This window comes from Cryptomeria japonica, chromosome 5 (genome assembly GCF_030272615.1).
Source record: "Cryptomeria japonica chromosome 5, Sugi_1.0, whole genome shotgun sequence".
NCBI lineage: Eukaryota > Viridiplantae > Streptophyta > Pinopsida > Cupressales > Cupressaceae > Cryptomeria > Cryptomeria japonica.
The window spans coordinates 271,412,634-271,474,146 of NC_081409.1; the positions used below are offsets into that span (position 1 = coordinate 271,412,634).

At 36.5% G+C, this 61,513-nt stretch overlaps 1 protein-coding gene across 1 annotated transcript; it reads right to left on the bottom strand.

Moving 5' to 3' along the window:
- Window positions 1-43,001: 43,001 nt before the first annotated feature.
- On the bottom strand, window positions 43,002-60,659 carry LOC131875865 (taxadiene 5-alpha hydroxylase-like). Its single transcript, XM_059220565.1, has 4 exons — window positions 60,393-60,659; window positions 59,946-60,351; window positions 56,440-56,627; window positions 43,002-43,148 (listed from the first exon to the last, which is right to left on the bottom strand). The coding sequence occupies exons 1-4, from the start codon at window positions 60,657-60,659 to the stop codon at window positions 43,002-43,004; spliced, it is 1,008 nt and encodes a 335-aa protein (XP_059076548.1).
- Between the last annotated feature and the right edge of the window lie 854 nt (window positions 60,660-61,513).

Genomic DNA, 61,513 nt, shown 5'->3' on the forward strand with positions numbered 1-61,513 from the left:
ACAACTTTGTGTGAATTTATGCATGCCTTACATACATAAGAACCTACAACAAAAACACTTACAACAAGAAGATATACTCCATTACTTGAAAAAAGACATTATATTACAAACTTGGAAAAACTCAGAATTGGAAACCAAGATTAAGGAGCCTTGCTCATGAAAATCTGGAACCTCTAAAAAATGAGAAGACCTCTGAATAAAAAGGCAGAGAGAAGAATTTTGGATCTCCATCTTGATAATGGCAACTGCCCTATCTTTCAACATTAACTGCCCACACACTCTACCTGCAGAAATTCATCATTTTCTGGCTGAAAAATATATTCTTAGATCCTGAGGTAACTACCCCAAAAATACTTGTTGTGGGTTACACTTGACTATAAAAATGGATTCCTCGGATTGAGAGATTTCCAATGATATATAGCACTTGTATATTCGAGCAAAAAATAATCCCTTAGCCATCAATCCCTCTGTAGGTCAGTCATTTAAATTTATGCCTTTTCACTATAGTTTGAAACTATATTTTAAACCTTGAACTTCCCGCACAGATCTCTACCAAATGTCACCTCTAGATTGGCTCATGAGTCCCTATGTGTGCCACTTTTCCTGCCACTTGAGCACGGCCAGACCTACCCTCTGACTTGGGCTCTCCTTGTCGCCATGTCGCGATGGTTAACCGATGAGCGGTTTCTGATTGCGATATAGCGATGGTCGTTTGATCACTGATGGATCTTCTCACTCTTTAATATCACTTGGGCCTCTCTCTTGCTAAGTCCCACCACTTGGTCACCAAGTCGTGCTGATTAGCCATTGAGCACTTTCCATCGCGACATAGCGACCACCATCAGATCATCTGCAATCACTGTTGATCTGCCTTGACTTGCCCACCCATTAATTTTCCTTAGTCGCCTACCTCTTCTAGCGGGCCTGCCACATGTCACTTCTTGATTCATTCTGAGCCCACCTAGGTGGCCACCTCAACTACCACCTTGCCAGTTGCTATGTCATGGGGAATAACCATTGAGCATCTTCATCCCACGGTATAGCAATGACCATCGATCTGCTTTCAACCTGCTCAATCCTTAACACCTGAGTTGCTCACCTTTTCCACACGTGCTTTGTTTGCAAGTCGCGGGGGATAAGTGGCGAGGTTTTTTCCATCGCGTTATAGTGACCACTGTTAGATCTTTTCGCTTGTCCATCAGATCTACTCAACTTGCTTAACCTTTAGCTCTTCATCCATTTGTGCCACGCGTCTCCTCCGGCCCACTTGTAGATCCACCTGTCTCGCCACTTGGACCTGCCACTGGACTTGCCGTTTCACTTTGGTTTGTTTGATATCATTCTTTTGGTCAAACACCCTCCTTCAGTGAGTTGATCACAAGTCTCATCGATACCGCAGTTTCATCAACACCCTTTTATATCGGTGGGACTAGTTTGGATTTCTTCGATGCACCTATGTCGATGGAATTGAGCCATCGGTGAAACCTTTTAGAGATTCATCGTGGCCAAGATCTACTCGATAAGTCACCTACCATTTGTTCTGTCACGTGACTGCCACTTCATCATCACTGGACCCACTACTTGGACCTAGGCCACCACCTCACCAACCACTAGACCGCCACCTCACCAGTCACCAAGTCACCATGATATCTGGCAAGCAACTTTCTATTGTGACATAGCAACAACCATTGGATCTCTACGATCTGCGTCCGATCTGCCCGACTTTCTCGGTCATTACCTCTTCACACCAGCCAGTCAAAAAATTTGGATGCCTTGAGATGCGTGCATGTGGAGGGCCACCACTTCTTTAATCAGCCACTTGCAAAAAGCTCGTAAGCTTTGACACTGTAGTTATATGTGACTTTGCTTTTAAATATTAAAACTCTCTCTGCACTACCAATGTGAGATAAATTCTTCTTCATGCCCGGCGACTGAAACTTCTTTGAAGTTTCAAAACCCTTACTCTATCTACAACCACGCGACCCCATCTGGTTCATGACAGGGAAGATTTTGGTTCTAAACTTGCCAATTGTCTTTGCTTGGATTTTCTTCCATTGATTGGATTTTGTGAGTTTCATGACCCACATGACAGGCACATGAGGGAAGGGTACCAGCATCATTTTACCCTTTTTTTTAAAATGGACCTCAAGAATTAACTCAAAATTTTATAGGTCCCAAAAAAACTGTCATCAAATTTCTAACTACATCTATCCATCTTCCAATTCCCCAATTAACATATTATTTGATTTCAGAAATTTCCAACTAATATATTGTTTTAATTTCCAAGAATTAACAAATAATATAATATTTCTTTTTCCAATTTTCAAATACTATATATTATTTCCTTTCTAAAAATTCCTAGATAACATATATAATTACATTTCCTAAGATTTTCCAAATAATATATATATTATTTCACTTTCTAGAATTTACTAAAAACATATATATTATTTTACTTTTAACGAGCTATATTTAAAAAAAACAAAACAAAAGCATAAATTAATAATCACATTGTTATAGAAGAGTGAGCCAATTCATACAGTGAACCAAATTTTGCACCGAAGAAGGAAGGGTTTTGGTGGTGGTTGCTACCTTTCATAGCACTGCTACAAAATGGTAGTAGTCGCTACTCTTTGGTAATGATGCTACCATATGGTAGCAGTCACTACCAAATGGTAGCACTAGTACCATATGGTAGGAGTCGCTACCAAGCAGTAGCGCTGCTACCCTATGGTAGTAGAAGCTACCATCCCACGTGGTGGGGTATACCCTGCCATGTGGGGGGTTTAACATATATATATATATTTTAAAGAAAACCCCCAATTACTGTATAGTCTTAGACTGAGACAAAAATTCCGAGAATTAAATTTCTAGATTACCAAAGATTTTCATATATATTTCTTTTTGAATAACTAGTCCCAGAAAGCTAAAACTGGGAAAATTTCACCAGCAAAATTCCATATTTGGGCAAATGGAACCAATTACAGACATTCATCCAACCAATTTTGCCAAAAACAAGCTATTTTCACAATTTATGAACTAAAATAAGAGATTCAAAAGGAAATTTCTTAACAAAATCTACTGAGGACAACCACACCCATTTTCAATATAAAAATCAATTTGAACAAACAAGAATTGATCTGGAGGTTGGAAATGAAAGCAAGGAGGATTCAAATTTGAGATTTAACTACTACTCTTCCTTATTTCACAAATCTGAAAGATTTTTCAACAAACAGACACAAATTTCTTCAAAAACAAATCAGTAATTTCTTTACAACAAAGGAGATTAACAATAATCCTACCTCCATATGCAATCCTGGAAGTGATTTGATGAAGAGCCCAACCTGCAAGTTCAAGAATTTCTTCTCCCCCAAATGCCCAAAATTTTCCATTCCAAAAACAACTCTCCAAAATATTTTTGAAAACCTAGGTTAAAAGGAAAATTTTTGACCAAAAATCTCTTCTTTAGGTTGAAATTATTTTTTTCACCAAATGAAAAACATTTCTAATTAAAATTTAACCTTCCTACAAGCTTTTTCTTTTCTTCCTCAATTAATTTTCTCCAATAAATTAAAAGCTTAACATTTCTATCACAAAATGTTAATGAGGGTAAAATATTTTTATTTTCCAATTTCTAATTAACCTTTCTTTCAAAATACATACAAATGAATTAATTCACAATAGAAAATACAATAAATCAAATTTGCTAGTAATATGCATAAAACAATATGATTTATTGATTGATCACACAAAGGAGTCCTATTTAATTTAGTCTCTTTAATTTACGAATGCATAAAAACATAATTAATCTAATTAAATACTTAGGATTTAATAATCAATTTTCACCACACAGACAACACGCAACCCAAGAAAACCAAACAAATACACGACCCGCATACCCAACCAAAGGGGAAACTGATGGATGACTAACGACTCTCACTTGAGCATGACTAGGGTAAAATGTAGGGTCTTACGACTACCTAATCCACTTCCTTTGGGTGGAGACGAACGTCGTACCTATGTGGCTACAATCTCCTACAACAATGAACCACACATGCATACATATATATTCAATGAAAGTGTTAGCCCGAGATTAATAACACAAATCAAAAGAATGATTAATATTACATAAGAATTGATGCGAAATCAACATTTACAAGTACACACATTAATCATAACATAGTAAATCAGCCATCCAAGAAGGCCACTTAAATAATCAACCAAGGTCAAACCGATGTTAAAAATCTGATTAGGGTAGGGGTACTACATCCTCCCCCCCTAGGTTCTGACTTACTCCTGGAAGTCATAGGGCTAGAAGGAAAACATGTAGCACGCATTAGCCCTGAAACTTATTTAACAAATGTCAAATTGCACATATGACTCTTTTCACAGATACATGAAACGTTATTTCTAATTCCTTTACGAATGCCAGTATCCATTGGTAAGATACATCCAAATTCATACATTTTATAACATTCTAGGAACTATCTATAATCATAGCGGGGAAACAAGAATTTTATTCCTTTCATCACACCAAATTAATGCATTAATTGAGGTAAACAACAGTTACAACACTCATCTACCAAATACGACAAGATAACATGCCATCATGATCAATTTATTTTACCATTCCATCCTCTTCCTAACACATTATCACATAGAAATTGCTTCAAATTTCAAATTCTATAATCAAGTTAACTTTCATGAAATAAGAGCAACATATATAACACAATTGCTTACACTTGGTAGGCATATAAGAACCTTTCTAATGACTATGTCCCATAACATAGTGACAAAATAACACATTTTACTCTATGTTTACACATAATATCCATCCACATAACTAGAATGTACAACTCATAAGGCCACATGTGAGCATGTCTAATGCTCGGTCATAGATAACATGCATGATCAACATCTCTATGCCTAATCTCAAAATAAAATAACATAATCATAAATATCCAACATCTCACTCAAGGGCTTGATGGTGCTAGGGCACACACATAGCGGTGATACCTTCCATACAAGACCCTCGTGACCATCCCTTGTTGAGTAAGGTGGTTAGCCTCCAAGAGATAGTCACCACACATAGGTAGGTAGTGGATCCTAGCTGCATCACAACCTCACATACCCCCATCCTCAAGGTTCCCTACGTCTACTTCTTTGTATACACTCAACCAAGACTGTCTCATACATCCTTGGAGAGGAATTCACATTTCAACACAAGACTAGCATACAAAAACAATAAGGATAAACTAGTTTAGCCACCAAATTACAGATGAATAAAGATAATAAATCATCAATTCCAACAGTAAGGCAAGAAAAATTTGGAATTGCAACATCAAATCAAGTAAGAAATCGTGGCTAAACCTTCAAAGTCAAAATAGAATAAATTACTGGTCCACATAAGAAATAAATAAGAATATCATAATTGCACATAACATCACTATGTGACTGGAATATAGCCACCAATAAGGAAGGAGAGAACAATCATCTAGCTATTGTAGTATCTCATCATGTGGTGCGGCCTAGTCACACATCCACATGGCATGGCAATGTGCACCTCGACATCACCCTTCATCACATCGTCACATGGCATGGCTCTACCCTAAACAAGCCAATAGGCCACATGGTAATGCCTACTACATCCCGCATTGTGTCTTAGCATGGCATGGCAATACTCAAAGCAGAAAAGACATGGAATGGATGTATCTCGCATGGTAGTGTACCTCACGGAAAAAGGCACGCGTAGGTCACACCTTGCATAGCGATGTATCTCTTAGGATACTCGCCATAAGCCAGAGGTATACATGTCTAGGGTCCACCCACATGTCTACCAACACCTGCCAATTGGAAACTCATGTAGGAATAACATACCTTTCATGAAGACAAGGCAAAATATCCTCCAAGATACATGATGAAGAGCCCTACCCACCCACCTAAGGACAAGCCCAAATAAGGTTAGACTAGTGACCCCTCAAATTATCACTAGGGTCCTGCAAGGAAGGACTCCACACCTTGGATGAAACTACACATGCATTCAGTAGGCTTGGCCCTACTCAAGATGAGTAATTGCCTCAATGACTATCCTACAACATCCTATGACACCCTGCTCCTAAGGGCTTAGGATTTGATTCATTTATGGCAATTAGAAACTGGTCCAAGCATTGGTTTTCAGATTAGGCTCCAATTCCTTATGCCTCCTTTAGAAACATACCCCTTAGGTTTGTAGCCCTATTTGGTGATAGAAAGGACCTTAAATCAAAAAAATTCCACACACCCATACAAAAAAATTACCATTTCAAACACCCTTTTGGAAGTTGTACTGATCCCCAAAATGGTTTGATCGGGTTTTGCAATTATAAGGTCTGATCCCTTTAGAGGCTAAGAGACCTAATGGGGGCAATTAACTCTATTTTCCAAAGCAACTACTAACCAATGAATCCAAACTGGAAAACCAACTCTATGGACATGTGGGGGATGGTGAGTAACCTTTAATTCCAGGGTTGTACGCCTGGAATCCACCACTATGACAACTTATGATGACTGTCCTAAATCTTGTCCTAGGTAGTCACATAGAGATGCCTACCTAATTTTTCTCCTTTCTCCACACAACCAAGTTTCCCCTAAAAAAAACCATGAAAAATATAAATTACAAAGGCTTATCCTACATCCCTCCAAAGGAAGAGTCTTCTAATGGACTAGAATACAAGATAAGGCCATATTTGTTCAAACCCCTCTCCAAACCCTCAATTTTTGGGTTGCAGTCAGAAGAATGGAGGGTTATCTCTACTCTAGAATAGTTAGGACCTCATACCACCACCAAAAGAAATATATTTTAACTCTCTACCTACTCCATGGATTGTGGGATCCAAATCAATCCGTACAGGTACATGCAACTCCTGCAAACTCAGAATTTCTAGAAAAACTGTATTATTTTGGTGTATTATTGCTTCACAAACTCCAATTACAAGAGAAAAAACCTTGAGAATCATGTCCAAAAGGATTATACAACTCTCCAATGGTTTCCCACCAAATTTTGAGTAGGTTGGAGCCATTGAAAGGCTTCCCTCAACCAAAAATATTGCACTTTTGTACTCAAAAGTTGCATTTTTGCAATTTTGCACAAAAAGTTGTCATATTGGCTAAGGTTGGAATCCACATACATGTATCAAAAAAAAACTCATGAAAAATTTCTAAAACCTATCAAACACAAATATAGACCACCTACTACCCCTATTGACCACATGGTCCCAATTGGCTTCTCAAATTGCCTAATTGGTGACATGGGCTTACATGGTGGGGTTTATTGCATACATGAAACACAAGACACACTAAGACACCCTAATGATCCTAGTATTCATCCTTAGGGTCATGAGTATCTTTTTGATGAGGTGCTCCTACACCATACTGCATGGGAGAAGAGATCTCAAGCCCACTTGAGATCAAAGTTTGTAAATCTGCACCATGATTGGATATTTGCTCACTTGTCGTCCAAACTGCCTAAGAGTTTGGTTTGTCCTACCAAGCCACCAAGTAATCAATATAATCCTTGTTCCTTATCTTCTTTGTGACTCTAGTATCTAACACTTTTCTCAACTTAGGTGATTCATGCCTTGGAATGTCATTGTTTGCCGCAACCTGCATTGGTTCTTCCCCTTCATTGTCACTACCTTTGAAAAGTGTAAGATCACACACATTAAAGATGGGTTATAATCCAAGATCAAGAGGAAGTTGGATCTCATAGGAATTTTTTCCACATTTATTCAATATCTGACATGGTCCTATCTTCCTCTACATGAGCTTGGTGTATTTTCCTTTTGGGAGTCTCTCCTTCTTCAAATGTACCCATACCAAATCTCCAATACTAAACTGTACATCTCTTTTCTTCTTATCACCATGAGCCTTATACTTCACTCCAAAATGTTGGAGATGAGACTTGAATTGGTCATGCACCTCTTTGATGGCTGATGCAAAAGCTTCACCATTTGCACTAATGGGCTCTTCTTTAGGTAAATCCCTTAACTCCAAAACTCCCCTTGGGTGGATGCCATATACAATCTAGAAAGGAGACTTCATTGTGCTTCTATTGATGGTATCATTGTAAGAGAGCTCTGCCTATGATAGTATACTATCCCATTTTTCTCCATGTTGACTTTTCAAACACCTTAATAGGTTTCCCAATGACCTATTGAAAACTTTAGTTTGCCCATCCATTTGACGATGGTAGGCTGATGAGAAAGCTAGTTAGTCCCCAACTTCTTCCAAAGGGTCCTCCAAAAGTGACCTATGAACTTCACATCTCTGTCTGAAACAATGTTTAGGGGAAATCTGTGTATCTAGACTATCTCTTTGAAGAATAGGTCAACAACATATGATGCATCACAAGAAGTCTTACATGGCAAGAAATGAGCCATTTTACTAAACCTGTCAACCACTATAAAGACACTGTCAAATCCCCTCCTTTTCCTAGGAAGACCCAATACAAAGCCCATACTTATGCTCTCCCATGGACTAGAAGGAATGGGTAAAGGCTGATACAAACCTGCATTTGTGGAATTCCCCTTGGCTTTCTGACATATTATACATATCTCCACAAACTTTCTTACATCTGCCTGCAATTTAGGCCAGAAATAATGTCTCTTCACAAGGTCTAGGGTCTTGTCAAGGCCAAAATTACCTACCATGGCTCCACAATGCTTCTCCCTAATAATATTCAACCTCATGGAACACTTAGGAATACACAACTGCACTCCTTTGAACAACAATCCATCTTGTATCAAAAATTCAAAAAACTCAATATGATATCTCTCACCAAAGGTTTCACATACCTTGTATATCTCTCCAAAGTCTTCATCAACATCATAAATACTCTACAAGGAATCAATACCAACACTCTCCATCTTGATTTGGTTGACAGTTAAGACCCTCCTTCTCAAAGCATCTGCAACTTTGTTCTTGAATCCCTTCTTGTGTTTGAGGGTGAATGTGAAGGCTTGCAGGGTCTCTACCCACTTCATGTGCTGGTGGTTTAGCTTCTCTTGGCTATTTATGAAGTTGAGTGGCTGATTATCAGTAAAAACTATGAACTCCTTAGGCAATAAATAGTGCCTCCACTTCTTCAAAGATTGTACTAGAGCATACATTTCCAAGTCATAAGATGAGTATCTTTTCTTGGCATCATTTAGCTTTTCACTGAAAAAAGCAATAGGCCTTCCTTCCTAACTAAGCACTACCCCAATAGCCATGTGGTTTGCATCACATTCCACTTGAAATATCTTGTTGAAGTCTGGTAAGGCAAGGATTGGTTGTTCTGCAACCTTCTTCTTCAATGTTTCAAATGAATCATCTGCCTCTTTGGTCCAACTGAACTTGCACTTTTGTCCTCCCTTTATGGTGTCAAGCATGGGTGCACAAACATGACTAAATCCTCTTATGAATTTCCTATAAAAAGTTTCTAAACCATGGAAGCTTTGGACATCATTCATAGTCTTAGGTGTTGGCCAAGATAGTATAGCACTCACCTTCTCTTGGTCCATTTTCAACTCACCTTGTGAGATTACAAAGCTCAAGTAGATGATCTCCTCCTGCTTCAACAAACACTTATGCAAATTGATCATTAGTTGCTCTTCATGTAACCTCTTGAGAACCATATGTATGTGGTTGAGGTTTTCTTCCCTTGTGTGACTAAAGATCAAGATATCATCTAGGTATACTATGACAAATTTTCCTATGAACTCCACCAAGACTTCATTCATCAACCTCATAAAGGTACTAGGGGCATTGGACAACCCAAATGGCATAACTTTCCACTCATACAACCCCTCATTGGTTTTAAAGGCTATTTTCGATTCATCCCTTGGCCTTATTCTAATTTGATGGTATCCACTTTTTAGATCCATTTTGGTGAAATAGTTAGCACTCCCCAAGCAATCAAGTAAATCCTCTATCCTAGGGATTGGGAATCTATACCTTATAGTTATCTTGTTGATGGCCCTTGAGTCTGTACAAAGCCTCCAAGTGCCTTCTTTCTTGGGTGCAAGGACAATAGGTACTGCACATGGGCTTAAGATCTTTCCAATCGATCCTAATTCAAGAAATTCTTGAATCTACCTTGCCATTTCTACATTCTGCTCTAGAGTGAGTTTGTAGGATGCTTTGTTTGGGAGAGTAGATCTGGGGATCAGATCTATGCAATGACTGATGTCTCTCACTGGTGGTAGGGATCTTGACATTCCATCTGAGATGATACCTTGATGTTGATCAAGCAACTATCTGACTGCATGGTCTATGTGCTTTTGTCCTCCTTCTTTATCTTCTGCCAGCTGCTCTTTCCTTGTCACCTTGGGGCTAGGCATGAGGGCATAGCAAACTGTACCTTTCTCTGCAATCTCCTTCATGAACTATTTACCTTCTACCATCAACACCTTTGCATCCTTTCACTTTGATTACATCTCTTCCTCTATCAGAGGTAAGAGTTCTATCACTTTCCCATCCTTGTTGATTGAGTAGGTGTTTCTCAACCCATCATGATGAGCTTTCAATTCATAATGCCATGGTCTCCCAAATAAGAGATGGCATGCATCCATTTTGGCTATGTCAAATAGCAATCTATCCTTGTAAGATCCAATCTGGAACTCCACCCAAGCTTGCTCTTCTACCACTGCTTGCTACCCTTGGGTGAGCCATGAAACCTTGTAGGGGTAAGGATGAGGCAACCTTCTAAGTTTAACCTTCTTTACCATTTCAAGTGATACAAAACTTTTCAGTGGATCTGGAGTCTATCAAGACCTTGCATACCTTTCCTCCTGCCTTGCAAGTGGTTTTGAAAAGAGATTTCCTTTGTGTAGGTTCCTTGTCAGGTACCTTCATGGTGGTTACTGCTCTCCTTGTCATCAGAGCTTCTCCTCTTTCAGGATAGCCATAGCTATCATGAGCATTAACACTTTGATAAGTGTTTGTACTTGCTACATTTTGACAATCATATTCATGCACCAAATTTCTTCTCTTTTCTCCCATGGAGATATGTGCCCTTCTTGGTTGCAGTTGTAGCACCTAAGAGGTCCCCTGCCTTGGGATCTTCCTCTAGAGGGTGGTCTTATACCCCTAAATCTCCCTCTTGGATTGTAGCCTTCTCCTTGATTGTAACTTCTCTCTCCTCTATTTCCTTCTTGGTTAGAGTCACCCTGGTATCCAAAACCATTTCCTCTACCTCTAAAAGGGCCTCTTTCTCCTCTTTGTTGTCTCCCTTTACCTCTACCATTTTGTTCCTGGCTTCTTTCCAAATTCTCCTCCACCTTGAGTGCCAATTGAAAGCACTTTTGGACTATCTCTAGGGTGTGGGAATTCAAATATTCTTGGATTGTTAATCTCAACCCACTGATATATCCTGCCACCTTCTCATCTTCACTCTCTTTCACCTTGGTCCTCACACACAACTTCATGAATTCCTCGGTATAGGAACTCACGTCCATCTCCTTTTGTTTCAAATTATGTCTCCTCCTATGCAATTGGATATTGTAGTCCATTGGGACATAGGCCTCTTTCACCAAGGCCATCATCTTCTTCCATGTAGACACTCTTCTCTTTCCCTTTTTCACCTTCTCATCTTGCATGAAAGTCCACCAAGTAAGTGAAATCCCTTTCATTTTGGATTGGGCCATCTTCACCCTCTAATGGTCTGGTATGTCTTCACTAAAAATTGTCCAAGGAGTCTATCCACTCCATCACTATGTCAGGATCCATATTGCCTACAAATACTGGCAAATCCATCTTCACATCCATTGTTCTTCTCTCCATGGATTTGAGGACACTCATCAGGGGTCTCTAGTCTACAGGGACCTCTAGCTCTTCCTACATAGGGATCTCCTCTTCATCCCCTTCTTCTCTAGAGTCTCTCTCTCCCCTCTCCACTCTGTCCTTCAACCGGTCCATCTCATTTCTCAAGGTCTAATTCTTAGCCCTGACTGCTCTACCATCTGCTTCTTCACCGGGACATTCAACTCAACATTGGTCATTCTTGAAGGTGCCTCTTGGGATCCGTCTTCTTACGACATCTTGTCTTCTCCTTCTATCCAAAGAACACTCCTATGCTCCGATACCACTTGATGCAGAGCCCTACCCACCCACCTAAGGACAAGCCCAAACAAAGTTAGACTAGTGACCCCTAAAATGATCACAAGGGTCCTGCAATGAAGGACTCCACACCTTGGATGAAACTACACACACATTCACTAGGCTTGGGCCTACTCAAGATGAGTAATTTCCTCAATACCTATCCTACAACATCCTATGACACCCTGCTCCTAAGGGATTAGGATTTGATTCATTTAAAGCTATTATAAACTAGTACAAGCATTGGTTTTGAGATTAGGCTCCAATTCCTTATACCTCCTTTGGAAACCTACCCCCTCGGCTTGTAGCCCTATTTGGCAATATAATGGACCTTAACTCAAAGATGTTCCACACAATAATACAAAAAAATTACCATTTCAAACACCCTTTTGGAATTTGTACTGATCCCCAAAATGGTTTGACTAGGTATGCAATTACAAGGTCTGATCCCTTTAGAGGCTAAGAGACCTAATGGGGGCAATTAGCCCTATTTTACAAAGCAACTACTAACCAATGAATCCAAACTAGAAAAAAAACTCTATGGACTTGTGGGGGAAGGAAAGAAACCTTTAATTCCAAGGTTGTACACCTGGAATCCACCGCTATGACAACTAATGAAGATTGTCTTAAATCTTGTCCTAGGTAGTCACATAGAGATGCCTACCTAATTTTGCTCCTTTCTCCACACAACCAAGTTTCCCCTACAAAAACCATGAAAAATATAAATTAAAAAGGATTATCCTACATTCCTCCAAAGGAAGAGTCTTCTAATGGAATAGAATGCAAGATAAGGCCATTTTTGTTCAAAACCCTCTCCAAACCCTCAATTTCTGGGTTGTAGTCAGAAGAATGGAGGGTTCTCTCTACTCTGAAACAATTAGGACCTCAGACCACCACCAAATTCAATATATTCCAACTCTCTACCTACTCCATGGATGGTGGGATCCAAATCAATCTGTACAGGCACGTGAAACTCCTACAAACTCAAAATTCCTGGGAAAACTATAGTATTTTTTTGTATTATTGCTTCACAAACTCTAATTACAACAACAAAAAACCTTGGGAATCATGTCCACAAGGCTTATAAAACTATCCAATGGTTTCCCATAGAATTTAGGGTAGGTTGGAGTTGTTGAAAGGCTTCCCCCAACCGATTTTCAAAAAGTTGCACTTTTGTACTCAAAAGTTGCATTTTTGCAATTTTGCACAAAAAGTTGTCATATTGGCTAAGGTTGGAATCCACATACATGGATCAACCAAAAACTCATGAAACATGTCTAAAACCTATCAAACACAAATCTAGACCACCTACTATCCCTATTGATTACATGGTCCCAATTCGCTTCTCAAATTGCCTAATTGGTGACATGGGCTTACATGGTGGGGTTTATTGCATACATGAAACATAACACACTAAGAAACCCTAATTATCTTAGTCTTCATCTTTAGGGTCATGAGTAGCTTGTTGATGAGGTGCTCTTGCACCAATACACCAGCACTATGCTCGAGAGCTACCATCAAAATGCTCAAATAAAAGAGGGGAATAGGCTGGCACACATAAACCTTATAAATTGGTTCATCAAAAAGGGAAAGTATTGAGTACACCTTTAATATAGTTTCATTATATAACTATATTTTTCCTCAAAATAGAGAAGCTAAAGTTGCTTCGCACCGACATTACTCTTATGTCGATCCATACTATTCGAGGAACGATGACTTCTGATACCCCTTCACATATTGAATTACCAACAACCTGCGGGTTGACACTCAGTAGGGTAACAAATATGCAAATCACATAAACAATATGGTTTCCCCATACTCATAAGTAAGCATAGCCTCCATGGTTGATTACTTCACCATCCCATGGGCACACATAGAAAGCACTGGTTTCTCACAATACACAATGAAAGCACCAGTACTGGTTTATTCACATTTATGGGGAGTACTCTTTAGTAACACTATCATCTACTCAAACAAGGTCTTAATTATGCTTCCCAAATGAATAATTGAATAGAATTTATTTCAAGATACAAGTACTATAATTCTTTACAATTCAAATTAAATAAGGAAGTAACGTCATTCCTATATCTTTCACTAATACCACTTAGCATTCATATTCTCATTACTAACCATGCAAATTTTCTTTCTAAAGCTTAGGACTTCCATCTCTCAATATGAAGCCAAAATGTAAAAATACAATTTTATATGCTTTATATACATTCTATTTAAATCAATGTATTCTTTAGTAGCATTTCTATAAATATTATAACTAGGTAGGGAGAAGGGAAAGAGAGTTTGATAGTCAACCCATTTCATACACATGCACAAAATAAATAAGATCACACAACATGCTTAAAATTTCTCTATATATGCCTATCATCTTTATTGTATGGTTTTCATATCACTACCATTTTAGAAGAATGCCAATTGACCTAACATGACATTTCCAAATACTATGGTTGCAACTGAATGTCCTAATTTTCCCAAAAAAAAAGAAATCAAGACACACAATCTTTTCTTTTATTCAAGACCTCTTGCGAACACTTACTAATTTTAATTAATACGACATATATCATAATCTGCAACTTTTCATCGAAAATCAAAGTACAATAAGAAGATAAAAGAGGAGCTATCAACTAAATAAAAAATATTTATGCATGCACATCAAACAAGCTTTTGATTTGCACTTTCTATTCATACCAAGTCAATTATATATATCCAAAAGCAAGTTCAATGTAGCATTATTCAAATAGGTCCTTAATTGAGTTGGTATTATGAAACACATAATGAAATCTTTCATGAAAACACATCATTACACTCTTAGCCACTATAACATGTTCCCTTTCACACAACTTATTACAAACAAGGAAGTTACACATATAAGCTATTCGTACATAATCGCACATTACCGAAGATAGAAATTAATTATGTTACTCCTACAATACACATGGTGAATTTTTTTATGAAAACATACATTTTCCTCCCAATAACCATCAGGATCTTTTAAACCCAAATCCCTCTTATTATCTAAATGCACAATAGAATCATTAGGCTCACACAAGGGTTCAAGAAGTTGCAACCATTCTCTCACAATTAGAAAACTTACACAAGTGATAGTTACACATATAACAAACATTTTAATTTCTAGAGAGAAAGAGGGGGAAGGATGATATACATTCAACTAGCTACATCATAAACACTCAACATCTACCATACAAGTCCTACAAGTTATCAGCACTAAGCTAGATCATAATCATAATACAAGTACATTTCATACTTCCAAATTCAAGACAAGCACTGTCCAACCCAATGGGTTAGTCTAGAGAGTACAACAATCAATAAGGGAGGTACATATGACTCTCTCTGCAATAAGAGTAATCATTGACCAAGATATCTAATAAGAAAACAAAGCACATATAATCACTCGAAAGAACCAACATCAAGAAGGTGAAAGAAAGGTGTGAACACACATGTTACACATGATTAGGATTTTCTCGAAAGAATACGCAAAAGGAACAGAGCACGAGTCCTTAAGATCTTCAAGATCCTATGCCTCAATCACAAGCATACAATGTAAGGTCTATACACCTCACACCAACTAAGAGCACAAGCGACACCAAAGATCCTAGTGTTTGCAACATTGGCTCTGATACCAAATGTAATGCCCCGCTAGGAAACCCTGAAGGGATAAAATTAAAACACAAGAATAGAGTGCAATTTCAAAAAAAAAAAGTTAAAACAACATAATGATACAATGAGTTAACATAACTTTAGATTACACAATGGAAGACTTAACTAACACCTAAAGGGTTTCCCAACGTGATTACTTGATTCAACACTTAACTCAACTCACGCTAATTAATTCAATTAAGTTGATTAACTTAATGACATGATTATACTAAAGCAATGGTTAAATTTATTCGATAGGTTAAAAATATGGATAACATGATTAAGTTCATTCATGCAATTTAACCATACATTACATCCAATCTTAAATTAAAACATATGCCATTCATTTGATTTCTTTACATACTTTATTGCATTAAAAGATAATGAATACATTGCATTTCACTAAACCTACAATCTTCATGATCCATAATACTACATTTAATAACTTCATGTATGCAATTAGGATTAATATCATCTAATCTAAATTATACATTTAAACCATAATGTCATTCATACATCCAAAATAAAAAGGAACCAGATGTAGCGTCGTAAATTGTACGCACTTGCTAGGGTGGTACAATTTCACACCTAGTTTAGCACCCGCCTTGGCGCATTTTGCATTTTGCATTGCATTTCCCCTTTAGCACTTAATTAATTAAATTAATTAGGTCTAAGGTTCTATTTTATCATCTTCCATATCATAAAGTTGGGCCCTTTTCATTAAAGTGTGCCCCTTTCATTTTATTCCTCCAATACATCATTTAATCTAAAACCCTAATTAGGTCCTATTTTGAACTTGGGGGCTTGATTTCGGGGGTCAAAACATCTCGAAATCAGTTGTAACTTCGGGATTCGCTCTAAAATCATCATATCCGACAGCCCTGAAAATTTGGTAAAAAGTTGTCGGGACCATGGCGCCCGGCGTGCACATGGTCCCAGACATTTTTCCCGAAATTTTAGGAGCACGATCCAATCATAAAATAAAGCTTAACCCCAAGATATTGGCGGGAGATTCAATCTCTAGGTCAGCCAAAAGTTGAAATTAAGACCTAGGGTTTCATATATAAGAGCTCTCTTTCTTCATTTGAAAGGATCCAGATTTTTGGTTTTCAAGGACCTTCTATGCAGCGAAAGAGCAGATCTTTGAAGACTTCAACAACATTCAACATCCATCCATCAAGCATTCATGAATTTCATTCATCCATTTAGGGCTTTGAAGACATTGAAGAACAATAGGGGATTACCGACTGAAGATTGGCTTGTACCCCTCCTTTGGGGTTGGGTATGATTTCATGTTGTTTTCATGTCTTTGCATAAGCCTCATTATATCACTTGTATTCATGCTTTAGATCACTTTGCATCTTGATTTGGAGCATTTACATTATCATTTACAAGCAATTAGGGTTTACTTTCTAGGTTGCTCTAGTTTGCTTACTTGCATTTTAGGATCTTGCACACACACAAGGTCTGCACACACATTACTTTTACAATACAACTTGGCTATTCGTGGAGGTGGAAATCACCAAAGTGGGGGTTTGACTAAGGCAAAACCCTATATAGCCACCCACAACACCTTTTCAGATATAAGTGCAGATTTCGGATTTGGACGATGCCGCAAGTTGCAGATCCAAAAGAAGCAGACTGAGACAGAACAACACACCAAATTGCAGATCAAAAGACCAGGACAGGGGCGTGGGGCACCCTGGTCCTGCCAGGATAGGGGCGCTGGGCGCCCTGGTCCCTGGGACAGGGGCGCTGGGCGCCCTAGTCCTCCTGACAGACAACAGTTTTCAGCATTTTTGATAGCTTTTCAAGTTGCAAAACAGCAGTTTCCAGAGCAGTTTCAGGTGCAAAATCAGGACAGTGGCGCCCGCACCCCCATCCCGAACATTTTCATTCATATTTTAACACCGGGTACGTATTTACATTCTTATCTTGTCCTTGTGTTTACAGCTTTCCATTGTTTAAGTTCAATTCTGCAATCTTGTTATTAGTTCATACTTGCACTTTGGGGTTTGGGATTGAACTTGCATCATTTTATCTTTCAATTACAACAAAGGAATAGAAATCCTAATAGGTATCCCGTGGCTCTCTCTTCCACAAAAAGAAGTAGCCAATTGTGTGATACCTCTAGGCTCTTTCGTATTCCACAAATGTGTGATTGAAAGTGAGATTAGGGCATGTTTGCTTAGTGTCACTTTTTCTCCCACACATTTTGGTGAACCCGACGTGAATTCCAATCTTCTCTAATTATGATTTATGTTTTCAAATTTGAGTGTTTATGCTATTTCAAATTCGAATTTGTATTTACAAGTTTTAATTTCTTGCAAGATTCAAAAATTTAGAGGAAATTTTTGCTAAAACCCTAATTTTTCAATTCAAAGTTGAACTTGTGGATAGCTTAATTGGGATCAATAATTTCAAATCTGATTTACAAACTCATTTGAATCATAAATTTCATTTTCTAAATCTACATTCTAAGTGCTTACATTGGTTAAAATTGAACATTTCCTTCTATTTTGCATGTGTTATCATTTGAAAGAGGAAAATTGTTGTCATGATGCATTCATTTCATAGATGTGATAATGGGTTAGCTTCCCTTGTTTCAATTTTTCCTTCTCCTAAAGAACCTCCCCCCATCTATAACAACATTTTAGTGCCTAAAAGAGTTGCTACCAATCCCTTTGAGACTCTCCCATGCTCTAAGGATGAAGACTTTAAGAGCGATCTTGACAATTCTCCTAAAATGTGCCCTTCCTATTTAGCTATCATAGAGGAAGAGAATGATATCATAAACACCTTTCTTAATGTTACTTCACCTTCCCTACATGATGCCTCTCTAAGTGAAAAGGCATTGATGGACATTGACTTATTTTCTCCTAAAGTTGGTCCTTCCAATGGGGGCATGTTAGTGCAACAAGAGGTTATGAACACTTCTTTCAAAGATCTCCTTCCCAGGCATGAATCTTTGGAGAAATATGTTCATGTTCCTCCTAAAAAACACTCCATTCATGAGGATCCTTTTGTGAAAGAATATGACATTATCCCTACATTCCCTAGTGATGGAATTTCCTTTTCCAACAAAATTCCCACTAGAGATGATGAATTAATGATAAATGCTTACCCTTCTCCTAAAGTTTGTCTTACCCATAAACATCCCTTAGAGAAAGAAGATGAAATAATAAGCAATTTCCTTAATTCTCTCTCCCCTAAAGATCATATTGAACATATTTTGAGGAAAAAGGATGAGTTTAACACATCTATTGATGCTCTCCCTCCTAAGGATGAGGAATTAATAAACAATGTTATCCCCTCTCCCGAAATTGACAATACTTCAAACATTCCTTTCAACCACTTCCCTATTTGGGATGAACCATTAGAAGAAGGTGTAGATTATTCTCTACCCCATGAGAGAACCCTAGCCAAAGGGGATGAAATCAAGATTGAAAACTCCCTTGATAGTTTCTCACCTTCCTTGAATCTCAATTATTCTCCCTCTAAAAATAAAGCATCTCCCTCTCCTCAACTTGGTTCTACTCATAAGGATACCCTAGTTCAAAGCAAGATGGTTAACATCTCTTTCAAAGATCTCCATCTCAAAAGTGAGACTTTAGAGAGTAATGTTGATCCTTCTCCTAGAGAGTTTATTCCCCATGTAGATCCTTTGATGATAGAGGATGATATGACCTTTCCTAGTATTACTCTTCCTACTGGAACATCAATGCCTACCCCTTGTCTCTCTCCTAAAATTGATTTAATCTGTGATGAGATTTTAGTGCAAGAGAAGACTATCAATAATTCTTCTAACACTTCTGTTCATTCCTCTGAACCATCCTCAATCAATTTGATACGTGTGAATGAAACACCTAACAAACCTCTCCTCACTATCCAAGGTGCTTGTCCTTCTCAAAATTCTCAACCTTTAAATAAGCCTATCTTAGTGGTTCAAGGTGGTTATGCTAATGATTCTTTTTGCACTCCTAAGAAACCTATTATTACTGTGCAAGGAGGTTATTCTACTAAGAGCCCTTATGAGTATGCTAAGCAACTGACTAGAGAGAGTTATCATGCGGTTGCCCATACTTATAATACTAGAAACAATAGACAACCTAATCCTCCTCTAGTTATCCCAACTTCACTTCCTCCTTCCCAACCTATTCTTCCTCAAGCTCCGCGTATTTCACAAATGCTTAGTAAGGACTATGATCTCATAGAACAACTTAAAGCTACCCCTGCTAAGATATCCCTTTGGGATTTGATCCAAACTTCTTCCGCTCATCATGGAATGTTACAAGATGCCTTGAAAGATTTGAATGTTCCTCCACCTAATACATCTAGTAATATAGTGTCTTTGGTTAACTCTGTGATGAATCCTAAAGCTCAAATTGTGTTTACTCAAGATGAGTTGCCTACTAGTGAAATTCAACATCAATATGATCCCTTGATGATTGTGGTTATCATAAATGACACTGCTATAAGACGAAAACTGGTAGATAATGGTTCTGGCCTTAATGTGTGTAGCATTAATCTATTGCATAAGATGAATGTGGATACATCCCTTATTGAGCCTGACTCTCATCCCATTCAAGGCTTTGATAATGTGGCTAAGTCTTCATTAGGTATTATCACCTTACCCATCACAGTGGGACCTGTTACTTTTCCTACTCCTATCCATGTTATGTCAGGAAATCTAACATACAACTTGTTATTAGGGAGACCTTGGATTCACAGTATGCAAGCCGTCCCCTCTACATTGCATAGACAAGTTAAATTTATTTATAACAATAAGACATATACCTTGATAGGTGATACTAATTTTCAAGCTTGTTTGCAAACATCTACTTCCAAAGGGAGTCCTTCTAAGCCTTCCTCTTCTAGTGATGACTCGTTAAACAAGATACCTATGGATGAATCATCACCCTCTGATAATCAAAATTCTTTGGATGAGTCTGAAGTTCCTGAAGAAGATTCTTCTCAACTTGAATCTACACATGAAAAGGCTTTTGATCCTGAGAAGGTTCTCACAGAAGACGGTTGGGGATCTCTTGATTTTAATCCCACCTTTGTAGGTGAGTATAGGGTTCCTCCTAGAGAGCTTAAAGTTAAAAAGAAGGAAGAAACTAGAGATCAATCAGTCTTACCTGAACCTATGAGCAATAATTTTGTGGCCGCTTCTCAAACTTCTTCTCCTCACACCTCTAATTCTGAAGGATTTGATTCTTTGTCTTATGAAAAACCACCTTTTCTTTCTGAAATGGCTAATCGTTATGGTTGTGGTTTCCATATTTTGGCTAAGAGTGGCTATAGTGGAAATGGTTGTGGCGCAAATGAACAAGGAATTAAAGTTCCTTTAGAACACAACATGCATGAATATTCATTTGGACTTGGATATAATCTTTCTAAGCCCACCAAAGCATCTAAAAGACCATCTCTCAATGTGAATGCTATATTTAGTAGTGACGATGATCTCACTTCAACTAAATCATCTTCTACTTCTATCAACTCTCATTCCCCTCATAAGGAAATCTTGGCGATGATCAAATCTCTTTATGAATCCCCTCAAGTTTCTAAATCCACTTATGAATCTTTATCTCCTATTCATCATAAAGTCCTTTCCTCCAGGGATAAGGCTCTAATAAATTACACTCATCCCTCTTCTAAGATTTCTTGTGACTTTTCTTCTTCAATTTTTATCATTTTATACATGTTTTTGATCTCACTTATAGTTGGGCATTTAGCATGTCATATTCAAATACCTCATTCAATCTATCATGTCTTTAAATAACATTAATGGCTATTATGTTGCTCATCATTATGTGACATTGGTAGCTCATTTACTGGGGGCTCATTGTCATTCATGATGGTACAATTTCAAGTGCAATCATATTTTTGAAGCAACATAATAGCCTAATTTTTCTATGTTATCTCTTGTTCCTATGGGGTAATAGTGTGGAAATATTGATCATCTTTTCTTTAGAGTCCTCTTTTCCTAGATATGGGAGAAGATGTGTATTCTCTTTCTTATCCTACCCACTTCTCGTGAAGAGCATTTTACATACACTAATGTCTTGCTTGCATGAACTCATGTGAGTATGTAGTACATTTTTCTTATGTCTAAATCTCTCCCTAGAAGATTGTGTAAGTCCTTCTCATTGTCCTTAACTTTGGGAGGCAATGATTTTTTTCTTATTTTTTATCTAAGGATCCAATTTTTCCTATTTCGTGGATGGTGTGAACTTTATTACTTGATGTTATTCCTTGTATGCATTTGTTGTTGTTTGTTCAAGGATTCTCTCTTACAAGAGGTGTAAGTCCTTGACTACAACCTCTTTTGCACTTGGTAAAATACATCCATAATGAATTCACTCTCCCAATTGGGTTAAAAAGAGCGTCATCCTTAACTTTCACCTCGCAAAAGAGGGAAGTATTGCATTCTTATTCTCTTCTTTGTCTTATTCTAGAAGATGTTATATTTGTCTAAGACAATTCCTCTCGGGGATATGTATCTTTTGTACAAAGATCTCTTCTCCTCTAAGGATCTCCTTTACACATACTACAAGATATCCCTTTTCAACTATCTTATCCTTGCTTAAAGAGTGCAAAACTCTCTTGCTTGGATCAATGACATTATTGCATTTTTGGGGTATCTTCTTTTGTGATGAAGGTAGGTATCCTTGTTCTACTTTTCTTATGACATAAACATTACACTTTTTGAGCAATGGGTCATTCTTGGAACTAGAGCACAGACTCTTAGAGCGAGATGTCTCCATTTTTCTTTTATGCAAGGTGATTATTCTCGGAACCAGAGCACAGACTCTTAGAGCGAGATGTCACACTTTTGTACTATACATATACAGGTTGTAGCATACTCGGGCATAGACTCCTATGAGGTGCTTCTAACCTCCCTTACACACACATGCATGAGGTTGAGTGGAACTAGCGGCATAAGGCTAGACTTTCTCACTCTCCTCCCTTACATGGATCACCTAGACAGACTCTAGGGGCTAGTTTTCCATGTCCTTTTTCCCATGGATCACCTAGACAAGATCTAGGGGCGAGAAGTCCATGTTTTCTCTCTCACTATTCTTCTCATGGATCACCAATGTGTGTATTCATGCTTTTTTCCTTTCTTTTCTTCTCTTTGCATTTTGTTTCCATTTACATCCTTCATCTTGTGTTAGAGAACTCTCAAATCCTCACACTCTTTGTTGTGTTGGAATTGAGATTTAGTCCTCTTTCTTACCAAATGATTCTCCATTAGTTTTTGATCTCATATCGAATCTTCTTGTGAGCATTTGTCATCAATATTCTTTAACAATTTGAAGTGGTAAACATGATACCCTATTTCAACTCACTAAAATTAGCAAGCTGAAACAGGGGGGGGCATATAGCTACCCTCGAATTTTCATCACCTTCCTTAGTAAGCATTAGGTGATTTTGTGATCTAACGTGTGTTTTGTAGGGTGCGGTTCCTAACTGTGTACTGCAGATACCGCTGGGGGCTTCGTTCGACAGACTTATGGATATATCCTTTTTCAAATAATGTTTACTTTTCTGTACTTTAGCTTGCATATGCACGTAGTGTTCACATGACCGCTAAAGTGGGGGCTAAATGTAGCATCGTAAATTGTACGCACTTGCTAGGGTGGTACAATTTCACACCTAGTTTAGCACCCGCCTTGGCGCATTTTGCATTTTGCATTGCATTTCCCCTTTAGCACTTAATTAATTAAATTAATTAGGTCTAAGGTTCTATTTTATCATCTTCCATATCATAAAGTTGGGCCCTTTTCATTAAAGTGTGCCCCTTTCATTTTATTCCTCCAATACATCATTTAATCTAAAACCCTAATTAGGTCCTATTTTGAACTTGGGGGCTTGATTTCGGGGGTCAAAACATCTCGAAATCAGTTGTAACTTCGGGATTCGCTCTAAAATCATCATATCCGACAGCCCTAAAAATTTGGTGAAAAGTTGTCGGGACCATGGCGCCTGGCGTGCACATGGTCCCGAACATTTTTCCCGAAATTTTAGGAGCACGATCCAATCATAAAATAAAGCTTAACCCCAAGATATTGGCGGGAGATTCAATCTCTAGGTCAGCCAAAAGTTGAAATTAAGACCTAGGGTTTCATATATAAGAGCTCTCTTTCTTCATTTGAAAGGATCCAGATTTTTGGTTTTCAAGGACCTTCTATGTAGCAAAAGAGCAGATCTTTGAAGACTTCAACAACATTCAACATCCATCCATCAAGCATTCATCAATTTCATTCATCCATTTAGGGCTTTGAAGACATTGAAGAACAATAGGGGATTATCGACTGAAGATTGGCTTGTACCCCTCCTTTGGGGTTGGGTATGATTTCATGTTGTTTTCATGTCTTTGCATAAGCCTCATTATATCACTTGTATTCATGCTTTAGATCACTTTGCATCTTGATTTGGAGCATTTACATTATCATTTACAAGCAATTAGGGTTTACTTTCTAGGTTGCTCTAGTTTGCTTACTTGCATTTTAGGATCTTGCACACACACAAGGTCTGCACACACATTACTTTTACAATACAACTTGGCTATTTGTCGAGGTGGAAATCTCCAAAGTGGGGGTTTGACTAAGGCAAAACCCTGTATAGCCGCCCACAACACCTTTTCAGATATAAGTGCAGATTTCGGATTTGGACGACGCCGCAAGTTGCAGATCCGAAAGAAGCAGACTGAGACAGAACAACACACCAAATTGCAGATCAAAAGACTAGGACAGGGGCGTGGGGCGCCCTGGTCCCTGGGATAGGGGCACTGGGTGCCCTGGTCCCTGGGACAGGGGTGCTGGGTGCCCTGGTCCTCCTGACAGACAACAGTTTTCATCATTTTTGACAGCTTTTCAAGTTGCATAACAGCAGTTTCCAGAGCAGTTTCAGGTGCAGAATCAGGACAGTGGCGCCCGTGCCCCCGTCCCGAACATTTTCATTCATATTTTAACACCGGGTATGTATTTACATTCTTATCTTGTCCTTGTGTTTACAACTTTCCATTGTTTAAGTTCAATTCTGCAATCTTGTTATTAGTTCATACTTGCACTTTGGGGTTTGGGATTGAACTTGCATCATTTTATCTTTCAATTACAACAAAGGAATAGAAATCCTAATAGGTAGCCCGTGGCTCTCTCTTCCACAAAAAGAAGTAGCCAATTGTGTGATACCTCTAGGCTCTTTTGTATTCCACAAATGTGTGATTGAAAGTGAGATTAGGGCATGTTTGCTTAGTGTCACTTTTTCTCCCACACACCAGATGAACACAAACACCACGTAACACCAAATTGATATCAGAGTTCACCCCTAATGGGCTACATCTCCAAGTCTTCTCAACTGCAAGACCCCTCTAATAAATAATAGGGTGAAGAATACGTAAGGTTCACATCCATTAAAACCTGCCAATAAGGTGTACATAAACAAATAATACATATGAGCACACCGGTCCAAAGATACATGAATGATCTTGGAAGAAGGAAAAGGATCCATCTGAAACATGATAAGAAGCAAATACGAAAGAACAACTAGAGCACCCGCGAAACTAAGTCCTCACGACCCATCATAAGAAAACCATGGTCTAACATGAAAATCAAATACTCTCAAAGGCATAAAGAATCAAATATGACTCCACAATAGTTCTCCTAGGAACGACAACACAAAACGCATACTAGTGAACATAAGGGATGAGTGTCATCACATAGCTTGGTATGGCTACCCTGGTAGGTCTCCATAGGTCTTGGCCCCATCCATTGGGTTACCCTGGAAACCTTTCCCAAACATCCAGCCCATCCAAGTCTCATGTGGACCCAACACATCCTTTTGTGAAGACATGGTTGTTGGTTTGCCATTTCAGGCCTTCTCATTGCATTCAAAGTCTATACTAGCACTCATCCCATGCATGAGGCACAATTATCTTACTTAGTGTTTTCATCTACTAACTCTCTAACATGCTATTAGGTTATCACTTATTTAAACACAATTTCGATGGGTTGCCCTGCTACCACTTTGGGCACAACCCCCACTCAAAAGCCACTGTCCCATATGACACTAAACTACAATCAAATGAAACTCCTAAAACCAAGGTATACACAAGGACTAGCATACGAAGTTCAATATGGTAGGAATACCCACTTTGCCAAACAAGTCCTCTCACGAGGTGTACTAATTTACAATTCTCTGACTAGAGACATGACCAGCTACAGTCAACCACATAACAACATCCAACACTCGCATATAAGGACATGACCAGATACAAAACAGTCAGATGGAAATAGTCAAAACTCGAGATCAAGGACATAACCAGATACAAAATAACCATATGACAATATCCAACACTCACAGTCAAGGACTTGCCATTCTTTAATGAAATGCAAATACAAAAATTTAAACTCGCATTGACATAGATCTGTAATGACAATCATTTTCCCATATCGCTAAAAATATAAATCGATCAAGTTTTCTAATTGATCTAAATTCTCAAATACAATATTTGAACAAAATCACCATTACATAATAATTTCAATACCAAAATTACAATTATATGATCGTGCCTATATTCCAATACATAAAAACAAAACATTAATAAATGTATTTTCTCATCTAATATCCATATTTCATTAAGAGAAACTGTCATCAAATTTCTAACTACATCTATCCATCTTCCAATTCCCGAATTAACATATTATTTAATTTCAGAAATTTCCAACTAATATATTGTTTTAATTTCCAAGAATTAACAAATAATATAATATTTATTTTTCCAATTTTCAAATACTATATTATTTCCTTTCTAAAAATTCCCAGATAACATATATTATTACATTTCCTAAGATTTTCCAAATAATATATATATATATTATTTCACTTTCTAGAATTTACCAAAAATATATATATTATTTTACTTTTAACGAGCTATATTAAAAAAAATGAAACGAAAGCATAAATTAATAATCACGCTGTTATAGAACAGCGAACCAATTCATATGGTGAACCAAATTATGCACCGAAGAAGGAAGGGTTTTGGTGGTGGTTGCTACCTTTGGTAGCGTTGCTACCAAATGGTAGCAGTCGCTACCCTTTGGTAGCGTTGTTACCATATGGTAGCAGTCACTACCAAATGGTAGCACTGCTACCATATGGTAGCAACCGCTACCAAGCGGTAGCGCTACTACCATCCCACGTGGGGGGGTTTAACATATATATATATAAATATATAATATTTTTTTAAAGAAAACCCTGAATTACTGCACAGTCTCAGACTAAGACAAAAATTCTGAGAATTAAATTTCTAGATTAACAAATATTTTCATATATATATATATATATATATATATATATATATATATATATATATATATATATATATATATATATATATATATATATATATATATATATATATATATATATATATATATATCTATATATATTTGAATAGCCAGTCCCAGAAAGCTAAAATTGCAAAAATTTCACCAACAAAATTTCATATTTGCGAAAATAGAACCAATTACACACATTCACCCAACCAATTTTGCCAAACACAAACTAATTTCACAATTTATGAACTAAAATAAGAGATTCAAAATGAAATTTCTTAGCAAAACCTACTCTAGACAACCACACCCATTTTCAGTATAAAAATCAACTTGAACAAACAAGTATTGATATGGAGGTTGGAAATGAAAGAAAGGAGGATTCAAATTTGCGATTTAACTACTACTCATCCTTATTACACAAATCTGAAAGATTTTTCAACAAACAGACACAAATTTCTTCAAAAACAAATTGGTAATTTTGTTTACAACAAAGGAGATTAACAATAATTCTACCTCCATATGCAATCCTTGAAGTGATTTGATGAAGATCCCAACTTGCAAGTTCAAGAATTTCTTCTCCCCCAAATGCCCAAAATTTTCCATTCCAAAAACAACTCTCCAAAATATTTTTGAAAACCTAGGTTAAAAGGAAAAATTTTGACCAAAAATCTCTTCTTTAGGTTGAATTTTTTTTTTCCACCAAATGAAAAACATTTCTAATTAAAATTTAACCTTCCTAAAAGATTTTTATTTTCTTCCTCATTTAATTTGCTCCAATAAATTAAAAACTTAACATTTCTATCACAAAATGTTAACGAGGGTAAAATATTTCTATTTTCCAATTTCTAATTAATCTTTCTTTCAAAATACATACAAATGAATTAATTCACAATAGAAATACAATAAATCAAATTTGCTAGTAATATGCATAAAACAATATTATTTATTGATTGATCACACAAAAGGGTCCTATTTAATTTAGTCCCTTTAATTTACGAATGCATAAAAACACAATTAATCTAATTAAATACTTAGGATTTAATAATCAATTTTTACCACACGCACAACATGCAACCCAAGAAAACCAAACAAATGCACGACCCACATATCCAACCAAAGGGGAAAGTGATGGATGACTGATGATGCTCACTTGAGCATGACTAGGATAAAATGTAGGGTCTTGCGACTACCTAATCCACTTCCCTTGGACCAAAAAGGTACACTCAAACTTGCGAAGCTAGGTGGAGGTGAACCCTGTACCTATGCGGTATTGTACCTGCAATCTTCTACAACAATGAACCACACATGCATACATATATATTCAATGAAAGTGTTAGCCCAAGATTATTAACATGAATCAGAAGAACAATTAATCTTATATGAGAATTGATGTGAAATCAACATTTACATGTACACACATTAAGCATAATACTTGACTATAACATTAAAAGATAGTAAATCAACCATCCTAGAAGGCCACTAAAAAATTCAAGCAAAGTCAAATTGGTTTTTAAAATTTGATTAGGGCAGGGGTACTACACCATGTTTGTATAGTGTCCTCTAGGAGAGTGGCTTTCGAGTGGAGGCCTTACCTGAAGTGGTTGGCTAGATAACCCCTCGAAAGTGAGTTAATAAGTGATAACCTAATAATTGATTAGAGGGTGGGTAGTTCTTAACATTAAATAAGATATTGTACCATACGCATGGTTGAGTGCTCGTATAGACTCAAGGTGTAGTGGGAAGGCCTGGAATGGCAAACCGGCCACCTTGTCTTCACGAAGGGTTGGTAGGGTCCTCATGAGTCTTGGATGGAACCGGGGGTTTGGGAAAGGTTACTAGGATAACCCAGATTAGGGGCCAGGACCTATAGAGGCCAACCTAGGGTAACCATCATAATCTATGTGATGACACTCTCTCTTTAGGGTCACTAGTGTATTGTGAGGTTGAGTTCACTTGGAGTATTGTGGAGTCACACTTGTATTGTCGACCATGTTTTCCTTGTGCTTGCTTGAGGGTCTTCTGCTATTTCCTAGCATGGTGGGGTGATTTCATTTTGGGATCACATGGTCAGGTGGTAGTGCCACTTCCCATCAGATGTTTATGTTTGTGCCTTTGTGTGAGGATTGGCTTCACAGATATTTTCGTGGTTCGTGATTCTTGTATCATCTCATGTTGAAGACTTTTGTATTTGAGACCTACCTTGTCATTTGTATCAGTGGATTATGTTACCTTGGCATTTGGTAAAGATGTAAATTTCATATGTATTATTGGAAGCCATGTAATAGATGATTAATGTTATCTTTGTTTATATGGATGTTTATTATATTATTTATCTTTATTCAATATGCTAATGCTTTCTTGAAAATAAATATATTGCTATACTTTTAATCTTTCAAATGATGAAATCTGTTGTATGAATATGATTTATTTGTGTTCAATAGGTAATGATGGCAATTGTACGTTTTTGAGTATCCTAGATGGATAATTGGATTAACCTTAATAATGGAATTTAACCTTTCAAATAATTTTTCATTGGTAACCCTTTAGGAATTCTTGTGTTAGACTTCTGCTTGTTTAATAAACGTGCAATGTAGTAATTAAAGCACTTTATGTGGATTAAACTTTAAAAAAAAATTATTTCACCCCTAGTTGGTTAGTTTGTGTGGTTTTCCTTTAGGGTTCTTGGTAGGGCATTACATATTACTTGATTGTCCACCTATATGAATGCATTGTATATCTAAATGAGATGGGAAGACCTCCTTATATACTTGCGTGTTGTCAATTATGTTAATTTTCTGACATAGGCCAACACGGGGAGGGGATTCCTGCCCAAATTTTGGATAGGGCAAGGGGCTTGAATTGGGCCCCAATTAGGGAGGACCATGGTGTGGTGCCATGGTCCTAGTGAGGACCAAGGTGCCATGCCCTAGTCCTACCCCATATTTGGGCTAGAGTTAAGGTGCAATGCAAGGTGAAATGTGATAATATGACATTTATTGCATGGTGCAATAATAAATGGGTCCAAATAAAGCATGAGGATGAGAACACTAAAGTGAGGGCCCTAAATGCAGTCAAAATTGCAAAGGGTGCAATTTTTGGATTCTATAGGTAAAAAGCAAACATTTCTCATGGAATAGTATTTATATGAAGAGAAAAAATCAAATATCATTCAAGCAGATTTACAAAAAGTATTTGAGTGTATTTATTAGAGCTATTTAAGATCATTTGTGAGAGACATAGGAAGAAACTTATGGAATTTTTTTGAAAGAGTTCTTAAGTAGATTTGGATAAATTTATAAGTAGATTTGAGAAGATATTTTAGAGTATATCCAAGAAGAAGTTCCCAAACATATATCATATTGCTATCTTAAAGGTCGGTTCCTTCTATCTAAGGAGATCACGAGGTTGGTGCCTCGCATTCAAAGAGATTGGTGTCTCTTTCTTGGTTTGTCCTAGTTGTTCATGATTGGTGTCTCCTATGGGTTGGTGCCTATAAAATTTATAAGAAGGCTTCATGCAAGAAATAAATTTTGTCATAGTTTTCTCCCGTAATGGTTTTCATGTAAAATCCCATTTCTCTTATGTGTGTGGATTTTGTGTTGAATAATTATAGCATTCTATGTTATTAACATTATGAAATTAATATTCTTATGGTTTTAAGTTTGAAAAAGTAAAAATATATTTATATTGATTCACCCCCCTCTCAGTATAAGCATGCACATTTCCTCAATTGGTATCATAGTAGATTCCTTTACAAATAGCCTAAGTGCTTGAAGTAATATCTGAAGAACACATATGGAATGCTAAGAAGCTTTCTATACAATTCAAGATCCATTATTTGATTGAATTGACTATACCTTTTGGAGCATAATGATGTGCATTATTTAATGGCTCTTGAATTTGACATGTAGAAATCAGTTGTGGATGAATATGTGGCACAGTATCTCTCATCTAAAGATCAAAATAGAAAGAGGGCAAGTGAATTAAACAATTATAAAGTAATGAATACAATTAAGTGGTCTAAAAATTAGAATTTTCCAAAGATAGGCATTGCACATTGGAATAAGATATACGGGAAAAGCTTAAACATCTATGATAGTGATGAAAATGCGAAGAAGGTTAAGCTCCAAACCCAGTGAAGACAATTTGAGAGTTTTATGATAAAGGAAAGAAAATATTGCTTCCTATTTACTTCAAGTGGATGAAATCATCAATACTATTCATGGTCTTAGAGAAAAGGTTGAGGATGGAATAATCACATAGGTATTAAGATCTCTCCCCATGAGATTTTATGTGAAAGCTTTTACCATCAAATAAATGAAGGATCTTAACACTTTGAATATGGATGAGTTGTATGGGATTATCATGGCATACAAAATGGTGACTAAGAAGGAGAAGACATCAAAATGAGAAGCTTATTTCAAATCATCCAAGAAGATGAATAATAAAGAACCTAAATCATAGAAAAGTGAAAGTGATGAAGAAGAAGCCTATTCTATGAGGAAGCTCAAGAAATGATATGTTGAGTACAAAGGTAAGTATACTCTTCAATGCTTTAATTGCAGTAACTTCAGTCATTTTTCTACTAAGTGTCCACAGGTTGAGGGTAAGAGTATTGAATACAAAGATGACTATAGAAAAAGAAGAGGAAGAAAACATCAATATAACAAGAAAAGTTACAGACTAAGGAAGCATAAAAAGAATAAGAACCTTGAAAATCATAAGAAGAGCCTCTACATACAAGAATGTCTAGTAGTTCATCCAAAGAAAGTAGTGGAAGCTTCTCTGATAGTACTAGAGAAGATATTCTAATATTATAAATGGAAGTAGGAGATGATGCCCCAAAATGTAAAGAAAAATAAAAAGAAGAGAAGTAGTTAGAAGGATAAGATGATTCCATAGTATATCTAGAGGAAGAACTCATTTGAGCCCTAGAAAAAATCAAGAAGCTTAAGCGAAATAACTTAAAGCTAAAACTACAAATTCAAGAGGATGATGAATCTAAGGAAAATATTTCTCAAAATATTGAATAATTGGATTGTTTCTGTACGTTAGGAAATTAGGAATCATCAAAGCAATATATAAAGACATATTAATCATTATTAGCTCAATCACAAATGCATATTGCAATGATCTAATCCTAAGCACACTCAATAGAGACATAAAAAACAAAGCATTCAAAAGAAAATATCATGCAAACCAGATGACGATTTGGATGCTTCTTCCATGCGGGTCCATTGTTCTTCTTTCCTCTTCAAATTAATTTGTGGATCTCACCTACAAGTGCACATACAATTGAAAGCAGGATTGACATTGATGAAAAGCTCAAGAGTACTAGAAGCATAAATTCGATAGCCTGATAGGGATTATTAATTACCAATTACCAAATTAAGGGATTTGATTGAAGAAAATCATCCAATTTATAGAAGAATTGGAGAGATGACAAGATTAGCATGATAGTGATTCGAATGGAAATTCAAATCAAGAATAGCAAAATTATGACATGTCTATGACAAATTGCTATGCAAGGATTTAGGACAATTTATGACAAATTCTATGTCAAGAATTTATGACAATTTATGACAAATTTCTATGCAAGGATTGATTGATTGTCAATTATGACAAATTATGACAAATTTCTATGTCATTTCCATGAATTTAGGAGAGAAATAGGAGGAAATTGAAATTAGGAAATTAGAAAATTAAGAAATTAGAAAATGAGGAATTTAGGAATTAAGAAATTGATGGAAATTAGAAATTAGGTAAATTAATTAATAACTTATCATTTATTAATTAATTCACAAAGAGGAATAATTAGCCAATTAAATAAACATTTAATTGCAATAAGAAGACTTAGGATAAATAAACAATTTATTAATCCTAAAGGAGGAAATGACAAACCAGGTTAAATGTTTGAATCATGAAACCCTAGAAGACAAATTAGCAATGCGAGAATGACAATTAGGTCTTGACAAAGGATAGTTGATATCGATTCGATCATGATTTTGAATTGATAAATGACCAACGTTGATAAATGATTTGATTGAGATTGGTTGACAAAAATTAATGACAAATTGACCAAATTGACATGATTGGAAAGGACAAGGATCGATGACGAATCGATCGCAATATGACAAGATTGACAAGGACAAAGATCGACCAAAATCATGACTGAAGGTTGTTGTCGACAAGACCAAATTCGAAGGCGAGATGATAGAAGAATGACTCGATGCTCGCAAATGATAAAAACCAAGTGCGTGACATAGGAGAAATGTTAATGCGATGCAAAAACCTAAAATGAGGCAATGCGCAAATGTGAAAGTATGACTCCGCAAGCGTTGACCATTTTTAGGTGTCTACAGTTTCCTTGAGGAAGGAGTTGGAAAAATATATGGATCAATTGAGTTGAAGCATGAATTTGAAAAGATAATCAAATTCTAGAGGGCATTATCTATTGGAATCCAAGAACATTGAGAGGGGGGGGAGGGGGGGGTGGTGAATCAGTGTTCTGCCGGTTAGAGTACTTTTAACCTTATTAACAAATGCACTTACTAACCGATATGTATAAAAGAAAGTAACAACAAGTAATATCAACGCAACCACATGAATCAACACTATAACACAAATATTTATACATGGAAAACCTCAAAGAGGAAAAACCACAATGGGATTGGTGACCCACAATATCTATCCACTGGCCAAATGAATAAATATTGCAAGAGGGGCTTGCACATGCTAGAAGGCACACTTCCTAGAGCACACTGCTCATCACAAAAGGAGCCTCACTGACTACATATCCAAATATTGGATTACAAACAAAAACTCAACTCAGAATGTGCATCTTCTATTCTAGATGAGTTTTGGTTAAAGCACTGTTTGTACCGGTTAAACTGTAACCTCCCTTACTGGTATCTTAGATCACTTCCCAATTCTCAAAACCAATAATCAAGACCAATTACAAATTGTTGGTGTAAATAAATATTAATTATGGATATTATTATAATTTATTTAAGTTAACTTAGGATAATGCATCTCTTTGTAGTTTGGATTTGAGACACTTAGGGAAGTGTGAACATAGGGATATAGCTTGTAGGAGAAATTCCACCTTTTGTGGCCTTATTTTGCTGTTACACTTCACATTCGGTGGGTCATCCACCTCTTGTGGAATATTATATTATTTCTCCTACCTACTCCTAGTATTTCTTACCTACCATTATTTCTCATTGAGCCACATGTCATGATTGTGTGCTTGTACATCCATATGGCCTTGCCTATATAAGCATGCCTATATTCATTGCATTGGTTAATCCAGTTGATCATTTGCATATTGATGAGAATATAATTTGTTCTTGTCATTCTTTTGTCTCTCTTTTATACTTTTCATTGTGCCATTGGTATTGGCAAAATCACACATGGTATCAGAGCCATTGGGGCTTCATTGATTGGTTTTTGGGAGACATTTTGGAAGACTTCTATTTTTGGATCTAAGGAACAACACTTTTTGGAGGCATCTTAGAGCATTTTCAACCTCACCATTGCATCCAAGAGGCCATTTCCATAAAAATCGAATATAAACTCAACCTATTTTTGCGAAAATTGAATTTTGGGTGTTGGAGGAATTTTTTGCCCAATTCGAGCAGTACGGTTCGAAATTTTTGAGTCTCAAAAAAAAAATAAAAAAAAAATTGCGAGTCCGTACCTTCTACCTAGTGAGTGCCCAATCAGCAGCACATAGTCAACCACTCAGTCAGCGCCCAGTCAACATTTTTAAAAAAAAATTTAGATCCCTCTCTGTTGAGTAGTTTGAATTTTTGAGTCAACTTTGGAGGCTCATGACTTGCTCAATTTTGCTCCTTTTTGGGTGCAATTTTTTTTTATTTCGGCTAATTTTTTGCTCTCTTTGCAGTGGTGTGGTTATTTTCTGATTTTGGTGCATAGGTTTTTCATAATTTTTGGATTCTCTCAGTTGTACCTATCTAATCCTCAATTTTGCAACTTCAAAGGCTTCGTTTGAGCTCGTATGAGCTCCTTTTCAGGTGCCATTTTTTTGTCTAATTTCATAATCTATGATCAGATTTTAGATATTTTGAGTGGAAATTGTACTTTTAGATATTGGTCTTATTTGGCCTACTTGGTACTTGTAATTTGCTTGGATCTTAGTTTAGATGTCTTGCATTATTAGTTTGAGTCTTCTTTGGCCTTATTAAGGCAGTTGTAAAGTTGAAATTAGAAGTCCACTTTGCCATTTTTTGCAAGTGGCCCATTGTACACGCACTAAGTATAAAGTGCCAAATCATCTTTTGGGGGGGTGGGGGTTCTTTGATTGAGTGAATTTGGGGGAGTGTCTTGTGTGATTTTGCCTCTCTTTCCTTGTGCTCTTTTCATTTTTTTTTCAATGAGTCCTCATAAATTTCCACCTTTAACTCCACATAACTATGCATCATGGAAAATTAAAGTATGGAGCAAATTAATGAAAAAAGGTCTCACGCATTACATAGATGGAACTATAGAAGCACAACTTGATCCTAAGGGTGATCCTAATGCTTAGTTAGAATGGCTCACTAATAATTGCATGGCTCTTGGAACTTTGCATAAGTATGTATCAGATGCCCTCATTTTTCACATTGAGAAGTGTACTACAATCAAAGAGGCTTGGGATATGTTTCAGAAATTGTATGGTCAAGTTGGTGAAATAAGAGGTTAAAAGATTGACAATGAGCTCACCAACTTGGATCCCAAGAGTTTTGATACAATCCAAGATTATGTCACCAAAGCAAATGAGCTAAGAGCAAAGCTTAAGGATTGTGGAATTGACAAAAATGATGCTTAGTTGATATTCAACTTGTTGGACAAGCTTGCACCAGAATATGCAACATTTGTGTCTAGCTTCCAAACTCATCGTTAGATAGTGGGGAGTTCCTATATTATGCCTTCATTTGATGCTTTCACATAAATGTTGATATTGGAACAATCTAAGTTGTTGAACATGGGGCTTCTCAAGTCTTCAAAGTCCAAGGCTTTGGTGGCTAATCAAGGGAGTTAATAGAGTCAAGGCAAAGATTCCAACAACAAGAAGAAGCAATCTAAGTCAAAACGACAGTAGGAAAAAGGGCAATCATCCTCTCCATCACAAGGTGATTTTTCATCCTCTTCTAAGAAGGGGACTCCACCTAAGAAGGATAAACCAAATTGTGCATATTGCAAGAAGTATGGTCATGATGAGCATCGATGCCGCACCAAGCAAGCTGATGAGTTTAAAAATCTTCTTAAGAAAAACAACATCAACTTGCCATCCACCTACACAAAGAAGGATTCATCTCCTTCCTCTTCCTCACAGTCTAAGGGAAAAGGGCAAGCATTTGTGGCTACAACAGGTTCTTCACAGCAGTGGATACTTGACTCGAGTGCCTCTTATCACATGAGTTCTACAAAGGAGCAATTTTCTTCATTGGAGCCATCTAAGGTACCTCACACTTACATAGTGATGATACACAGGTAGAGGTTGAAGGGAAAGGTTCAATTGACATGGATGATGGAACATTTGAGAATGTTCTTTATGTTCCTAACTTGTCTACCAACCTTCTCTCTATCTACCAAATCACTCACTATGGGAATGGGAAAAAGGTTGAGTTTACACCTAATTCAGTTGTGGTAAAGGAACTTGATGATGATGCCTTGGTAGCAGTGGGACAAGTCAATGACAACTCAAGGCTTTATTCATTCTCCCACTTTGTGCCAAGTTCTCCTTCTAGGGCCTTGCTTACTCATTCAAATTCAGAAAATAAGCTATGGCATGAGCGGTTTGGTCACCTCAACTACTGCTATCTTCAGTAGCTCAGCACTAAAGACATGGTCATAGGTCTACCTCTAATCAGTTTTTCAGAGGGTGTATGTTCAGGTTGTTCCATGGGAAAGCATCCCGAGGAGAAGTTTGATAAGGGGAAAGCTTGGAGAGCTTTGGAAGTTCTTCAACTTGTTCACAATGATGTAGCAGGTCCATTTCCAACACCTTCATTTAGCAAGGCCGGCTATGTCCTCACCTTCATTGATAACTACTCCCACTTCACTTGGGTCTACTTTCTCATTTGTAAGAGTGAAGTATTTGAAAGATTTCAGGACTTCAAGACTCATGTGAAGAAGCAATCCTTGAAAGTCGTCAAGATTATTCGTATAGATAATGGAAGGGAATATGTGAACAAAAGACTTGAGGATTTTTGTACATTTGAGGGGATTGATCTTCAACATTCTATTGCATACACTCCACAACATAAAGGAGTTGTAGAGTGCAAGAATAAAAATCTCAAAGAAATGGCTAGTTGTATGATACATGCATGTTCTCTTGATCCCGCCTTTTGGGCAGAGGCTATCAGTTGTGCCACACACATCTAGAATCAGGTTCCTCACAAAGCTTTGCAAGGTATTACTCCTTTTGAATCTTGGGCTGGTAGGAAACTGATTGTGAGACATTTCAGAGTCTTTGGGTGTCCAGCATGGGCTTGCATACCTCTATAGAAATGCAAGGCATTGGAACCTCAGAGTCAGCCTTGCATATTTGTTGGATATCCTTAGGGTGTTAAGGCATATAAATTGATGGATCCTGAGACACATGAGGTGTTCATTGAGAGGAGTGTTCATTTTGAGGAAATCTCTCCTAGCTTAGTCTCTCTACCTCCTCCACCTTCCTCCATTGTGGATAGTGATGCTAGTGATTCAGATGATGATACTTCTTCAACTCCGACTCGTAGGGTTACACCTCCACAGGATCCACTTGCAGTTGAGGATCCTCATTCTCCACCTCCACCTAGACCTTGTTGGGCTCGACAGACACTTGAGTCAGTAGGTTCTCTTGTTGGGGATCCTTCAGATACACGAAGGACTCGATCACAGCATCAAGACCTTCCACATGCATTCATTGCTACTGCTTCCAATCCATAGACATTTTGGGAAGCATTAGGGTTTCCTGAGTGGGATCAAGCTATGGAGGAAGAGTATAGTTCCTTGATGAGGAACAACACATGGGATTTAGTCCATCTCCCTAAGGGGAGAAAGATGGTTCGATGTAAGTGGATCTATCGAACCAAGTTTGTAGCAGATGGTAGTGTGGATAAGTATAAGGCTCGAGTTGTTGCGAAAGGTTTCTCTCAGGTTCCAAGTGTTGACTATATTGAGACCTTTGCGCCCGTAGCCAAGATGAACTCCATTTGCTTGACACTTGCTATTGCTGCAGCTAATGGTTGGGCTGTACATCAGATGGATGTGAAGAGTGTTTTTCTTCATAGTGACCTTGATGAGGAGATTTATATGGACCATCCATAGGGTTTCATCCAAGATACTTACTTGGTTTGCAGATTAGGGAAATCTCTCTATGGACTTAAGTAGGCCCCTAGGGCTTGGTATGCCAAGATGGACTCCTTTCTTCTCTTAGCAGGGTTCACCAGGTGTCATTTTGATCCGAACGTCTATATTAAAAGTTGCGATAGGATGACTCTCACTTGATACTTGTGCTCTATGTTGATGATTTGATCATTACAGGGAGCAACGCACCCATCATTAGCACGGTCAAATCTTCTTTGCATGACAAATTTTCTATGACTGACTTGGGTCTTTTGCACTACTTTCTCAGGATAGAGATTTCACAGCCACCTTCCACAATTACACTATTGTAGCCCAAGTATGCTCTTGATCTACTTGCATGCTTTCATATGGCTGATTGTAAGCCTGCCCCAACTTCCTTTCTTTCAGGAGTCAAGCTTGAGGCTCAGTGTTCTTCTCCACCAGTTGATGCCACATTGTATCATCTACTTGACTCATACACACCCTGATATTTCATTTGCAGTTGGCATGGTTTCCTTCTTAATGCAGGAACCACATGAGATTCATTGGAAAGCCGCCAAATGCATCCTTCATTACATCCAGGGTACACATCACTATGGGATTCACTATGCAGCAGGCATAGGGCTTCACTTGGTTGGTTACACAGACTCCGATTGGGTTGGCGATCTTGATGATGGTAAGTCTACTTTAGGTTATAGTTTTCACCTTGGTTTAGGCCCCATTTGTTGGTAGAGCAAGAAGCAACATGCTATTGCTCTCTCTTTGACTGAGGCTGGGTATCGAGGAGCTATTAACGCAATGACTGAGAACATTTGGCTTCAACAGATTCTCATAGAGTTTGGGTTCACCACTCCATGACCGACAGCTCTACATTATGGCAATTAGAGTGCTATTGCAATCTCAAAGAACCCAGTCCAACACTAGCAAACCAAACACATCGAGATCCATATGCACTATATCCGAGAGCTGATTCGGGAGAAGGTCATTGACTTGTAGTATTGTCCTACAAGGGAGCAGGTTGCAGACATATTCACCAAACCTTTCACCGAGAGTAAGTTCCAGCAATTGCGAGCTCTCTTGGGGGTGCGGGATGTCTCATTAGGGGGGGTCAGCTGACTTCTCCTTCCTCTCTTATGGGGGGGACTTTTTCCTCTTTGAGGTTTTGTCCTTCTTCTTTGAGAGTCTTTTGTACATTCATCTCTCTTTTGGGGGGGAGTTTTTTCCCACTGGGTTTTCTCCCTTTCTCTGTTTGTGAGAGATTGCATTGCAAGGTTTTGCTTGCATTTGCATATTGTACATGGGTACCTATCATGGCCTAGTAGCCGAGACCCATCTTGCATTGTTGACTTGAGTTTTCATTCCCCTAAGTTGCACTTAAGGGGGGGTGTTGGTGTAAATAAATATTCATTATGGATATCATTACACTTTACTTAAGTTAACTTAGGATAATTCATCTCTTCGTAGTTTGGATTTGAGACACTTAGGGAAGTGTGCACATAGGGATATAGCTTTTAGGAGAAATTCCACCTTTTGTGGTCTTATTTTGCTGTTACACTCCACATTCGGTGGGTCATCCACCTCTTGTGGAATAATATATTATTTCTCCTACCTACCCCTAGTATTTCTTACCTACCCTTGTTTCTCATTGAGTCACATGTCATGATTGTGTGCTTGTACATCCATATGGCCTTGCCTATATAAGAAGGCCTATATTCATTGTATTGGTTAATCAAGTTGATCATTTGCATATTGATGAGAATACAATTTGTTCTTTTCATTATTTTGTCTCTCTTTTATACTTTTCATTGTGCCCTTGATCTTGGAAAAATCTCACACAAATCTTTACATTCGCATTCTATTGATCAAGATAACATCACAAAACCTTTCACATCACTTATCTCCCATATATCCACATCATTACCATCATACAAAAGGACCTAACCCAGACTGACTTATATACCCATTTACATCAATAAACACAAATGCCTTATGTCAGATTACAAACATATCACAAAAGATAAGACACATGTTGACCTAGATAAAATATAAACATAAAACAATATGACCATTGCCACTTCCATGCTGGCCAGATCAATCTTTTGTGTCGGCCTTAGAATACTAGTTCCAAGTTTGCCGGTTATATGCCTGCCAGTTGCTTGAATGTTGGTGTAGTGAATGTCGGTTACCTTGATTATCGGATCTTTGATTAAGTGTGTTGCTTGCAATGACAACACCTACAACTTGGATGAGTGTCAATTGCCAACAATCTCCCCCTTTGGCATTGATTGCAATACTCATGTGCAAAAAGAATTGTTGAAGTGCTTTACCAGTTCCCATCAAAAAATAATCTCCCAAAATTGATCTCAGAAGACTACTCCCCCTGAGCTATACATTACTTCTTATGTCCCTAGACATTTTTCACATCCACTTCTCCCCCTTTGATAGCAATGCCAAAGACTGGGGAAAAAGAATAAGAAATTAAATTCTGTACAAACCAAAATGTGATTACCAGATCTAGATATACTTAAAAATATCCGGATAAGCACCCTTCAAAAATACCAAATAAGTATCCCAACCGGATTTCAAAGCTCCCAAAATAGATATGAACCTATTCATAATGTAAGCATGCAGTTCTTCTTCTGTTAGGGTTTCCTGTGTGGGCACACTCATCTATTCCATACATTCCCGCTTGTGAAGTAACAAAGTATTTAGCCAGGGACTTACCAAACCTCTCAACTCTCTGGCTCGCTAAATTAACTTGTCTTTTTCTTTCTCTAGGGCTGAAATTTCAGACTCTAAAAGAAAAATCTGACCATCAACCATGCTGGTCAATGATTCAGTATGATCAAAACTTACCACAAGTTGTTCTAACTTGTCCTTATCCTCCTTAACGTTTTTATCCAGGTCTACTCTTAGTTTTGTTGTGTTAGTGCAAGACCGATATATTTGTCTACAGTTATGAAGAGCCTTATCAATCCTTGTCATCTCATTTGCCAACTTAGCCTTGCCGGATGTGATCATGTTATCACAAGTGACCTTCCTAGCTGCATTATACCTTTCCACCAACTGTTGGTTTGACACTTGTTGAAGAGTTTTATACTCTTTGGCAATGTGCTCAGTCAAACCTTTCAATTTACCAGAAGGACTAGGTACTTGATCAATCTTGCATTCCAATGCAAGCTGCTGCAAAATAGGAATAGCTTACTCAATAACCTGTTTGTCTTTTGACCCATCCTTCCTTAATTTTTGAGTTGCAACAAACATCAATTCAAAACTGCTTAGCTACTCAATGTTCTTATTTCCAAGATGACCAAAATCTTCTTGACTAAATGAGTCAAGTACCAACAATAAGGGACCAACACCCCATGAAGGTGCCGGTAGCCGGACCTCAGTCTGATCAACCTGACCTGCGACCTTCTGATCTACTTTATTATTTACCTTCTCAGCATTGGTGGCTTCACCACCTAGTGCAGTTATTTCCACTGCCTCAACCTCATGAACTTCAACTATATCAACATCAATTACTGAAGGATTATCTTCCAGTTTATTTATCTCAACATCCTATACAAGTGTAACTGTCGGAGGAATGTCCTCAGATGTTTTTCATTCCAAAACTGATGGATCTCCACCTAGTATACCTTTACCTTTAGCATCAATCGGGATGTCTGGAATGTCAGACTTAGGTGGAATATCTAGTGATGTAAAGAAACCTAGTTTATCCACAAAGAATTTAACCCAAGCCTCATGAGTTTCTTTCATAGTTTCATTTACTCTTCCCACCATAAGACTTATATGTTGGTGTCTACTCTGGAAAATTATTTTATTAGCAAACTCTAGACACTATTGCATCTCTTCATCAGTTATAGCACCACAAACAATTAGCAATTTCTGAATCTTAATATGCTTAACCTCCTCAATAGCCGATAACCTCCTATCATCTAACTTATTATACAAATTTATCGATGTTTCAGTCTCAATTTCAATTAAAGCTTTCTTATATATGTTTAAATACAACAAAACTAATTCCTGAATCTCCTTTTGTTTCTTATCATCCATATCACCATAGTAGTGTTGTATGTTACTCAAAATACCATCCTTTGTGATCTGATCAATCAATTCAACAACAGAAAGAGGAGCAATAACCTTTACACTTTTAAAAAATTCAAGAGCAATATCAAAATCTGATTTCTTCTTCATACTAGGGGTGGGAGCAGACCCCTTGGCCGGTTTCCTTTTCTCAATAGGCTTCCTCTCCTTCAAAATTTTATTTTGAGCTGCCAGAGGAGTGACTCTTGATTTTTGCAGCTTCCCTTCCTCGAGCTTCTTCCTCTGAATCCTCATATAGATATTAGGAATCTTCGGGATTTCTTCCATAGTCTCAGAACCAGATTCAATAGGAGAAATAAATGTTTCTGGTTTCTTCCACTTAGATAAACCCTTACCGGTTCCTACTATCAGAGAAGCCTGAACAACTGTTGGAGGAGATGTCTCTGCCAAACCAATGATTTGTTTGATTTCAGAAGACATCTCCTGGATAACCTATCCAACCTTCTTGATTTGTCCTTCCCTTTTATTCTTGCCAAAATCAATCTTCACCTCAGATTCCTTCTGCTTAGCTGTGCCAAATGTTTTCTCCTTCTCATCAACCAGGTAATCTATAAGAATCTTGGCATAAAGGTTCAATATCTATGTATCAACCTCATAGCCCATCTTAGTAACCCAGATAGGCCTAGGTTACACTGCCTCCATCAAAGTTTCATCCTTTTTCACCATGAAGCATATGTCGGTAGAATATTTATCAACAATATGATTAGGGATCCTTTCCCTCTTCTTCATAGCTTTCTGAAATGCCTTGAAATAACCCCACAAAATGGAGTCTATGTCTTGTCCCAATTTTCTCAAAGCATCCTTGATCTATTTACCTATCAGTATATCAAAGGCCCATTGCCTCTTACCGGATCCCGATATCTCATTCAAAAAGAAAAGCATCAAACATATAATGCGATTTCCATACTAGAATGTACCTTTCTTATCTCCCTTAATCTTTCCCAAATTAGAAACCAACTGATCACACATCCACTGACAAAGATCATATTTCTCATTCTCTTTCACCATCTTATGTGAATAAAAAATACAGGAACTAGAAACAGAGTTCGATCGATTTGATTGAGTTACCTTATATTCAATTACCATGCTTGCAAATTGAACAACTTTATCTCTGATAGTGCTAATCCACATCGACCAGTTGTCAGAGGTGGCATAGGCTAGCTTGTTCACCTCATTGTTTGGAATCTTCCTCCTACCCAGTATTTATCCGACTTGGGGTAAGCCTGTGATAGAACAAATTGCCTCCTTGGTGATTTTATAGGGCCAGTCAAGCCACATGAGCTCACTATGGACTTGACTTTGTACATACCGAATTATCTCATCCTCGAACTCGAGCATCTCCAGAATGTCGGTGAAACCCTTATCCTTTAGAATTTGAAATTCTAGTTTAAGCAATCCATCCTTGTTCAACAAAGTAGACAAATAAACTGATTTAATTTTTGATGAACCCAAATCCTCCAGAGTGTAATGAATATATGCTCTCACATCTTCAACATAAAGAACTCCTTTGGGAACCCTACAAAATGCACCGATAGAGTCATCAACCTTTGCAATTTGAGGGCATTATTTGAATTTCGAACATGGAGCAGATCCAGAAGCTATTCCAATTTCAAAAAAATAGTGTGAAAACATGGAAAATACCTCACAACCAAAGCCGGTGAAAACCTTTGATAAATCCGCACAGAGAATAATGGAAAATGCTCTTAATCACCTTGATCGCCTTAAAATTTCTCTTCTTCACTCTGAGTTCTATGTGATAATAAATGAAGCAACTTATCCCTTTTAATCTGCAAAACCCAAATTTCCTATTGACATCAATGCATTGCCGACATATGATACCAGATACAAAATCCATTACCTCAGCACTGGTGAATCCCAGACTGTCCTCACCAAGATCTGAAACAAGATTTTAGACCACTACCGGGGGCAATGCCGGATCTGACATTAATTTGCCTCCCCTTAAGGCTAAGGCCTTAGTTACTGGATAAAATTCCTATTGGTGCAAGAACATTATGCTCTGCCGGTTGGGTAACTGGAGAATTTACCTCTGCCAATTGATCTTCAAACTTCCTAATCCACTATTTAGCATGAGCCTATTAGATCTCATCAACCTTTTTCTTTGCTTTCTTATTTGATGTGTCATTCCCTTTCAGTGTATAATATTTGGCTATATGTCCTATTTTGTTGCATGCATAGCAAGTAACATTGTTCTTCTGAATTTTGAGTCCCTGACCATTCTCCGATCTACATTGATTAGCCATATGTCCAAAATTTACACATGCATGACATCTTACATTCATTCTACAATCTTTTGTCCTATGACCATACTTATTACACTTTGAACACTGACCGAGAACAACATTATTATTCTAATTTTCTCTATTTCCGTATTGACTTTCTCTATGACCAAACTTATTATAAACAAAGCATCTACCATTAAATTTATGTGCATTGGGTTGCCTTACCGATGATTTCTTATTCTGGTTGTCTGGTGGATTCCCTTGATTTGTTGTACTGGAGCTTTCGCCATACTCAAATCCAAGATCTTTAGTGTCTCCAGTGTCTTTTTGATCCTTCAATAATTCATCAAGCTTTGTAGAATTGACCCTAAACTTTTCTTTGTATTCATTTGCAACATCTAAATCACTTCTCAGGATTGACATCATTCTTTCCAATACTTGCTCATTGTTTTGTGATTGCACCAACTCAGTTCTCAACACATCATTCTTATGCGCCAACCTAATGTATTCCTCATATCTATCTTTCAGAGATATAGCAAGATTTTATTCATTCTTCTTCCGGTCTTCAATCTCCTTGGACATCCTCATAGTCATGGCTTGCATTTCATTCTTCATGACATTATTCTCTTGACTCAGCTTCAGACATAATTCCTTAAGGTCATTCTTCTCTTCATCATCTAGATTTTGTAAAATTTCCTTCCTTTTAGTTTGAGCAGATGACAACCTCTCTTGCAGGGTAAGAATGAATTACTTTGTAGAGTTCAACTCATCTTATAGCTTCAAGTTCTTCAACCTTTCAACATCATATTACTAAAGTGCTACTTCAAGTTCTTTCTGTAGACTCATCTCCATGGATTCCGGATTCAGGATCTTCCTCAAGCTATTAGACTTATTCTGAGGCACAAGGCTTTGATACCAATTGTTGGAATACAAGAACACTGAGAGGGGGGGGGGAATCAATGTTCTACCAGTTAGAGTACTTTTAACCTTATTAACAAATCCACTTATTAACTGGTAAGCATAAAAGAAAGTAACAAGTAATATCAATGCAACCACATGAATCAACACCATAACATAGATATTTATACGTAGAAAATCTCAAAGAGGAAAAACCATGGTGGAATTGGTGACCCACAATATCTATCCACTAGCCAAATGAATAAATATTAGAAGAGGGGCTTGCACATGTAGGAAGGCACACTGCCTAGAGCACACTTCTCATCACAAAAGGAGCCCCACTGACTACAGATCCAAATACTAGATTACAAACAAAAACTGAACTCGGAATGTGCATCTACTATGCTAGATGAGTTTCGGTTAAAGCATTGTCTATATCGGTTAAACTGTAACCTCCCTTACCAGTATCTTAGATCACTTCCCAGTTCTCTAGACCAATAATCAACACCAATTGTAGATATTTGCATTCGCATTCTATCGATCAAGATAACATCACAAAACCTTTCGCATCATTTATCTCTCATATATCCACATCATTACCATCATACAATGACCTAACCCAAACTGACTTATACACCCATTTACATGAATAAACACAAATACCTTATGTTGGCTTACAAACATATCACAAAAGATAAGACACATAACAACCCAGATAATATATAAACATAAAACAATATGACCTTTACCGCTTCCACGCTTGCCGGATCAATCTCCTATGTTGGCCTTAGAATACCAGTTCCAATTTTTCCGGTTATACACCCGCCGGTTCCCTAAATGCCGGTGTAGTGAATTCTAATTACCTTGATTGCTGGATCTCCCATGAAGTGTGTTGCTAGCAATGACAACACCTATAACCTTGATGAGTGTCAATTGCCAACTTTATCAACTCCTAGAGGATCACCTTTCATAAAAAATAGTCTTGTCTTTGAGGAAAATTAGAAGAAGACCAAAGACAACACAAGTTCTAAGGGTACTAAACTACCAAAAAAGATGAATGAAGATAAATATATGGGTTATGTTGGTTCACTCAAAAACTCTATCAATAGTAGCACCATGAATAAAATAAGTAATATATCACAAAAGAACAAAATACCTTAAAATACAATAATGAAAGATTTAGAAGATCACTCCCACCAAGTCTTATGTCTAAGTTTCATCATTCCTTCTTTAAATATTGCTTCTTTTGTAATAAGTTTGGTCATAAAGTAGTGGATTGTATAATTCACACAAGGAATGATTTTGGTTTCTCCAAGAGGAACTATAACTCATTTGTACCTCTAGTTGACTAGGAAATCATGTGGTACGAGAGCAACAACTATGGACATGTACAATTTATTTTTGTAGAAGTAATTTTACATTACCTTCAAGAAAAAAAAAGAAATAGGATGTTTGTGAAAAAATTTAAGGAATATACAAATATTTTGAAGAATAAGCAAGAGCAAGAAATGAAGGAAAAATTTAGGTTTGTACAACTTTTCCTACATGATCAAAATGAGAAATACCAATCATATATTGATAGTTGTTTCTCCAGCCATATGGTTGGCGATAAAAGAAAATCTTGTTGGGAAAATGGTGTTGTACACCTTGCATAATAATGTTTCATTTTTGTATTATTTTATTATTGTATGAGGCGGACATAGAATTATATTGTAATATCATATTGTATTGTTGCACCTAGGAGCACCTAGATGGACACACAACATGTAGAGATTCCTTTGGAATATTCTTGTAACCACTTGATAAGTTGTATTGACACATTGGTATTATTATATTGTATTTATTTAATATTGGGGAATGCAATTATGATGAAGTACCCAATATTAAATGTGGGTTAAGGGTAGGTAGGAAAAATATTATATTTTATTGTCACATGGTTTTGATGTAATACCACTTGGTGGTTTTGTGGGAGTTTGTGTTTATAAAAGCAACCACGAGGGTAGTTGTTTAAGTTAGCTAGGTTAGCATTTGTGAACAAGGAAGCATGGCATGGGATGTGTGGATTCATGCTTGGTCACATGGAGTGCTTGGTTATGGTTGGGTTTTCGAAGGATTTCCATATTTGTATTGTAATGGACGCATTGTTGATAATACATGGTGGATGATGCTTTTGGAGGTTGGGTTTTTCCCTCATGAGGGTTTTCCTAGGATATATCTTGTGTCACATTTTCATCGGTATGTTGTCTATTCTTTGCATGTGGATTCTATGTGTTGATTTGATTGAAATCTATAATGGGTTATGCATAAGTTGTCATAAACATGGCTGCAAGTTTCCTTACAAGTGGTATCAGAGCTATTAGTTTAATGATGTTTATAACCCTAGTTGGAATCCATGAATGTATGAAAGAATGAAAAGACAAGGCAAGATATATTGTTTTGCAGGTTGTTATTATAGATATGTGTTATTTGGGTTTGCTGTTATGATGGGTTGTTTGCAGATTTGGGGTTGGAAGAATTTTGGTCAATCTAGGGCATCATTGAAAAATGCTCTGAATGAGGGTTTTGGGGGTGATATTTCACAAATGGCCCTGTGGGACAAAATAGACCTCATGGATGGATTCAGTTGGTCGAGAGATGAAAAATAATATATAATTTGCCCTATTTTGTCATAGTTGAAAAAAAGGCAAAAAAATTTTTTTAGTACCACGACCTCGACGACCGTCAAATTCATGATAGTCTACAGAATTAAAAAAAATTATATATATATAGAGAGAGAGAGAGACAGAGAGAGAGAGAGAGATATCTTTATTCCCATCGAAAAATTAATTTTCCTGCAATTTTTTTAAAAAAATATTAATGTGGGAGCATTTTTGAAAAAGGAGAATGAAAAAAAATAAAAAAAATAAAAGTTTTTGCATGGGAGGTGGGCCACCAATCCCCTATCCCACTTTCCCTGTAGACAGTCCCTCTGTGGTACTGATAGTGTTAGTACTATTGTCGGTACTGACACTGCCAGCATCGCAGTGGTGGTCTCGTTGGTGGGTTCAGCTCCGCTGGTGTTGGGGTTCCCACCGCCGGTGGTATCGGCAGGGTCGGGCCCTGCAGTGGTCCCCACCACCGATGGCCCCACCAACCCCTGCCCCTTGGGCGTTAAAAAAAACAATTTTAAATTGCCAATTTTAAAATAAAAAACCCGCCTCATGTTTTATAAGGAAAATTTGAAAATCCACAAATTATTGCCATATAAGGAAATTGGCTATTTTTATTCAATGAAGCATAACTTTCACTCGAGGAATCCATTTTTTGACTTCTTATACTCATTGGAGAATTGAGTCTAAGCACTACCATTTGGTATAGGTTTGGTTTAGTGATTTTGTTGTTTTGAGATGTTTTGGGAGCTTGGAATCCTAATACTCTTCTTGATGCAAGTTTGGTCATATCTTTTGCATACAAAATTGGGTTTTCAATTTTGAATAGGCATTGGAAAGGGTGTTCATTGTAATTCAGTTTGGTGTTGTTATTGTATCAGTCTGATGAGTATGGAGAGGTTTACAAGTATGTTTCAGAGGTGGACTTTGATGGCTACAAGTGCACAGTTTATTCGTTGTTTGAGGACATGATTGGAGTTGGTTTGAGACTTGGAGTTTTATGTGGGTGACAGTTGGATGCAGGTAATGATTATGGTGTCATGGGTATGCAGGTACATGTTTTGCATTGGCATGACATAATCATGTTTGTGGTGATTTGGTTTGATGTTAGGAGGTTTTTGATTATCTCCTTGATGCTTATTTAGTTTTTTGCCTATGGTACTTGATTGTGGACATGTTTGGCAAATTAGATCAGATGTTGATTTGGTGTTTGAGTCATGTGGTCTACAAGATTATTCTCTTTGATATCTCAGTTTGTATTTTACTAATGTGATGATGAGTTTGCATGTTCAGTGATTGGATCTACGAGTTATGCAGGTTGTGGATTAGCTACCCATTCACTTGCAGTGGGATGACTCAAATGTGGACTATCTATATCCATCAGGTTTGATTCATTGCAGTGCATACTCCTTAGTTGACTTTGTTTGTGGTCATTTGTGCATTGGTATGGTTGTTTTGAGATGAGAGGATGGATGATGTTTTTGGTACCTAGATAGTTGGATTTGGGACTTGTAGCATGTATTTGATCATGATGTCATGATAGCTTGGTTATTTATTTGATTACACTTTTAGTGGGAGCTTTTGACAGTGATGAGTTGGTGGTGTAGGATTGATTCCTGATTAGTGGTTTTTTGGTGGTTGTATGTATCTTCTTGAGATAGAATTCATGGTTTACTTGTTAGTATTGACATTTTAGTTGGATGTGTGTAGACCTAGATGTTCTTCATTTAGGAGATGGTTATCACAATGCCATATGTGACTCGGTATCATGGTTCAGTGGGAGTTGTTGACAGTGATGTATATTCATCATTGGATGGTGGATGATCTATTAGTGTGCATATGTTTGGAGGATGCCCTAGATTTTGTTGCTCCAGAAGGCTCTCACATTTGCAGGTACACTTGTAGGAGATGGTGATCTTCATGATATTTGAGGATGTTTTCATCTTGAGGACTCATGAATTTCTTGGTATAGATATGTTTTTATGCTTTCATTTGACATGTTTATCCTTGTTATTTGGATGGATTATATTATGTCATGGTACACTCTTGATGCACATTTAGAGTTTTGGCATGATATGATTATTTGATATGTTCATTTGGAGCATGTTATCTCTTTGAGATGGATTAGATCATGTTGTCATGTTTATGTTCCTGATTCAGTTGTCAAAGCTTTGACATTGATCTTTGTGGTTTTTTTTGTATTGAGTGTATGACCATTTGCTTGATACTTCATGATAATGCTATGTTGCATTTAGAGTTTGGCATGAATTTATCGGTTACAGGTGCTCATGGATACATGGAGATGTTGGTGATGCTAGTATTCTCTTGTGATTGGAGATATGTGTTTAGACGGTTGATTGTTTCAACAGGAAGTCCGAGGAGAATTCACCTGGCATGGACTTGGGAGGAGATTTTTCTTAGTGTGAGTCATGATGAATTGGATAGCTTGATGAGCATTCTCATTCCCTACTCTTGGTCTACTCGACATTTTACTACTAGAGAGATATTTCCCATTGTTTCATTTTAGGTGCATTATGTTTATGCTTATCTTTCATAGCTATCGATCTTGAGCTATGGAGATGTTTAGTTTTGGAGGGTTCATTTGAGAGATGTATGGCATTGGTTATCTCCTTGTGCATTTGAGATATTATTATGATGGTGGCAGTCATTGATATTATTTTGGGAGATGGTTTATTGTGTGTATTCCCTAGGCTTGGGAATGGATATTTAGTTTGATCTTCTTGGTTATGAGAGGCTTACATCCATGTCGATTACATGTTATATATTTTTTTTTGGTCCAAGGGACTGAACAGTGTTTGGGTGTTGTGATTCTTTTCATTTGGGGTTTAATGGAGGAGATTGTACTGGACACAATCAACATTTAGAGGTGTGTGTAGGACATACTACGAGATTTGATTTGCAGTTTTTCTCTCTTTATTTCGGTTATCTTCTTGGATGATAGTATTCACAAATATTACATTGGTTGGAGGTTGTTTGGAGCTATGTGTTCACTAGTTTTGTGTTCATGTGTTGTCATATGGGAGATGGCATAGAGGTTCCTTTATCTCTTTCTTTTGTTGGTGTGGAGAACATGGGAGAATGTTGGAGACATGGTATGAGAGTGGTACTTGCAGGTTATCAATTTACATGATGTTCATATTGATGTGGACATTCTTGTTACTACATGGTTACAATTCTATGATAAGTTGTTAGTGGATTCGTTTCTGATATTGACATTACCTATATAGTGGGAGTTCCTTGGTGTACATACGTGGCAGGTATTGCACTTAGGGCTTATGGTTGCATGTTATAGGTTGCATATGTTGATGAGATGTTATTCACTTGGTTTGTATGCCTTGGAGGCATGTATAGTTGATGTGTTCGCACTTGATGTGAGTGTTATTTCAGTTATGTAAACAACTACATTTGCATTGGATACCTTTGGATTAGTGTTTGTGTTCGGATATCAGTTGGTGCAAGACTTATCATTTGTTGCGACAGATTGTGTGGCTTTCTCTTTGGATGGCCTTTTCATGTCCAATGGAAGTGGCATGCTAGAGGGTGGGAGTATTCATGTATGAGATGGTGGTCACTTTATTTGTTGTTGCAGGTATCTTGATGGAGCACATGGAGCACATGGAGTCCATGATGGTATATGTGTGTGTAGAGATAAGTCTCTTGTTCATGTGACGGATTACTTCTTGGCCCTTATGCAATGTATACAAAAAGTGGGAGAATATTAGGAAAATGGTGTTGTACACCTTTAATAACAATGTTTCATTGTTGTATTATTTTATTATTGTGTGATGTAGACATGGAATTATATTATAATATCATATTGTATTGTTACACCTAGGAGCACCTAGATGAACGTGCAACATGTAGAAATTCCCTTGGAATATTCTTGTAACCACTTGATGATTTGTATTGACACATTGGTATTATTATATTACATTTATTTAATATTGGGCCCGAATGTAATTGTGATGAAGTACCTAATATTAAATGTGTGTCAAGGGTAGGTAGGAAAACTATTATATTTTATTGTCACATGGTTTTGATGTAATACCACTTGGTGGTTTTGTGGGTGCTATTGTTTATAAAAGCAACCACAAGGGTAGTTGTTTGGGTTATCCAGGATAGCATTTGTGAAGGAGGAAGCATGGCATGGGATGTGTGGATTCATGTTTGGTCACATGGAGTGCTTGGTTATGGCTGGGTTTTCAAAGGATTTCCATATTTGTATTATAATGGACACATTGTTGATAATACATGGTGGATGATTCTTTTGGAGGCTGAGTTTTTCCCTCATGAGGGTTTTCCCAAGATGTATCTTGTGTCACATTTTTATGGGTATGTTGATTATTCTTTGCATGTGGTTTCTATGTGTTGATTTGATTGAAATATATAATGGGTTATGTGGAAATTATCATAAAGATGGCTGCAAGTTTTCTTACAAATTCCTCAAAATAAAGAAATTGAATGAAGGGATAGTTAAAATTTGGGATAATGATAAAGAAAATATAAAAGGAAAAGGTAATCTTTGTATGGATATTAGAAATATAAAATCTGATCTAAGAATGTACTACATGTTGAAAGGTAAAAACATTATCTCTTGATTGTGAGTAAAATGTATGACCATGGGAAGAGTCTCATATTTCATCATGAACATGATGTAAAATCAAGAAGGAAGGGAAATTGATAGTTGATATATATAAAACAACCAATAATCTCTACATCCTTAATAAAACAAAAGGTGAAAAGTGTTATATGGGGCATGAAGATGAGATTTGGTTGTACCATAGAAGGATGTGACATTTGAACTTTGACAACATTATGAAGCTTAGTAATAAAAAAGACTTAAGGGACACACCTACGATGGAAAATCCTCCTGATAGTATTTGAAAATAGTGCCAATATTAAAAGGAAACAAGGAAAAAATTCAAACCAAAGGGTTATTCTATATCAAATACTTTGAAACTTATACAAACTGATTTGTTTGGCCCAACAAGGACAAAAATTCAACAAGATGAGAGATATTTTATGCTATTAATTAATGATTATTCTAGAATGACTTGGATTACATTTTTGAAAAAAGAAATCTTAAGATTTTGAGAGGTTTAAGGCATTCAAAGCCTTACTAGAGAATTAAACTAGGCTAAGAATCAAATTCCTAAGATTTGATAGAGAAAGGAAGTTCAAATGAATTTAAAGAATTATATGAAAATGGAATAGTAAGATGTTATTTAGCCACATGGACTCCACAAAAAAATGGAGTTATTAATGAGAGGAAAAATATAATAGCTCAAGGAATGGAAAGAGCTATGTAAAATGAGTCCAAGATATCTAATACTTTTTGGAGAGAAACATTTTATATGGTATTCTACATTTTGAAATAACACAAATCAAGTTGAACAACAACAAAACTCCATATTAACTTTGAAAATGAAGGCTTGCAGTGAAGTATTTCAACGTATTCAAGAGCAAGTTCTATGTAAGAAGATATGATGAATATTTAGGAAAGTTTGATTCTAGGTGTGATAGTATCTTTCTTAGATATTATGCAAGGATTAAATCTTACAAATTATACAATAAAAGATCTCACAAAGGTGTTGAAAGTGAAAACATGAGAGTTGATTCAAAGATAGGCATATGAAAGAAATAGCTCAAGAAGTTTATCATCAAGAAGAAGAAAATTTCAAACAAGAGGAAGTAGAGAAAGAAATTTAAAATAAAGAAGTTGAGAAAAGAAAACCAAACACACCATCAAGGGCACCATCCAAGACTCCATCTAGAGTTTTCCAAAAGAATCATATACAAGAATTGATTATTGGTGATAAATATACAAAAAAATAGATTAAATGAGTTTTTTTAGTACATTAGAACTCAGAAACTTGTGCTTTCTATCCAAAATAGATCGAGAGAACTTTATAGAAGAAAGTGAAGAAAGACATTGGATAAAGGTTATGGAAGAGAATTTGGATCAAATTGAAAATAATTATAATTGTGAACTTGTCCCAAGACCTAATAATAAGAATGTGATTGACACTACGTAGTTATTCAAGAACAAGCTAAACGAGGATGGACAAGTGTGAGAAACAAGGCAAGATTAGTATGCAATGTATATGCTCAATTGAAGGAATCGACTTCAAGGAAATATTGCCCCTATTTCTCATTTAGAGGCTATAAGGATGGTTTTAGTCCTTGCCAATTTTAAGGATGTTATGATATGGTTGTGAATACCTTTTCAAATATTGTACTTCCCATAAGTTTCTTACAAAAGAAGGGAAAAGTTTATTTCAAGTGAGGATTGTGATCTAATTTTATACAAATTGAATGAACTACTCAAAACCCATGTATCTTCCTAATCCCTAATTCAAATGAGTTCTTCACTATTTATATTGATTCTTGTTTGTAAGGATAGGAAGAAATTTCTTATAATATGATCAAATATATAATTATGTATGAGTAACAAAATTTAAGGAGCATAAGAAAAACCATGCTAACCATGTTATAGATTTAATTTTTATAATGTCAAATATAAATTTTGTGTTGGTACTATATTTTAAGAAAAATGGTTGAGTTTAAAACAAGTCATAGAAGTGTGATCTACATTTTTTAGCCATGAAAATATTAATTTTTATCCAAGGAAAATGGTTGAATTATTAGGTATTTTGGTATTATATGTGTTAAGGGAATACATATAATTTAGTGATTGATGATTTGAGAAAGAATAAAAATTCAGTTGTATTTGTAGGGATGTGGTAATATTAAATAGTATAAAATAGAGTTGATAATTATTATCATCTACCATCAAATTATGGATAATTTTTAATGTACAAGATATTACTTTATCATGAATAGGAAACTAATTTAACTTTAGAATATTTAATATATAATATATTGAATTAATCAATCTAAAAATATTACTTAAAAATTGAGTAATCAAAACTATCAATGCACTAAGCATAACTTCCATATACATAAATTATTACAAAATAGTCAATAATAACACATATATCAATTTTTCATCATTATAGTTTAATGATTTCAATATTTTTTTAGGAGGCCTAAAATGCCACACCCCTTATAAAAATAGTATCATACATGACACCCATTAAAAAATTACTATTAAATAAGTTTTTATTGATTCAAATGAATCAAATAATTAGTTGTTAAGCAAATCAAGAATTGTTTTTATATTTTGCAAGTCCTCCCTAGTGGAACTACATGGACTCATTTAGTCCCATTAGGAAAACACTTACTACAATTATGTAATTCTCACTATTTTAGCTGATAATAGATCAACTCAATGCTTATTTATTTATCTTACCTAAATATTCTATCGATCTAATACATTATTTAAATGTTACAAACAAATTACATAAGTTCTTTATAAATTATGTATATAATTTTACCTTTAGAACAAGGTGAAAAATCAAATTATATTAGAGTAACACATCACTTGTATGGATATTAACATATAGATATACACTTTAAAAAGAGGTACTCCATTTGTTCTATGTATAATTTTGTACTTAAAAAAAAAAAATTGACCCTAGTTTGGGTGCACATGACAAGTTTTTATGTTAAATTAATAATACCATTAATGAGGTTAATAGATTATCATATGAAAAATAGATATTAAAACAATATTTCTCATAATAAATAAAAAAAATTCTTTACTTGTCCTTCTTTTGGATCTTGATCAATAATTCATTTATGGGAAATGGCATAGGGTCACGAATTATCTTTTCATCTTGATCTACTAAAGACCACTTATATTTGCCTACTAAATGGTGCAAATATATTAGTGTCTCCATCTTTGCAAAATCATAGCTAGGACAAATGCGAGGCCCCCCTCCAAATGCCACAAAATTATAGGGTGGAATAGAGCTATCAAAATGAGATGGATCAAAATTATTTGGCTCTTTGAAAATCTCGTCATTCATGTGTGTACTAGTTGCCACCCAAAATAACTACACACAAAAGAATTTAAATTTGTAAGGAGAATTTAAATATATATTGAGAAAAAAAATCAATACATAATTTTGGTTAGTTTTAGATAAAAGAAGAACTATGTACCTGCCATCCTTTTGGAATCACAAACCCTCCAAATTCAACATCCTTCATGGCTTTTCTAAATCCACCAAAGACAGGGGAGATTAAGCGCATTGTCTCTTGGCATACCTTCCATGTATATTTCATCTTTTGAATGTCATCCCATGTAAGAGGTTCATCAATCTCTTTCTTTGTTAAAATCTCCATGTGCTCTGTGTCATAATAATATTAATTTTTATATAATAATAATAATAACTATTACAATAATCATAATAATGATAAAATTATTTAAAAAACAAAAAATATTAAGTAATACATGATATAATAATCCGTATATTGAAAAACCATAACTTGTACTGAATTTTACAAAATTAAAATTATAAATGTAAAAGTAATTGACATTTTATGAAAAAAGTATGAAACTTATAAAGCTTAAATGAAATTTAAAAATCAAATGTTTTTAACATTCTTGTTTCAAGTTGTAATTTAAATTTATTTTAATAATGAAGGTAAATTTTGAAAAACTTATTTTCCATTCTATTTTGTAGCCTTTAAAAAAAAAGTAAAAAAAAATATACATTCATATAAAATAAACAATGTTTTCTTGGAGTAATACAAATAATCTAGATCTAGATTAGGGTTTGAACCTTTTCTAATTCAAAATCTTAGTTAAGTTGTGCTTGTGCTCACATATAAATCAATGATTGAGAGATCCTATGGCAATGTTATTGAAGAAAGATAGTAAAATGCGATTCTAAACTAATGAAGTATAAAGTTAGAGTAAATTAATTATTCTCCAATTTGTACGATCAATTGTGAGATGTGGATGTTCTTCAACATTTAATTTAATGGGTTTGGCTTTGTCTAAGTTAAATGTTGAAGAACATTATCATCTCATATCTTACAACAGTCCCATGCTCCAATAACATCATATTAAAATCTCTTTGTGGATCAACATCACAAACATTAATCATTTATATCTCTTACTAATAATTGAATAGATCATTTTCTAGTTATATCGATAGAAAATACTAATAAGAGTTTCATTTAAGAACATATTTACTAAAACTTAAGAGGATTCCTTCTTTAAAACTATAATACATATGTATGTTACTTATATGTATATTACTTATATTAGAAATATTACTTTAATTAAATCATATTTACTCTAAATTATAATATAAAGATAATTTTTATTTAAATTTTTATATTAACATAATAACATAAACAAAAATATAGAATTTCAATGGCACTTCCATTGGGCACTCAAACAAACAATTTTGCTAAGGCAAATGCAACCTACATTGGGCTCCAAATGGTTGTACGTGGAGGGTACAAGAAGGTCTGGTTGGAAAGTGATTCACTAGAGATCATCAACTGCTTGAATAAAAAGACCTCCCCCAGCTGGACTATTAAATATCTCATTCAGGAATGCTATGACATGATTGCTAAGCTAGACGAATTTCAAATTTCCCATATTTTTAGGGGGGGGAATATGTCAGTGGACCATGTGGATAATCTTGGCATGCTTTGTGATGATATTAAATGGTGGTGGGAGGGGGATTCCTTCCCATTTCACTTGTGTGAGCTGGCTCAGAAGGACACCGATAATATCTCTCCGATTGAGTATTAATTAAGTCAAATTTTCAAATGTGTAAAGGCATTCCTAGAAAGAAGTGGAACCATCCTTCCAAATTGTTCCTGTGGGTCTGGTTTTTTAGCCTCTCGTTCAAGCCTAGTTTTAGCTTGAATATCAAAATTTGCAAAGGTAATAGTCATATGGGGGGAGACAAGAATAGAATGGAACCATTGTCGTGTGCTTTATGGAAAAAAAATAAAGAGCTTTGGATGGAAGTTGTGGATGGTGGCTTGAAGCCTTATGTTAGAAAACTCCATGGCCAGAATCATAGTTTAACAGACACGTTTCTGAAAGTTTTGAACAAAGGGGTGCTTAGTGTGTATGGGGCTGAATTCACGATTGATGAGGCCTTCATTGCCGAGATTACCGAGCTAAGTATGGAAGGAAGGAATTTTTACAGAGAAAGAAAAAGCTCAAAAGAAGCCCTCTCTATCTTCTATGATAAACCGAGTGAGAGAAGCAGAGTTAGAAAAAATCCGACTGGAGGTTACAACCGAAAAGATCTTCTAACGCTTTGGGCAAACACAATGGAATTTATCATCAGGTACATAACCCTTGATTGTCTCTTTGTCAACATATTTTCCTATGATTTTATGGCATGACAAAAAAATTTCATTGCCATTTTATTTAGTCTCTTCTCTTGAGCATGGTATTAAGAATCATGTTAAGAACAATGAAAACCATGTTTTTCATGAGGGGTTAATCTTCCTCATCATGGTGTATGCAAAAGTGCATGAGGTCAAATGCTCCCCTATCCTGAGAAAACCTAAACCTTTAGGCAGCTAGGATGTGCATGTGGTCATTGATATTGAATTTGATGAGAAGGAGGAGGGTGGTATGGCCATGGATTGGAATGACATCCATGTGTCAAATGATTATGATTATAGGCCCTCGAAGGATGAGGGCCCCCCTCAGAAGCCCACTCTCGGTACTACTAGTAGTAGGAAAATTAAAAATCCACCTGGATGGGCTGCGAAAAAGTCGAAATCCCCAATTCCCCAATTCCAGAATTTGGGGCCTCAGAATCTGAAAGAGCACAAAACCGGGAAAAAGGTGGAAACCTAAACAAAAGGGGGCGAAGAAATAAAATTGGATATTTCCCTAATTGTGGACCCAGAGGAGTGTAAAAAGGATGAGATGGATATTGATAGGCTCCTGATTAGCTCAACTTCCAACCAAGAGAAATGCTTCTCTTGGGTTATAAGTGAAATTGACTTCCTGAAACAGGGCATCGAGGACATCATTAACACTTTTGCTGAGAACTCGGAGCCTGATAAAACTGAAAAAGTTCCTGAACTTGACTCAAAGAATTATCGAGGATATCAAGATTATGAAAACATAGCACAAGGCTAGGATTGTTTGCATGGAAAATGGCATTGAGGATTTGATGGGAAAACTCAAGAGATTGGTCGAGATCAGATCAACAAAGAAGTGATGCTTAGTAGTGTAGAGGGTCTCAAAAAGGTCAACAAAAAAATTGCAATACATAAAGCCTAGCCTGCCAGCTCGGATCCGTCTTCAACAGCCATTTTGGACAAGAAACACAATGCGAACTTGAAGAGATTCATAATAGTATGATTCACAAAAATGCAGAGCTCATGAAAGCTCTTAGTTAGTGGTTTATGTCTTTTTTTTGCAGAAGGCTAGTTTCTTTTTTGGTAATTTATTTGGTAATTTATATGAACAGTGTTGTTTAACCCTGAAAATTAGCATTGACTAAAGTGGCTCAAATAACTGGCGTAGGAGATTGGCTACATTCACTGGAATGAATCCAAGCAATCCCGTACATAATTTATTTGAGCCACTTTAGGTGAATCTCTTAAAATTGATGGACGTCATAGAACTTATAGAAAATCTTCAAAGCATGAACATGGAAATGAAAGATGCATACCTTCCAAGACCTTTTGGTAGACATGTGGATTGAGTGCCAGGAGTCTCAAAACATTTATCAACAGATTACAGGTTGTTTCATGGCCGGCAGACATGAGAGCGATCATGTTATCAATGATCTCTTCCTCTGTCATGGCTTTTCCATTTTCATTCCTTGAGCTAAGCATGTTGGACATTAGATCCTGACCAGGACAAAACTTTCCTTCATGGAGTTCCCTCCTCCTCACTTTCAACAAGGATGATAAACGTTTGCAAATCCTTGAACGAGCCTTCAATTCAGAGCGAAAGGCTGTACCAGGTAAATCCAATGGTAGAGACCAAAGGGCTTTAAAAGCCTCAGTAAAATCCTGGCTCAGTATCTCAATTTCTTCACTGTCATTCAGACCAAATAGTAAATCACCAGCCAGCTGGAAAGTAACCGTTTTCAGCAATGGCAACACAGTAATACAGTCCTTTCATCCCAACAGTCAACAAAATGCTTTTTAATAATGGAATTCATTCTGCCCACAAATTTCTGCAGGGCTTCAGGCTTGAGGAACTGCATGATTGCACTTCTCATGCGCTTGTGATCTTCTCCACTGAGTTCTAGAATGCTCTTCTTCCCAACTATTCTGGTGAGAGAGATGGGCTGCTTGTTAGCTATGATATTGAAGTCATTCTGAAAGAGAAGGCGGTTTCCTGCTGGGCCATTGAGGACCACTGTGGGACAACCCATTAAGGATGTTTTAAACACAGAGCCATATTTTAAGACCTTTTGTTCTATCCAATCTTGGGGTGTGTTAGATCTGTAGGCACTGAGGAATTCAAAGGTTTGGCCTATCAGAGGTAACCCTAGATTCCCAGGGGGAAGATTTTTTCTTTTCCCAAGGCTCAGAGACTTGGCTAGGAGCACAAATAGTATAATGGCCAGGAAAGTAGAACATAGAATGAGATACCATGGAACAGATTGTATTGCAGACTCCATTGTTTTGGTGTCAACGATTATGAGAAATGCATCAGCTTTAATAGACTGTTTTGAATGGTGAGATGGGAAAGAAAGGTAAATTTGCAATCTCGCAATACCCATAAAACATTGTAGATTTTCAAGATAATTTTCATATAACTGAATGATTTATGGAGTCTTCTCCTTGGAAGGAATGGCCAAGCAGCTGTCATTTCTGAATAAATAAATAAATGCGACAATGGCCTTTCAGATTTTTCTATTGTACAGCCTATTTGTTCGCCGTCTGTTGGACATCGACAGTATAAAATAAGGAGGAAGACTTTTTGGAAATGCTTAGATAATTTTTGAGCTCCTTAACTTTAGGAATAAGTTATCTTCCATATTTCATCAGAAGAATTTGACAAAAATGCTTCTTTCGATAAAAAGTAAAATATGTTAATCACTTAGAAAAGACTATTCTAGATCGAAGTTACTTAAGTTGGCCTTGACAGAAACCCTAAAACAAACCTTAAGAAAACCATATAGTAATTGTGGAAGTGATCATTTCCCCAAATCTATCCTAAAAAAATGGTACAGTATTATATGGATGGGGGATTTCAACCTGAATGGATTTACGAATTAGCATC

Bases quoted from the DNA above. Each gene is read 5' to 3' on its own strand.
- LOC131875865 (XM_059220565.1), bottom strand. From the start codon at position 60,659: ATGGGTTGTCCCACAGTGGTCCTCAATGGCCCAGCAGGAAACCGCCTT. The intron at 60,352-60,392 runs GTATTACTGTGT...GTTACTTTCCAG, and splicing joins ACTGTTGGGATGAAAGGACT to CTGGCTGGTGATTTACTATT. The intron at 43,149-56,439 runs GTACATAGTTCT...GTTGATACATAG, and splicing joins TGATTCCAAAAGGATGGCAG to ATATTGAACCTTTATGCCAA.